The sequence below is a fragment of the Beta vulgaris genome, chromosome 5 (assembly GCF_026745355.1).
Source record: "Beta vulgaris subsp. vulgaris cultivar EL10 chromosome 5, EL10.2, whole genome shotgun sequence".
NCBI classification, from domain to species: domain Eukaryota; kingdom Viridiplantae; phylum Streptophyta; class Magnoliopsida; order Caryophyllales; family Amaranthaceae; genus Beta; species Beta vulgaris.
The window spans coordinates 56,250,662-56,320,666 of record NC_079206.1 but is presented as its reverse complement, the minus strand read 5'-3'; the positions used below and the strand labels follow the sequence as shown (position 1 = coordinate 56,320,666).

Sequence of the window (70,005 nt, the reverse complement as noted above, 5' to 3'; positions counted from 1 at the left end):
GGACAAGCGAGGGATCATGAGATTTGTGAGAGAGAAGAAAGAATTAGGGAGAGGAGATTGTGAGATTTGTTATTAGTTCAAACAAAACCCTAACGCTAAGTATTTAAAAGCCCACCGATCAAAATAAAAAAGCCCATCGATAAAGGGTTGCAGTTAGCCCAAAAACCGCAACTTACTTATAGGACTGTGGTTTTGGGGATAACCGCAACCCTTCACTATTAAGGGTTGCGTTTTCAAAAAACGCACCCCTTGCACCGCACTCCTTGCGTTTTTTTTCCACCAGTGATTTGTGGGAAAAAATTATTTAAAGACAAGATAATATTTCTATTTTTATAATAATTAAATACAAATGTATATATAAATACTCATTAAGCTAATATTAGTAATAGCATGTCCAATATTTCAGTACTCTTGTACTAAAAAAGTTCTTCAAATTTTTATAACCTCCGAAATTAACATTAGCTACTACGTCGCGATTATATTCTTAGTATGTGATGATTGGGGAGCCTTTTTCCTCACACTTGGGTTCGAAATTTTCCTATATATCGTTCTGATCACGCTCCGATCCATCTTACTAGGCACTGAAGAAACGAGGAGTAGTAGGCCGGGGAAAGGAAATTGTTTCATTTCGAAGCCTTGTGGTTGTCCAATCCAATATGTCATCAAGTGATGAGGCGCGCTTGGGAGGAGTTGGGGAGTGACTGTGTTGTGGAGAAAATAGAAAATGTTTCGAAAGCTTTAAGAGGGTGGGGAGCGGTTACATACATTTGGAGATATCAAGAAGAAAATTGGAGAAAAAGAAAAGAAGTTGCAGGAGTGGCAAAGTAGTGTGTCGGATGGTGTGATGCTTGCAAAGTGTAATGATATTATGTAGGAGCTTGATGAATTACATCGTTCGCAGGAATCTTATTGGCACGCAAGGGAAAGAGTTAATGAGCTAAGGGATGGGGATACGAACACTTCTTATTTCCATCACAAAGCAAGCCAAAGAAAGAAACGTAACTCTATTGTGAAGTTACTGAATGAGAATGGTGACTGTTGGAAAACAGAGGAAGCTGATATTGAAAAACTAATTTCTGATTACTTATCAAATATTTTTTCCAATTCGAGGCCTTCTGAGATGAATGCGGCTCTTGTTGGTGTTTTAGCCAAAGTCTCGACAGCAGCAAATGTTACTTTGACAGACGTGCCTACAGCGGAGGAAATACGACTAGCTTCGTTTCAGATGCATCTGAACAAAGCTCCTGGTATTGATGGCATGCACACCCTGATCTATCATATATTTTTTGGCATGTTGTTGGGATGGATAATTACCTCTTCCGAATACCAAACCTCTCCCTGATCAATAATAATTACCAATATTAATAATAATAAGTACAACAGCAACAATAATAATCCTTTTGAACAAATATACTAGTAAATAATAGTATTAATAGTAATAATGAGTTTTTAAATATAAGCACAATCTGAACTTATCTGATCTTATTTTATCTTATCTTATCTTATCTTATCTTATCTTATCTTATCTTATCTTATCTTATCTTATCTTATCTTATCTTATCTTATCTTATCTGATCTAATTTGATCTAATCTGATCTTATTAGATCTGAAATAAGCAAAAATAAGGTGAACTGAACATAGCCTAAGTCCAATGTAATTTTTTTCAAAAAAAAAAAAGCTCATTTCGACATAAACATGTCAACAAAACAAGATGCAGAAAATACACAATCATAAACAAACGAAAATTACACAATTATCAAAGAAATAAACATTAGATCTGAAACAAAAATAAACGATTGAAACCTAATGATGTCTTATTTCGTAACATAGATCTGGAATAACAAAGAAAAAACACAATTATACACAACAAAAAAAACTATAATATAAACTATTAAATCGAATCTAATTACAAAGAAATAACAAAATAAATTTAACATAGATCTGGAATTAAAAATAAAACTAAAGAAAAAGATAAAAGAAAAAGATAAAAGAAAAAGATAAAAAAAATTAACTCAATTCTGATGAACAAACCGCACAACAAAAACGAAAAAAAACCTTCACTTCATTCAAGAAATCAATGACTGTCGCTTCATTCGCTTCGAATCATATCCCAAACAACGGTGAGCAAATTCGTGAGAAGAACAAGAGGTTTCATTGCGGAGGGCGAGAGCACTTGCGAAAACAACGGTGAGCACTCGCGAAACCAATGGCGAGAGCACTGCAGAAACAATGGCGATCGCTCGCGAAAACAACGGCGAGCACTCGCGAAAACAACGACGAGGTTCGTCTTCGATTCAGATCTTAACGTTCATAGTTGGTGCACGTCTTCGATTCGGATCTGAACATTTGTGGTGGCTGGGCTGGGAGGAGGGTGTGCTGTATTGTGGGGAGGAGGACAAAGGACAGAGGATGGAGAAGGTGTGAGATAGTGTGCGTGAAATCAAATCGAGGGAGGATGACGGAGGATGAGAGGGGTGAGAAAGGGGTGAGAGAATGAGGGGATTTCAGGGTTAAATAAAGGAGGGAAGCATGAAGGTATTAGGATTTGGGAGGAAGTGGGCCTCATATTTATAAGGCTATTAGGGCCACGTTGGAATTGGGCCTTAAAATTTTCGTCTACCAAGCTGATGCGGTTTGTAGGAGAAACGCATCAGTTATGTAAACTGATGTGGTTCTCTTCCAAACTGCATCAGTTTATCGGCCCAAAAATTGCTGATTTTTTTTTTTTAATTTACAGATGCGGTTTTGGGAGAACCGAATCAGTTTGTTTGTGTCATATAAGGTTTTTTCCACTAGTGATTAGTGATGATTGTTGTTCTTCTTCTTGTTGTTGAAGATGCCATGGGAATTTTTCAGTTTTAGAAATGGGCTTTACAAACCATTTTTCATGGATTTGGTCATAGAAACTTAGTTTGAGTTTCTTGGTCATAGAAACTTAGTTTGAGTTGGGTTTTCTAGGTTTGTGCTCAATATTGTTCTGAGAACGACGAGGAATGAAGTTGAAGAGATTGTGAAGTTTAGGAGAGAAAGAGAGAGGAAGAATATGGGTTTAAGAGGGGTTGAAAAAGGATTCATGAGACATTAAAGTTGTCATAACTAATTGTCACATGAGCATGGAGAAACTAAAGATGAAGAAGATGAAGATGGGGAGGAGATAAAAAGGCATGTAAGTGGAAGGAGAGATAAAAATTGGAGGTTTAAGATGTCATCAATGAAGGATGGTGGGAGGAGAAATGAAGAAGACGAAGATGGGTAGGAGAGAGAGAAAAATATATAACGGTGTTAGGAGTCTAGGGGTATTTTAAGCTCAAAGTCAAAGTATAGGGGTATATGAGAAATTTTCCAAATGTGAGGAGCAACCTGAGGAAATTTCCCTAAGAAATTATTGTTGAGCGGTGAAAGGATGATGTTGATATTGGTATGCTGAACCAAACATTTATTGTCTTGATTCCTAAATGTCAAACTCCATAGCAGATGAGTGATTTAAGACCAATTAGTCTTTGCAATATGCTCTATAATATCTAAGATAATGGCTAATAGACTCAAACTTTTTTTCTCCGATCTTAGTTCTATTCACCAACGTGCTTTGGTCCCCAAGAGATTGATAACTGATAATGCGATGGTAGCTTTTGAAATTTTTCATAATATGCATGAAGCGTCAGAGAGATATCAAGAAGGGGTTTATGGCTTTTAAATTAGATATGAGTAATGCATATGACAGGGTTGAGTGGTGTTTCATGGAGAAGGTTATATTAAAAATGGGTTTTTGTGATGGTTGAGTTCAACGTGTTATGGCTTGTCTGTGGAGTGTTTCATATTCTTTCAAGTTGAATGGTCATTTTGCAGGGAACATTATACCAACACGGGGGCTTTGGTAGGGAGATCTGTTGTCCCCATATCTTTTTCTCCTATGTGCAGAGGCTTTTTCAGGTTTGTTGTTAAAAGCTGCTGATGATGGGTTGATTGACGGAGCGCAAGTATGTCGCACTGCTCTCTGTATCTCACACCTATTTTTTGCTTATACTCTCAGTACATATGAAAGAGCATCTGGTCGGAAAATTAATTTCAATAAATTTAAAGTGTCTTTTAGTAAAAATGTGGAGACATATAGAAGAGTAGCCATTCGAGAGTTATTTGGGGTCAGGTAGTTGGAGAAGCATGAAAAATATTTAGGACTTCCTATTGTGATTGGTAGATCTAAAAAGATGGCTTTTGTTGTACTAAAATAGAGTGTGTGGAAGAATTTATAGGGTTGGAAAGAAAAATGACTATCCAGAGCAGGTAAACAGATGCTTCAAAAGTCTGTCATTCAGTCCATTCCCACATACATGATGAGATTGTTTGCAATCCCCGTGCGTGGGTATTCTTGATGATATTAACAGTATGTGTGCTAGATTCTGGTGGGAAGCGTAGGGTACGGAGAGGAAAATCCATTAGGTGAGTTGGGAGAAACCTTATTTACCCAAATCATATGGAAGGATGGGATTTCGTGATTTGAAGATTTTTAATCTAGCGCTTCTCGCCAAACTAGGTTGGTGGTTTAGTTCTCTGGTTCACAAGGTCATGAGTGCCCGGTATTGTAAGTTTGATACTTTCTTGAATGCAAGGAGGGGTTTGACCCTAGGTTTGTGTGGCGTAGCATTTGGGGTGCTAAATACTTGTCGTTGGAAGGGTTGAAGTGATGTGTGGGTGATGGAACCAAGATAGGGGTGTGGGATGGTTCGTGGCTACCTATGTACTCTTCTTCTATTATCCCTACACCTAACTTAGAAAGTGCAGCAAGCCTACGTGTCTCGGATTTGATGGATGACCACGACAGATGGTGTGAAGAGGCAAACACAACACACTTAACCGCAGATGATGCAGCTCTTGTTCGTGAAATACAACTTAGTAAACATCAACCAGAGGACGTTTTGTACTGTGGCCAACATCCGGATGGAATTTATTCAACGAAATTCGACTATTGATTGGGTAAATTGGGCTACATTTAAGGATGGATGGCTCGTTTTGGTGGTGCTGCTAGTGACATATGGAAAGCAGTGTGGAAGGTAGGCCTCCAAAATTAAGCCATTTGATATGGAGGGCATGTGTGGGAGCTCGTGGCATGAGAGGGAGGTTGTATGAGAGACTTATCATTGATGATGCGAGCTGTAATTACTATGCAGGAGCTCTGGAGACTTTTTGTCATGCCATCTTCCACTTGTTGTTGGTTGTACCACAAGTTCAATGTCGATGGCTTGCTTCCTTAACCGAGTCTGTTGATGCGAAGTTCGGGGTGCAAATAGCTATGAGGTATGGCTATTATCATGCGGAGTTGGAAATTGATGCTCTAAATATGTCAAGAGCTATTCTCGCAGAAAAAGTGGGGTGTTCACCTTTGGATTTATTGGTGGAGGATATTTGTGTGGTAGGAAGTAGTTTTAATTCCTTTAATGCTTATCATGTTAAAAGGTGTGGGAATACAATTGCTTACCTTGTGGCTCGTATCCTCCCTTATATGGGGAGGGAACAAGTTTTTGTTTATGACTTCTTGCAAGGTGTTTTAGCCTTGGCAGAGCTTGACGGTGTTTAATAATATTTGTTTTTTTATCCTCAAAAAAAAATTAACCTAAATTTCAGAAACAAGATTGTATCATATAATTTAATTTGTAAGTAATTATATATTTGTATATATGTACTCTCTTGAAACCAAATGTCATATTGACAAATAATGCATATTATAATTTAATATGTAGAAAATTTAAGAGGAATTAGAAGATCATTTTCCGAGCACAATCAGATACATATAATTCTCTTTTTTCCCACTTTTCTCAAGAGTTTGATTTAAGACTTCAATTTCACATTGGTAAATGATAATGGGGGTCCATGGAACTTGAATTTCCAGATAAATTTCATCTGTAATGCGAGGAAGCTTTGGCATGATGTATTCATTATTCACACGGGAAGAAGCTCAAATGTTGTTGCAGATGCTTTAGCGAAGAAGGATCTGGCAAGAGAAGATGATTTTGTGGCATGATTATGAAATTACCTCATATGATGTTATAGTTTACGGTGTTCAATTTGTGTGGATCTAGTAACTTTGCCCAACTAGGTCATACTTCGATGTATGTGAGGTTTTTTATCCTCTTCCATAATATAAACCATGCACAAATTATTAAAAAAAAACTAGTTATTAGGCCCGAGTTATGCTCCGGGTAAGAAAAATTTTCATTTATTAATATTGTACTTTGATATGATAACACAAAATACAACTTGGTCTAGTGGTTAAAACTTTAATACATAAACTTGAGGTCATGGGATTGAAACCTATACCATGCAATTTCTAACTTTTTTTATTGTACATGGATTTACATGGACTAAAACTCCCTAGAGAGAGCGCCACGTGGCACCGTTCCTCATTTACGCACGCCTTTTAATATATTAGTACTAGCCTTCATATGCACGCGATGCGTGCGTTAATTTCAAAATTTGTTATTCTATTAGATACTCCATTCGTACTTTATTTATGATTAAACTTAAATGTGAAAAATTCAACAGTTAGATGAATTTAGATATATTAATTCGCTAATGTAAAAAAATAAAAAGGTTGTAAGTGATTGTTAACATTAATTTTTTGTGAATGAATATTGAACAGAATGAAACAAAAATAATGAGTTGGTTTAACTGAATTAAATAGTATCAAAGATAGTGAATGTTCAGACTTTTCATGTGCACGTTATATATGCCATCTTTTCTTATAAGGTATAAATATTTTGTCCATTTAATTTTTGATTGAACTATTTGATGCATATACCATTTTAAACTTATTTTAAATGGCAAGTTGGAATGAGAATTTTTAAATGATTTGCTTTTGTAATTTTTTCATTCCATTAATTAGATCATTAAGGGTATTTTAGTCACTTCAAAAAAGGACACCACACCTCCTCCCTTGGCATATATAATAGAGATAAATATTTTGTCCATTTAATTTTTTGATTGAAGTATTGATGCATATACCATTTTAAACTTATTTAAATGACAAGTTGGAATGAGAATTTTTAAATGATTTGCTTTTGTAATTTTTTTCATTCCATTAATTAGATCATTAAGGGTATTTTAGTCACTTCAAAAGAGGACACCACACCTCCTCCCTTGGCTTATATAATAGAGATAGATTGATATGAGGCATCATCTAACCAACAACTAATTTTATATTATAATTGAGATGTGTTGCCAAACCAAATTCATATATTCAACATTCAAGTATATTGAAGTATTCCAAAATATTAAATGGGTGATGTAGTTTGAGTTGGATGGAGTATAACTTTATTTTTGTAGACTATATCTTTACAACAGCTGCATACTTCATACTTGTAAAAAACTTTGAAATGCTACTCCTCCGACGTAATGATGCACGGAATCGTTGACATTGTTACATTGCATCCGCCCCATTCCTCGTGCTAGGGCTATCCGTTAAGCCGTTAGCTGATTGGTTATATAAATTCATTCCCTTTCAAGTCTCTCTGACAATAGAAGACTATTTCATCTTTGAAATTCTAAAGCAATGATATTTTCATACTTGATATTGGGTAAATTGTCCAATACTCCCTCCATTTCCTAAAGATCTTCCCACTTACTGTTCCTACAGATACCAAGGAAAATCAAGTTGTGTTGGGCATGATGTGAGTAAAGTAGGAGAGAGAAAGGGGTTAAGATAAATAAACAAATAAAAAGGGGTTGAAGTAGGAGAGAGAAAGGGAGTAAAATTGAATTAATAATGTAATGGTGGACCATATGATAGTGACATGAGAGGGTAAATAGGGAAATTTGTTTTGCCAAATAAGGAATAAAGCAAAAGAGGGAAGATCTTTAGGAAACAGAGGGAGTACTATGGAATTTAATAATTATTATGACAAAATTAATATTAAAAAATTATAAATTAAAAAAATCATACTTCCTCCGTTCCGTTTTAAATGAAACGTTTGCTTTTTCACGCAACCCAACGCGCTTCTTTAATCATTAATATCTTTAGTTGTGTAAATGTAAAAAATATAAAAAATTTATAATTTGATAGTATACATCGAAACGAATCTAACAAGATCCCACTTGACTATGTTTTTCTTTATATAATAGCGATAAATTGGAGTTAAAATTGATTAGTGAATAGTGTCATTTCATCCAATGTTTCATTTAAAACAGAACGGAGGAAGTATATATTTTATTTGGGAATTGTTAGTTGAAATCTGGTTGATGTATAAAATGACTAGTATATCATATATTAACACCATCTTATCATATTAGTTAGCTATATATCATATTCAGGCTGCATCTAATCATATCGAGTGAATGTTATATTATATTGTATTGTATCAAGTTGCTAGTGAAATTACAAAAATGTCATGGTATGGACAAGTTGTCCAATATCGGATATGGGAGAATACTTTCTCGAAATGCTAGGCTATGCAACGGCCCATAATCATTCTCTATTATGTTTTTTTTTGTCTTTTTTCTTGGAAAAATCCTATTATGGATGCATTTTTTATAAAATTGAATTTGTTAGATTTATTGGAACTGAATTTGTTGAATATCAGTCTATAAATTATCACTTAAAACTTATTTGAACTTATTTGAACGTCATAGAATTTGTTAAAACTTATTTGAACTTACTAGACCCGAACGTGTAGTTTTTTTTAGGGAAAAACAACAATAAAAAAAAATCTTTGATCTTTAGTAAAGGTGGATTAAGCCAAAAAAGCATTTTTTCGAACAGTCTCAACGTCCTCGTTGAGAGTCGCAGACTCTACATTTTTCACATGTCAATCAATACAATCTAAATTGGTTATATTATTTGGGAATATGGAGAAAATATAAGAAAATTCTCACGTCCAAAAAACCTATAATCAATTAGCCCCATAATCTCAAATCATTAACATCACTATTTACCAATAATCTCAATAATTTGCATTTTTTTTGGACCCCTTTTCGGAAACCGTGGTAAGATAAATTTCCTCTGAACTGCCTCGCACAGGACCACTCACCCAGAGAGGCCCAACAAACCCTTAACCATTTGTATATATGTCATGTATTTTTCTACTCCACACTTGTGATTGTATCCCTTTCTATTTTTGTATTGAATTGTATAGCTTTTTATTCTTCTTTTAAATTTAGGGGGCACTGCCAATTGCCAAAACCCAACGGTTTGCAAGTTGTTAACGGTTTTAGATTCTCTTAGTTTCACGCCTCTTTCTTGTCACGTGAAATTGGATGTTTTTCCGCCGTATTATTGTGCTCTAGTATAATATTTGTCATACGAATATGAATTAGGAATGGATTGATGAACTAGGTAAAGAAAGAAGAAGACGAAAGTGTGACTATCCATAGTTTCATACTAACATCGCTATTTCGCTACTATATGAGCGTATGCGTTGTACGCGTTAAAAGAATAACAAATTTAGCAAATACTTCGTATTAATTAATCGACTTTTTATTTGATTGACTAAGTACATATGTACATCATTTACAAGAAAATTCTACTTAACCAAGTCGTAGTATTTGATGGCTTTGTCAGTGGATACTTCACCTTGTTTGTCCTCCTTTACTACTCTCACGGTCCGTTTAGTAGTCGTTAATAATTTATAGTAATAGGAATGAATTTTGAGTGTAATGTTATTAGGTAAGTACCCTTAAAATCTTCATGGGGAGACATTTTTTCTCTATGGTAAGCAATCTCACTCAACAAGGGGAAACAATTTTCATTACCACTCATTACCACCTACAACTACAAGGTGGTATTGGATGGGAATGAAAATTCAAGAAGAAAAGTAGACACTTTAGGATGAATTAGCATTATCGTAGAAATGGACAATGATATTCTTCACAAATTTACAACATAAATTCATTCCCTTTACCACCATTTATAACCAACTACCAAAGGGACTGTCAAGAGTCTGACCTACAAATTTTAATTGGGTTTGCTTACGAAATTATGTTCAAGTTGTGTCATTCTCCTTTTGTTCTTCTAGTTGGAATATCTTGGTAATTGAGCCAAAACTTTGAACTTAAATTCTCACTAATATATAAGAAAAAAATTATCATGCGAAATCTTGTTAGATTTGTGTCAATACTTTTTGAAATATCAATCTTTTGTTATATTTACTAATATTCGCTCTTTCTTTTTGATCAATACACGATGTACTTTTGCATATATACATGCTTCACTTTGATCATAGCTTGTGTTTTATTCATAAAAAAATATAATCAAGTGACATTTTGTTAGATAGCTCAACATATATATACAACTTTACTGAAACGAGAATATTAGAGGGAGGAAGAGAGACAATTGACAAATTAAAGGAGGGGTTTTGGGGTAACTTAGTGAAATTAGGTTAGAATTCAATGTCATGTACAAGTCATGTGATGAGTACAATGGGTTATTTTATTAATCATCCAATTCCGGCAAAAGATATGATTTCACAACAAAAAGAATGTTTTAAAAGGTAATTTTAAAAACCTTTTTTTGATAACTTATAAGGTAGTTTTTTTTTTAAAAAAAAAAGTAATTATACTTAGTTTCTGACAAAAAACTCATTTTTTTATTTAACTTATTATCAATTATTAATGATCGAAGTTTCGCATTAGCATGTCTGGGGTAATAATATTTTCATACCGGGTATGGGTCAATATTATGGCATTTATGTAATTTATATGACAAAAGTAATATTAAAAAATTATAAATTTTTTGTTTTTCATATTTTTTTTTGGGGGGGGGGCTTGTTAGTTGAAATCTTATATCATATCCTAATAATATCTTATTATATCAGTTAGCTATTAAATCATATCCGGGCTATATCTAATCATATCAAGTAAATGGTATGGGAAAAGTTTCCCCATACCAGATATGGGAGTATACTTTCTCAACAAGCTTGGAAGTCAAAATTGGGTAGAGAGGTAGTTCATAGTAAAGATATTAATGTTCAAAAAGTGCATTGAGAATTGTGCAAAAAGCAAGCAAACATTATTTTTGTTTGTCAATTTAAGGTTTTTTGAAAACAAAAAATAAATTTGAATATAACAAAAAGATTTTCCGGAATTTTGTTGTCACTTTTCAAAAATAAGCATGATCAAAGTGGATAGACTATTTTTTATCAGTTCATTTATATAACAAATATGACATATATATCATATAACTTTTAGAATCTTAAAAGCCAAAACCAAAAATTGCTTATGATAACAAGCTCGTTCGAATTTTTATATTTTTCTTTATCATTTTTAAATAAAAACAAATAAAGTTGATTATGAACAAGCCCTAAAATATCAGTTTTCAAGCAAACAAGTAACATGAATTAATGTATTCAGTAAATGTTTGCAAGTACACTATGAATAGTCGATGCATTTATAACAAAACGCATATATATATATATATATATATATATATATATATATTATATATATATATATATATATATATATATATATATATATATATATATATATATATATATATATATATATATATAACTCAAAGGAACCCACAACCTCTCCTTTGAGATACAAATGCACTAACCAACTCATTTAAAAGCTCATATTGATTTTATATTATAAGTAGAAGTAATTATGCTTCTTAACTTAACACACCAATTCGACTCCTACATTAATTGACTTACCAAGTAAATGAGTAATATACTAATATATCCCCGCCATGTTACAAGTTATATTACCTATTAAGTTTTCGTTTATCATAATTGTGATAATAAGACATCAAATCAACTTTGCTGCATCATAAAATGAGCGCACCAAATCTTAATTTATGCTTAGTCTTTTACAAGATAGAAAACGCAAATCTATACTAATATATTAAAAGGCGTGCGAAAGAACGTCTATGTGCCACGTGGCACTCTCCCTAGGGTATTAGTTCATGTAATCCATGTACATTAAAAAAATTTAGAAATTGCATGGTATAGGATTTGATCCCTAGACCTCAAGTAAATATACTAAAGTCTTAACAACTACACTAAGTTGTATTTAGTGTTCTTATCATAAAGTGTTATATTAATAAATGAAAGTTTTTCTTACCCGGGGCATAGCCCGGGCCTAATAACTAGTATTAACTATTTGAAGGAGAAATTTGAGAAAAATAAATTGTATTTAATTTCAATCAATGTATAAACGAAAATGTAACGTGTCTTTATGACCTGAAAAATAATATTACAAACTCTGTTGTGTCGAATCAACTAATTTAAAGGACCAATCCATTGTATGATACGAATTTGTGAGACATGGTCACATGGGTAACTATTTATCTTAAATAGACACTTACAAATTTATATATGTGTGTTCTATTAAGATAAAAATTAAATCTACCTTTTAGACCTAGGTAACTTTTTGTTCTAAATGGGGTCACTTTTACTTATATTCAAGTGACTCATTTAAGTTAAGCAACTATTTTTTTTATATATATAACACATTTTGATTTAAAAGAATGGCCCATTTTGCAAAAAGTGAATGATATTACAATAGATATATTATGCACCGATACTCAATACTAATTGAGGTCATTATGAGGCATTAGAGGTACTTACGTGTCATATCTAAATGCATACACTGATATGGAGGCATGAATTTCAATTAATTTCATAAAATAATAAAAAAATGAATGAGACGCAATGACCCGAGGCATCTCCCCGGGCCAACAACTAGTTATCTTCTATAATTATTGAAATTTAAAACTTCTGCCCATTGGGAGTATCTGGCTTGTAATGGACCTCTAGGTGAGGATCCTGTACGAGGACAGCCGAGAGAAATTCTTCCTTATCAATTTTTCAAAATAAAATATAAATTACTATAGTTCAGATATATATTTGGAAAAATTGCAGACAATCGCCAATTATTTTAAGATATTAGTGAATGACCTAATGAACTTTGTCCTTTCAACAAAAAGAAAAAACTTTAAATACAACTTTTTCATTTTGGAGATATGCAAGGAAACAACTCGATCATCTCACTGTGAGAAAATGTTTGTTAATTTGTTTGCAACGAAACAACTTAAAAGAGGGTGAATTGCAAGTTCTATAATCTTAGCTTTGGAAACGCGATAGGTTAGAAAATACTTGTGCCTTGATATAAATACAATACTTGACCGTTTGAGAGTTCTATAATCATATTGGTGAATGATTGAAAATGTTAAGCGAGAGAATTCAAGCCATCATAAGGAACTAAAACTTAATGAAGTTTAGATTTGATACTCTAGAGAGAAATATAAATAGATTCATGTATGGAGTCCTATTAATTAGTCTCTTAGATTATCCATTATTCAGACCTTCACACCTTCATCATCACCCATGTCAGTTATTATACGCGGATACAAACCTCGAGTTTAATTCATCGCAAAGTTATAAATAGATTGGGTTAATGCATTTATTCGAACCTCTCTACCGGCTTTTTAGAAAGAACCATCCTCTTTCATTCTTGTAGCTTCTCCTTCACACCTTTAGGCTTTAGTAATCAACTTCTTTGATAAACCACCTTAGGCAAACCAATGTATCTATCATGAATATACATAATTTTATCACCTATAATAATCAACCTTTTTTTGAAGTGATTGTATCTATTATAAACTTAAGCTAATTATTAGAAAGAAAACAACAAAGGATAAGCTTTTTTGACTCCTTGCTATATATTTGATCTACAATTGCTATGTCGACATGAAAAAGCACATAAAAGACGTGTGTACATGTAAGATATTATCAGTACTTTGCTTTGAATATGATATTCTCAAACCATACATTAGTTTTTTAATATGATTTTCTCAAACCATACTTTAATATGGAGTATTTGCCTTTTCTAATCTCGTGATAAAAACTTTCTGAACTCTAAAAAAAATTTCTTCAATCTATCAATACACAACATATCATTGTTTTTTTGGGGTTAGAAACAACATAGCATTATGCATAAAGTTATTGAATTTTAAATAAGATTTTTAATGAAATTGTAAATAAATTCATGAAGACCGATTCAAATAAAATCTTATGCCATTATTGTCCACTCAATAATATCAACGATGGGATCTGACCTGAGCCGCCGAATAGGTTGAAAACAATCTCTTAAAGTATATCTCAAAAAATATGAAACAAAATTACAATAGAATTGACTTATCATGTGGGATTGTGGGGTAGCTAATGGGGCAACTTGGTAAGTGCAAAAACAGCCAAAAGAAAGAGAAGAAGAACAAGAGCATGCTTCTTTATGATTTATGATTATATGATATCGTTATAAGGTGAGGTCACAAAGTTGGATGAAGCCAATAAGAAGAGGAAATTGACATAATGTTAGGTCTTTTCTAACGGCTTTTCATTTTGGTTTTATATGACTTGAAGTTTTCAGACTTTTATTGGTGTCATCAAATTACGGGGGAGAAAGGGGGGGCCTAACGAACGCGACGTTGGGCCGAGTTGAATTAACTGGGCCACGTGCATTACAAGACTTTTTATTTGTTTTATTAGTAACAAATGGGCCCCCATGTTATCTGATGAGTAGTTGCCAACGTGGAAAAGACAAAAGGATTTCAATTTTCAGCACACGCTTTGCTTTGCTATAATCGCGATGTGCATATTATTGGTCAGTTTTATGATCGATCTCTTCTTCTTTTCTTCTCATGAATTTCATTTGCTGGATCCTACTTAAGGCGGTTTTCTCTCCAATGGCATGTGGTGGTAGTGGTACAATTACGTTGGAAACCCCTGCCGCCAAGGTTTATGGAGGGACTTAAATTGGCAAATTGCTCCTATGTTTGGACGTTAGCTATTTTATACTTCCTCCTTTTTTATTTACTCGTAATTAAGAATTAAGATGCTAATTGAACTAGTCGATGGTGATTAGAGACTTGCTCGACTCAAGTCGAAAATTGCTCAACTTGTGCTTGTTGTTCGCTAATTAGTAATTAGGATTGTTAATTTAGTTCGGTTTGCTCGAATAACTTGACTCCAATGCTCGACTCAAATGCTTGACTCAAGCTCAGTTTGCTCGAATAGCTCGACTCATCTGCTTAGTTTAAGAATTCAAACCAATGTCAACTTTGAAGTTCATACCTTCATATGGCCCATATACAGTATACAGTAGTCGTACACTAGACCCATAAGGAGATTCAAATAAATTACTTAGTTAAGAGCAACGTTTTATAGACCTTAATAGATTCCATTAGGATTGTGCTACTAATGTTTCCTCTACATGAACCTTTCCCACGTTTTTGTTGCTTCCTTCATTTCTCTTTTTTTTTTTTCAATTTACGGTTTTTTTTGTTAATAAGTCATTTGATTTCATCCTAATTTGGATTCTAAAAAAAGTATTATTTGATTCATATTTTCGAGCTTATAGGTATGAGAGGAAGTTATTTTCTACTTGTAATATTTAGATGATATATGTACTTTTCTATATTAAATAAAATAAATTCTAGAAGATATATATATATATATATATATATATATATATATATATATATATATATATTTATCAAGCTTAAAGTCGAGCAAGGTCATGCTCAACTCGTGCTCGCTAAGGTTTTGAGTTGATTCGAGTTCTAGTCGAGCCAACTTGAGTCGAGTTGTTCACGAGCTGCTCAACTCAATAGCACCCATACTCGCAACGTTTTCCTTTGCATAAGGACCAAAGAGAGGTGAGAGATAGAGAGAAAGAAAAGAATAGTTAATAGCCAAAAAAATTAAAGTTGTGAGTTAAAAAATCAGAGGAAGTAATTTAAGTTTCGTCTGTTTTGATAAGGTGTTATCCAATATTTGGAAATACAATAGAGCACATCTATAATTTTGATATAACTTGCAACATTGTTGCATTAGTCAATAGATAATTTTGACCCTTAATATCTCTAATTTTCTAATATAAAAGCTGATATGTTGAATTTTTATATTTAGGTTAATCTCAATATAAAGTTCAACATATCAGCTTTTATATATATTAATGAGTATGTAAAAGTAAAACGTGAAAATATATGGTAAAAGTAAAACATAATAATAATGCAAATGTCAAAATATCGTAAGTCTTTTAACTAATTTGAAATGGAAAAAACACATTAATGACCATAAAATATTTTTACTGACAACAAACAATTTTAATTTATTATCTAAAAGTACTGTTCTGGATATGTTTAAGTTAATTTAACAATAAAAGTAAACGAAAAGCTAGTAAAAATTTCTAAAAATTGGACTAAAAGTAAATGAAATTTCTATAAAAGTAAAGAAACTGGGGAATAGTTTGAGAATTTGCATAATTACGAAAAATATCATTAATGACACAGAGATGATGTAGACCATCCAATTTTAATGATAAGAGTTCTCATTATATATATATATATATATATAGTGTAGACAATTATTGATGCAAAAACTATCATATGTAGTTACTAGTAAAAAAAAAAGTGTACTAATAAGTTAAAATCAAAGAAAATTTTACTAATATAGGAAGAAGACCTAAATGGGTATATAATAGGAATATATGGTAGACATAGACCTATGTTTAGTTTACCTTCAAAAAGTGATGTTTTAGCAATAATAAGCTGAGGTCAATAAGATTATTAGTAAATTAAACTTCCTTTGTTTTCGAATAGTTGCAACAAAGGGTTATAATTTGTGAGACATAAAAAACTTCTTTGTTACAACTAAATAAAAACGGAGGAAATATATAATATAAAACAATAGAAAAATTAATAAAAATAAGTTCTGTTAAGTAGAAACAAGTTCAATTCAATTAAAATAAGTTTAGATTAGTAGAAATAATTTCTACTCCCTCCGTTTCCTAAAGATATTCCCACTTACTATTCCTACAGATACCAATGAAAATCAAGTTGTGTGGGGCATGGTGTGAGTAAAGTAGGAGAGAGAAAGGGGTTAAGATAAATAAACAAATAAAAATGGATTAAAGTAGGAGAGAGAAAGAGAGTAAAATTGAATTAATAATGTAATGGTGGACCATATGATAGTGACATGAGAGGGTAAATAGGGAAATTTGTTTTGCCAAATAAGGAATAAAGCAAAAGAGAGAAGATCTTTTGAACACCCTTAAACAGAAAGTGGGAAGATCTTTAGGAAACGGAGGGAGTATTTAATAAAAATCACGTGAAGTGAACAAGGTCATACTTCTTGTATACAATCTTTTGAAGTTCACCTAGTTAGATTGGTATTTGCCTAATACTACTATGGTGTAATATAATGCTTAATCACTTAATGGATCGTGTGCTGCTGAAAAGTAGGAGTATATCTATCTAAGATAAAAATGCAAAAATTTTTTTAGGTGCCAACAAAATGATGAACGTTCGTTATTAAAAAAAAGACAACATGATGAATGTTCCTTAAAAAAAAATTAAAAAATGACCAATGTTATAATTTGGTGTACAAATTATTTTTATATGATTAAATCAAATATGATTGTGAAATTTAATAATTTAAAATGATTCTTAAATTTAAAATTTTAAAATATAAAATTTGTTACTAGTTATTTCTTGATCATATTACCACCACCTAAGAATTTACACCAAACTTTTCCTTTTCTATTTGAAATGACATTTTCTTGTGCTCAACATGTTCAAGAGTTTGACATGAAACTCGGGCTGAATCCCTAAACTTCGTCAAGACTTTACGACTTCGTTTCAAGAAAAACCAAATATAATTTGGAGGTTGATATGTCATATGTCAATGATTTGTTTCTTATGAAAATCAAATGATCCAGGATTGGAAATTAATTAAAATACTTAAAGAAGTATTTTAATGGCCAACTTTTGAGATATTATAAAAAAAATATATCATTTTCATGGAAAGCGACTATAGCTACTAACTAATATGGTTTTATTATTTTCTCATTTACTTGAAAAGTATGGTCATCTCAACAATGTTGATTTTTCCATGCCTAGCTAGTTGCGAAGAAGATATAAATGGCAAAATTATTTAAAAGGCTGCACTACCAAAGAAAGGAAAGGACATAATGCAAGTAGCAGAGTGCTAAAATTTGTGTATAAATATTTTTGTAGTTTGGTAATTTGGTATCATGCACAAATTTCTATTAAATAAGGAAAGAGGGAAGGTTTAGTGTCTAGCCTAAGTTAAATACTTCATATATATCCTCACATAAAAAAATAGTTAATAATCATTTTTTAATAGAAAACATAAAAAACCAGGCCAAATTACACGACAGTTGTATCAAATTTTGAGGCAGTTTTTATTTGTTTTTGCACGCATTATGTGCATATAAGGCTACTAGACTAGATTCTTTTCGATTTTTATTAGTTTAGACACTTTTTGTTTTTGGGTTGTCGTCATTTAATATTATAGTTTACCCACTTTTTCTTTTTTTATGTTTTTCAAATGATCTTCCCGCTTTATAATACTATCTTTACAATAAAGTTTCTCCTTCTATGATCCACATACTTTTTTACCATAAATTAATAGTTTCACTTACCTTCTGCGACCCACATTCCTATTTCTTTTAAAACTTTAATTTGTGCCCAACGAGTGGGTAAAGTACTAAAAATCAAATAGGGTTTAAAGGATGAGAGGAAAAAAGGGAGATTCATCACACATAGGTTGATAGTAAGACATATTTACGTATTTAATTTTTTTTTTGAAAAACGACGAGAGATAAATGGGTCCCATGCCTTGATTTTATTATGAACGATTGGATGAGAAACAAAGGTTCCAATTAACCAACTTATTCTATTACAAAAACTTGGAGGAATTTGGATGAGATAATAGAGAACGTGGTATAAATTTTTTTAGATTGATAAAAGGAATATATAACCTCTAATCCGCTCTTGCATAAGTCCCGGCCCATAGGCCCAAGCACTTGGAAGGATGGGGAACGGTAAGGGGAATTATCCTTCTCCAAGTGCCCTTAACTTGATGGGATTTTCGAACCCATGAATAACTTGAGATTATGAGGCGGAATCTCCATCAAGTGAGTCAAGTTAAGCTTGGTAGACAAATTGGTATGAATGCCATAAAAACAATATTCAAAATGAGTAAGATAAAAAAAAAATATTCACACGAGAAAAGTGAGTAAAATAAAAAAAATACAAAGAAATTATCATTTTATATGTAGTAAAAAGTTAAGTTTTTAAATAAAAGTAATATATAGTAAATATGGTGCCAAATTTAGAGATGGCAATGGGTAGAATCTGGACAGGGTCCTCTAGGATCCAGATCCGTTTTTTAGGGAAGGATCCATATCCTACCCGGATCCACTGGGTAATAAAAATGAGGATCCAGATCCAGATCCATATGGATCTTATGGATTCGGGTCCTAAACGGATCCAAAACGGATCCTTGCCTATTGTTTTCAAACTAAGCTAATTTTCACAATAATTAAAGAATTTAAATAATAAAGTCATCTAATATCAACCAAAAAATACATTTAAATTTTGAAAAATAACCATTGCAACTACTTACAACTATTACATTATCAAATTGTAGATTAGTTATCAACCCAATTTTCGAACTTAATTATCGTGTAAATTCGCACATAAATCACACAATAATTAGAATAATAATCCGAAATTCAAGCGAAAATCCGTTTTACATGTAATAACTAATATTATAATATTATCAAAATATAATATTAAATTATAATAATATTATAAAAATGGGTAAATGGATCTGGATCTGGGCAATAATTTAGGACCCGGTCCGGATCCGTTTTTCTAAGGAAGATCCATATCCTCCCCGGATATGGTCCAAAATTTGAGGATCCAGATCCGTCAAAAATGGATCTGGATCTACAAATCCGGGTATGGTCCATTACCCACTGCCATCTCTAGTGCCAATAGATCGAGTTAAGTTAACATATAACTAAAAACTAAATTACTACTTACATTATGAGTACTCAAATCTCAAGATACATGGTTCTTTAATAGCATGGAAATAAAATAATCAGGTAATAAAATTCTATGCACCTTAGTAATAACATATACTTATTACTCCAGTTTTTAGTTATATCATATCGATTTTTTATGTTAATTATATGATCTACTTTGACCATTTTTTTATTGATACTAATACAATAATATATACTTCCTCCGTTTCATAATAAGTGAAACATAGACATTGGACACAAGATTTAATAAACATCACTTTCAAAAACCAAAAAGTCATAAAATACCCTTTTATGTTATCAAAAGTAGGAGAGAGAAAGCAAGTTACACAAGTTTATGATGGGTATTCTTGTCATTTTGTCACTTTCTTTTTTCCATTTAAGGTATGTTTCACTTACTTTGAAACGTTCTAAAATAGTAAGTGTTTCACTTATTATGGAACGGAGAAAGTATGTTATAATATTAAATATTATTAAATGTGTCTTAATATATATTTTCAAAATACTAATTTCTTAATAATTTCTACTTATTGACTATTATTGATATTCATGGCCAAATTTTCACATACACAAACTTGAAAAGTTCGATGATACAGTACATCTTAAAAGGAAGAAGTATGTACGTAGTTCTTAGCTATCATGCTTCTCAAGTTTCCATTGAATCGTCCTTCACCAATCCCCCCATATATATTCACATTATATATTCAAGCGTAAATCTTCCCCTATAAATAAAATCCTTTATCAATTTATGCAAAATTTCCCCTTAATTTATGTATACTCCAAAGAAGCACCTCGTCCTGTCTTTGTCCAGACGAATTGCTCTCCCAAAAAGCAGTCCGTCCATCAATGATCTGGACGAATTGCATTCCAAAGAAGCACCTCGTCCTGTCCTTGTCCAGACGAGTTGCTGTTCGAAGACGCAGTCCGTCCAGACATAACTTGGACGAGTTGCCCTCCAAAGAAGCAGCTCGTCCAGTCGATGTCTGGACGTGTTGCTCCTTGATAGGGCAGCACGTCCGAAAGTCAGCTTGGACGAGTTGCCTCTCGAGTAAGCAGTTCGTCCAGTTGTAAAAAAAAAAAAAAAGAGGTTCTGAATGAAATCTTACCAGTGTGTCAGCCCTCTTCTCGGCACCTGACTTGCTGTATTCTTTCCAGAGAGTATCAGCAAATCTGGATGAACTCATATCTCCAGTCCAAGATTTTCTGAGTTTACTTCTGGCTGAATCTGCAAAAAAGAAAAAACAAAACCGCAGGTGTTAGACGAATGACACGCAGGACGGGAATTTCACTTAGAGAATCATTAGTAATTATACCTCTGTCCTCGTCCTGCCGTAAGCCGGCAGCGACAAGGAAATTATCATGATAAAACATCTCTTTAAAAGGGATCCAATTGGACGGACCCTTGAAAGAGACGTCTTCCATAGAATACTCTGAAACCCGGAAATACTCCACCATCTCCTCGGCAGAGCTATCCTCTAGTTCCAGATACGAAGCCATTCGTCCAGTATTGGTGGTAGATCGGCTAAAATACTGAAGCCGGCTAGCCACCACTTTGCTGGGCGCCTGGACGAAGAGGAATTCACCCTTCCAAGAGTGCATCTTAGATGTTTTATCCCAAGACGTCAAGAAGCCTTGACGGTTGCATACACTCAGCCAGCTCCCTTCGACAGTTCTAGGAACCTTGGCAACATAATGGATGTGGGTGAAGGCAGCCAGAGAAGGGTTCTTCCCTTTCAAATTGCACACGGCCAGAAAGGTCAGGATGTTTTGCCAAGAGTTTGGGGCAAGCTGATTATGTCCTATACCGTAATAATGGAGCAGTTGGCTGATGAAAGGGTGGAGAGGAAAGCGAAGGCCGGCATCTAATGCCAGCCGATAAACAGAAAAGTGGCCAGAAGGGGCGCTAAAGATGGTATCCTCCCGGCCAGGGAGAACGAATTTGTAGCCCGGCATGGGCATGGCCGTTGAAAAGGAGCTAAGGTCTGAACCTAATCGTCCCAGCCAAGTGTTATCGGCCAGGATGAACCTAGGGTCAGAGAGGGGACCTAGCCGTCGTCTTATTTCAGACGAAGTTGTTGACGGCTCCTCTGAATCACTGGCAGGGTTGGAAGAGCTGGCCGTCCTTGGCTCATCCGAGACCGTCTCGCGTGTGGACGGGTTGGGTTCTGGAGAGCCTCTGCTAACATGTTCATCCTGAACATATTCAGGAGACGGATTTGGAACTGCTGGACGAGCACTTTGGACTTCTCGCTCCCCGTCAGCAGGATTTCGCCCTGTAGATGCCTCCATTTCCGAGCTGGAGGCCGGCAGGTTAACTCCTCGTCTGATACGAGCTGTTTGCTTAACACGAGCCAGATTACACTGCACAGGTAAAGACTGGGTCGTCTGACTTAGCCGGCCATGAGAAAAGAAAAAGAATGCATGTCCGGCCAAGATGGGTCCAACTCTAGAAGATGCCGAAGAAGATAGGCCCTCTGTTCTAGGGCTAGTACCAACCCTTGAGCGGCCGGGTTTGTTCGATGAAGAAGACGAGCTCATTTTCTTAAAATATGTGTGAAAGCAAGAAAGAGTTGAGAATATACCTGTAGAGGAAAGTTCGGACGAGCGTCAAAGTGACTTGAGGCCTGGACGAGCAAAGTAAGAGCTTGGACGGGAGATGTTCTTCTCTCTAAAAGTTCAGTAAAAATTTGCAGAGTCTCTCTCTCTAGAAAATTTCTCAGCGATGTTAAAATGACTCCAGGAGCGACTAAGGCACATATTTATAGAGGGGTGAAAATGACCTCCTCATCCGGTGAAAAGTAACCGTTGTGCCTAGGGTGACCTATGGAGACCGCAAAATCGCGCCTCTTTTTTGAATGAAGGGGAAGGGCAGTTCCAGGTCGGTTAAAAGAGGAAGATTAACCGTCTTGGCGCCCAAAAGATAATAACTCCCTCTTTTAAGGGGCAAATGTTGTAGCCTAAAAAATCAACGGCTATCGTGCTGCCACGTGGCCCCATCGGAGCCCTACATGTGGCATGCATGCAGAGAGGTAAAAGTACAAAGGGTCTGGAAGTGGCAGGCCTAAAAGTACGTTTCTCTGAAGAAAATGTACTAGAGGCCCCTCTTCTGGCCCCAAAAATCGTACTTAGGCCCAGTAAAAATGATCTACACCTTTTTATAAAAGTGAGGTGTGCTGACCAATCAATTACTGCCACGTGTCCCGCTACTTTGAATTAGCCAATCAGATGCTCCCAAATTAGGGTGACATCGAGGCACAGCAGTCATTTCAAACAGTATAAATAGTCCTTGATTTCAGGGTGAAAGGTACGTTTTTCAGAGCATAGTACTGTTATTCTGTCATAAATTCTTCTCTCTCTCTCTCTACTTTCTCTCTCTAAAAGTTCCTTTGCATCCCTGACATCTGACTTAAGCTTCGGAGGGGGAAATACCACCCAAACCTCCAGGGTGGGTCCCTTTTATGCAGGTTGCTAGTCAGGAGTTTGCTTTGGGATTTGAATCAATCATTGTTGCACAAGTCTCCAATTTTAAGAACTCATCTCTGGGAGTGTGATATAAGTTTGCTAGTTTCATTGAGCATAACATTCTATCACTTTTAGATAGAGATGGCCAACAGTGCGGGCCAATCCAGCCCATCCCACCTCGTGGGTCTTGTTGGTCGGGTCAGTAAAAAGTCCGGTCCAACCTAGCTCAAACCGTGAAATTGGTAGGTGGGCTGTGGGACAGATTTCTTGAGCCCGGCCCACTAAAGCCCGCTACTAAAACTGCCAAACCCAGACCATGAAACTGGTCCAGCCCGGCCCATGAACCAAACTAGCCCAATCCAAGTAAATATTGAACCAAATTGTGTATATTTTATTCAAATTGTATATATTTTAATCAAATTGCATATATTATAATTCAATCAAATTTAAAAATAATGAAATTATTCATTAATATTAACATTTGTATATATTTTAATTCATTTTAATGATTTTATGTAACAATAATGAATAATTTCAATGATCAAATAATTTTTTTTAAAAAAATTCATGTCAGCCCGCCAGCCCGGTCCAGCCCACCAGACCCACGAACCGCATCCCGAATCGTGAAAACCGGTAACAGACCGGTGTGGGCCAAGATTTTTCAGCCCGTGGACCAGCCCTTCCAAACCATGAATTTCACGGACCGGTCCTGGGCCGTGAAATCTCAGCCCAGCCCACTACGGCCCACGGTCCGGGCATCCCAGCCCACACCAGTGGCCATCACTACTTTCAGATGATAAGTGGCTGGTGGGTTAGTCAGAAAAATGCTTTCCTCCACTCTTTTCTCACTTCTCTTCCTCAAGCTTTACTTTTCTCCCTCAAACTGGGTATTAGGGGCGGCTAAGGCCATGTGCAGAGTGAGCAAGTGTATAGGGGCTTCCAAAATATAAGGGCCAAATTCTATTAGTGATCCGCCTACATTTAAAAAATAAATTCAAAGAGGTTAATTTCTATATGGTGTTTTACTTCGTCTCTTCCTATTCTCCAAAAAAAAATTCTTCCATTATAACTCTTTCGTCTCTTCCCATTCACCAAAAATGTTCAATCCTTATTATTTAATTTATTACAGGGCCCCTAATTTGTACGAGACAGCCCTGCTGGGTATTGTCATACTAGCCTATTCGATAATATCATATTTTAACCTTTTCTTTTATCCTTAGTATTCACATTTTTTAAGGTAAGATGAACTCCCTTATAAGTATTAGGTAAAATTGGGATCACTTCTTGTATGAGATTTACTCTTTGCAGAGATTCGATCCCGAGATCTCTAGGATCACAGGTGATGCCAACACCACTAGGAGTTTAGGATATCACCTGCTACTTTTATGTAATGTTCACATAACTCTTCTTCCTCTCTCTTTAGGAGAGTTTTTCTACCCGTGTATTAGATTTTATCACTCTTCTCGTAAAAGTTTGAATTTTTTTTTCTTATTCTACTAGGTATTAGTTTGTTTAATAAGGCCAATATTATTACGTTTTTTTTTTCTTATTCTACTAGAATTTGGTTTGTTGATTAAGATCAATACGATTTTGCAGCAGATGTCATAATAAATTTTACGATTTTTTCACCAAGTACTCCCGAGTTTTCAATAAACTCATATGGTACCCTCCAACTTTTCAAAAATACACGAGGTACCCCTAAGTTTAATAATAATTCACGTGGTACCCTCAAATACCCTTACGGCCCATTTGGTAAGAGGTTATAAATGGTGGGAATGGTAATGCATTATAGTGTAAATTTGTACTAGAAATCCAATGTCATTACCAATGGTAATGCTACTTAATCATAAGATATCCATTTTCTTCCTAAAATCTCATTACTATCCATTACCACTTGGGAAGGTGGTATTAGGTGGTAATGAAAATTTATAAAGGAAAACCCATGTTTTGTGATAAAGTTTCATTCCCATGGTTATGGACATGTGAAAATCTTTACAAATTTACACTAAATTTCATTACCATTACCACTATTTATAACCACTAACCAAACGGGCCGTTAATGACTAACGTTGTTAACCGTCGTTAGTCATCAACCCTAATTTTTGTTTTTAAACCCTAATTAACCCTATAATTTTAATCCTAATCTTAACCCCTATCTCTAACCCTAATCCTAGCCCTAACCCCCCGCACTCCCACCACCCCTGCCATCCCCCCCACCCCAACAACCTCCCCCTCCCATCACCCCTGCCATCCCCCTCCCCTACCCCTACATCCCCTCCCCCACCCTCCCACCACCCCAGCGCTCCCCCATCCCAGCAACCTCCCCCTCCCCCACCCCACCCCCCACAGCTTGATTTCCCCTTCCCCAGCGCTCCTCTTTCCTTCGCGCCTCCCTTCCCTACTTTGTCGTCCTTGCTGTTGTGCCTTTGTTGGTTCTGGGCGCCTCCCTCACCTGGTTTTGGGCTCAATTTCGATTTTCGACGAAGGAGGGGAGGGAAAATGGAGCTACGTGGGGGTAGGGGTTGCGGATGGGATGGTGGGGGAGGGGCTACAGGGGTGGGGGAGTGAGAGGTTGTTGGGGTGGGGGGGGGGGGATGGCAGAGGTGGTGGGAGGGTGAGGGTGGTGGGGGTGGTGGAGGGGATGGTGGGTTAGGGTTAGAGATAGGGGTTAGGGTTAGGGTTATAGGGTTAAACATTAGGGTTAATGACTAACGTCGGTAAACGCCGTTAATCGTTAAGGGTATTTGAGGGTACCACATGAATTATTATTTAAACTTAGGGATACCTCGTGTATTTTGAAAAGTTGGAGGGTATCACGTGAATTTTTTGAAAACTCAGGAATATTGGGTGAAAAAACAGTAAATTTTATTTTATAATTAGTTGAATGAGATGAAATCAACTTCAAAATTACTCTAACATGCATGTTGATGGAAGACCTTGGGGAATGTTGTGTGATGAATAGTTCAATTATATATGATGGAGGATATGCTGAATTGTTAGATACTATTATCCATAACTATTAGTATAATTTTATTGGAGGAGAGTTTTATTTGTCACAATATACTACTTCTTCCGTTTCTAAATAAGTGCAACATTTGCATAGTGTTTACTATTCACTGTTTAAACTTTAATTAGCTTTGGTGATTTACATTTTAGGAAAAATATAGTCATGTGGGATCTTGTTAGATTCGTCTGAATGTGAATTTTTTTAATATCAACTTTTTATAATTTTTACTTATTGATAATTGAAGATATTAATGGTTAAAATAATGCATTGGCAAACGTGCAAACAAGAAATGTTGCACTTATTTAGAAACGGAGGAAGTATATTTTATTGATGTATATATAAAAAAGCTATATTTTTCTATTTTAACTTTTATGTTAATAGACATTGTATGCATGACTTCAAATTAATTAATAAGTTTTAGCTAAGAAAGAAGATAAGTGGCCAGTTGGTCAAATTATTGTTTCAAAAAATGAAAATGAAAGCAAAATACTCTTGAGTAAACTTAAAGGGCGTTTGGTATAATTGGAAAGAATTTGGATAACGAGGGGATGAAAATAATAATTGTTACGTTTAATAGTTGTTTGGTATCATAGTGGAATAGAAACAATTGAGAGTTTTATGATTGAGAATTGAAACATAATTTGTTTCCACTAATTTGATAAGAATAATAAATGAGAGAATTATGTTTCCCTCTAAAAAAACGATATTTGCTACATATTTAAATTCGTTTTGTATATCAAAATTTTCTATACCAATTTTAGGAGTGTTGAAATCAATGGCTTTTTGACAAATCTTCATCATTACTTATACAGACAAAATTAATATCAAAATCATCGAATAGAAAGTTGATTGGTTTGCCAAAGTACGCTTAGTATTCATCAATATGCACAAGTGTACCTATAATCAACCAGATCTTGCTACCAATTAAGATCTTTCTAGTTGAAAATGATGTTTACTACTATTTATATACTTTAACTATTGAGTGATTTTTATGAAGTAGATTACATATACTATGAACAAATAAAGATCTTTAAACTAAACTTACGTGTAATCATATTAATGGGATTTTGATTGACCTAGCTAGCTAGCTAGCTTAATTACACATATAGACAAAATTAATATCAAAATCATCAAAGAAAAAAAAAGATAACATGATTTTTGTAAAGTACACTCAAATTTCAATAACTCACTAGTGTTCATAGAATTAACCAAATCATCTTACTACTAATGAACATCTTTAGTTGAAAATGATGTTACTTATAATAAGCTTAATAATTTGATCACTATAAAAAGATAAGAGCCAAACCCACTTACTAGAAAGTCAACAAATAAGTGAAATTGGCTATCATAATCAACAAAAAGATTATATTCCATGAAGGCTATGCAATAACATGTAGCTACATAAACCTGGAAAACGATGGAACGAGCACAAGTGTCATTCCCACATTAATGGGACCATTGAAAAGCTCAGAAGTCATTTTTTTTTTTGGTAAGGATTTTACAGTATTCACTGAATTCAACACAAAATTGTATAAACTATAGCTTATAGTGACTCATTAAATCTTTGTTTATATTTATATATCCATGTCTTATTGTCTCAGGCTGCTGTAAGTGGATGTTATTCTCAATTTATAGGATAGGGCTGCTTTGTATGTTCAAAGTACAACTTTAGCTTTTGTTGTTGTGTAACTATATGTAAGTTAAAGACTCATAACTTCTTTGCTCGTCAAAAGTCGATTGATCTTACTTGAATTCCAAATGTATGTTTGTGTCGATTTGATAGCTTTAACTTTTTCACTTATCTTGGAAACATTACTTTTGTAGTTTTGCTTTCTCTTTAAAAGGATGTTGACCTAGTATAAAGGTATTAGAGATGTTATAGGCATCACATAATGAGATGTCAAAATGACGTCTCACAAAAATTTTTGTATCAAAGTTAAGTTAAAGTGATATCAAAATAGAGCTATTTGGTACCAAAAATATAACCTTGCTACCAAACTGAAATTTGATAACAAAATAGAGTTGATACCAAAGTACTCTATTTTGGTACTCCTTGGACTTAGCTTTTGGTACCAATAATTTTGTGAGATGCCATAGTTGCCAATACTTTTTCAAGGTATTATCATGTCACAAAAAATTTTTGAAAAGGAAAAAATTAGATGCCAAAGTTGCCAATACTCAGGATTTAATACTTGGCACCTCTTTCAAATACCAAGCGATGTTTCTTATATATATTTTAAGGAAAATAAATATTATATATGGAATATATCCTATACTACTCATGGTCTCACTCTATATAATCTTTCCATGATTTTCCATGATCACCGTTAATTTTCATGTAATATGAAAAGTAGTTGAAATCATATTGTAATCTTTTCGTAAACTCCTACTAATTTGCGACCAATTGTGTTTGTTTAGTATTTCTTAGGACTTTTTAATGATATACTCCCTCCGTCCCTAAATAGAGTGTCCATCTTTTTTTGGCACAAGTATTAAAAAGAAATCACGTGTGGGACCTTAGTTGTATTAAATTATAATTAAATATAGAAGTTGGTACACTTTTTATGAATTGTTTATTAAGGAAAGAGAATGTGGGCCATATGGAAAAGTGAGTGATATTGTAAAAGTTGAAAGCAAAATAATATTTTAATTGATGGACCTACACAAAATAAGAAAATGGAAAATCTATTTGGGACAAACATAAATGGAAAAATGGGCATTCTATTTAGGGACGGAGGGAGTATATATTTTAGTAATTATTTCAACAAAGAAATATATTTAATTATAACAAATTATGTTTGAGCTTATATATGACATGAGCCATAAATCTTGTATATTATTATTTGTGTAGGAAATAATTGTCACCTGACCCCTCCTTGTCAAATGCTTATTTAGTGACATGCCATAGGTGACATTTTTTTTTTGACAGGGTAAAATCGATACAACTAAAGTTGCTCTTTTTCTTGCCCTTAAGGTAAGGTTATGAGCTTTACTAATCTTGTTACGGCTAAAATGTAGGATTCTAACATTTCTTAAATTCCTAAGTAATCCATCTATATATATCCCTAATATTAGTTCTAATTGTCGTATTAGCACTATTGGGTTTATTCATCGAGTTTACTAATTCTTCACAATCTGTCCAAATTTTGAAGCTCGTAATGTTAAAAGTCTGCATATGTTTTAAACTCAGTCTCAGAGCCTCAGCTTCAGCATGTAAAAGGGAATATGCAAAACTCCTTCCTCCTCCTGTCCTTTTCTCGTGATTATTATGACTTAAGCTCCATCCACAAGCAGCTATCCATCAGTGATTTTTTCCTTGACCATATTTCTTCCATGGCCCATCAATTTCCAGAATTGGCAGAATATTTTCCCCCTTCCAAAACTTCAAAAAATGACTACCATTCTCTTTTCTAAACCTGCAGTTCCCAATTGCTATATTTTTCGGATGCAGATTGTCAAGTATAAATGATTTGCTCCACCTCAGATTATATTTTTTGGGTCTCCATCACTTTCTTTGTTAAACACTATAGTATTTCTGGTTAGCCATATGCTCCAAATGGTAGCCATGAACTCTCCCAACGTTTCCTGCGGCTTGTTTTCCATGTTCATAATGTACCAAATCCAATTCCTTGACCATCTCTTTACTAGGGTGTACGTATTATCATTGCTTATGATTCCCAATTTTGAGGCTTTCCACACACGCATTGTGTTCTCGCAATCCTTAAACAAATGAGTATCAGATTTGTCGCTTTTGTTACAAAGGGGGCGAGTTATCACTCTTAGGATCTTTCGTTTCCTAAGGTTAAGTCCAGTGGCTACTAGAGCACCATGGTATAGCTTCCAATAGAAATATTTCCATTATGGCCAAATTTTTTGTTTCCGGAATAACTTCCAAACGTTTGAGTAGACTTCAGCTTCTCCATTTCCTTCTCAACATATCTTGTACTCTGATTTGATTGTGTAATTTCCATGTGAGGTATGTATCCATACAAATTCATCTTGACCAATTGCACTAGGCAAGTGAAAGGCTAGAATCATTATCCAACCACCAAACTGTGACTTATGCTTATGATAAACTAATGTCAATTCCAAAAAACTAGTTGATACTAATAATAACTTAAGTTTCACCAATTGTGTTTGGATTTTTTTAAGTTATTTATTTAAGAGATCGAGTATAGATACTTGAATCTTTTTTCATATTCAATTACAACCTTGTTCTTGGTCTGATGTCAATTACAAGTTACAACGATAATTGATTAGGTGCATTTTATTCTCCCAATTTTCCTTTAAATTATTGGAGCTTATATATCATAACAATATGGACAAATACAAACTTACAAATGTACTCAATAGAATTTAAAAGCAACAACAACCAATGTACTCAATAGTATTTAAAAGCAACAACAACAAATGGTAAGTAGAAGTACCTATTGTAAGATTGAAAATGCTTAGCTTATCATTAGATGAGTAATCTATTTATACATAGAGTTACAATAGAAGATAAACAACGTATAACAAGAAATAGTGGATAAGATTTACAAAAGATAGAAACTAATAGACTACAATCTCATACACTAGAAAGATGATAACATTTAGACCTAGTCTAACTTATAGCTTAGCTGTTATGTAGTCTTATCTCCAATATATATGCCCCCGCAAGACGGACGCACGTGGGGTCAACGAGTCCGATCTTGGAAAGGAGTACATCAAGACGAGGCCGAGATAAAGGTTTTGTAAGGAAGTCAGCAAGCTGGTCACCTGTCGGGACATGAGTGACATGCAAGAAGCCAAGTTGCACTTGTTCTCGAATAAAGTAAAATGCGATGGCCAAATGCTTCATTTTTGAATGAAAAATCGGGTTAGCACTGAGGTGAGTGACACTTAAGTTGTTATAATAAATCACTGGTGTAGACAATGAGACACCAAGTTTGTGAAGTAAGTTGTGTGTGCCCATAAGTTCGGACGTAGTTAATGTCACAACTCGATACTCCATTTCAGTGGATGAGAGCAATGGATTTATGTTTCTTCGAGCACCATGTAATAGGAGTTTTTCCAAGAAAGACGACATGCCCCATAGTAGAGATGTAGTCATCACGATCACTCGCCCAATTCATGTCCGAAAAAGCATGAATATTGAGCTGGGAGTCACGGTAAATTGTTATGCCTTTGTCGAGGGTGCCACACAAGTATCCCATTAAACGTTTTAAAGCTGTCCATTGAGCAGTAGTAGGAGCGTGCATGTATTGAGATAAGCGATTTACCGCAAAGGCCACATTCGGTCGAGTGAGGGTGAGAATTGTAGGCCTCCTAATGCTGCCCTATAATCCTTGGGAACATCAAGTGTGGTGCCAGCAGCAAGGAGTGGTTGAAACACCACCATGGGTGTGGGTGATGGTTTGACATCAATCATACCCAAGCGCTTAAGGAGATCAATAATATACTATCGTTGATTCAGAAATAAACCATGTGGAGTTGGAATGACTTCAACCCCAAGAAAGTAGGATAAGGTGCAAAGATCCTTGAGGGCAAAGCGATGAGATGACGTTGTGATAAAATGAATAAGTGTGGCAGCATGAGGATCGGTGACGATGATGTCGTCAACGTACACAATGAGAAAAATCGGTTGTTGTGAACCATAGAGCATGAATAACAAAGTGTCGGAGATGGCTCGTTGAAACCCAAGACTGCTCAAGAAGTTAGTGAGCTCCGTATACCAAGCTCGGGGGGCTTGTTTCAAGTCGTAGATGGCCTTTTTAAGTTTACACACATGATGAGGACGGAGCGAATCAAGAAAGCCTGGAGGTTGAGACATGTATATGTCCTCATGTAAGGTACACTAGTAGAATAAATGCTATTTGTTGCGGTAATATTGCTGCGGTTTTACCCATACGCAGCAATATATCACGTAAAAAATAATATAAAATATAAAATAAATATATTGCTGCGGTTTCGACTGAAAACCGCAGCAATATGGGTCAACAGGAATTTTTTTGAAAAAACATTGACTATTTAGCGAGATATATTGCTGCGGTTTTTGTCAAAAACCGCAGCAATATATTAAAATAATATAAAAAATATATTGCTGCGGTTTTTTAGAAAAAACCGCAGCAATATCTTTAAAAATAAATATAAAAGGCGAGCGAATTTCAACCAGATTTCGTTCGATTTTTTTCGTGTTGTTGATGAATCCGGTTCCGGTGTTGTTGGCGAGCCTGACCTTTTTTTTGGATTTTTTTTTCTTTTTTTTCGTTTCCAGATCTGTGATTTTTTTATTTTTAGGATTTTATTTTTATTTTTGTCGTTTTTTAGATATGGTTTTAGATTTTTTTTGTTATTTTAGAGATCAGTTTCTTATTTTTATTTTTGTTTTTTTAATTAGTCTAAGTTGTAATAGTTGCTTATTTTTGTTTTTACTTTTTGATTTTTTGTATTATGTATGTAATTAGTTTTTTTTAGTTTTATATATTAATGAAATTCATGTTATTTCATCTTCATTTTGTATGTGAATTGGAGTTGTGGATGGTTAGTGGTATGGTTTTAATATTTCAAATTTAATTGCAAAATTTCAAAAAAAAAAAATTTTTTTTTTTACCTACCAGTACCTATTGCTGCGGTTCTGGGCCAGGAACCGCAGCAATAATACCTTTTTGGGCCACCTTATTTCACCACAATTCCATATATTGCTGCGGTTTGGTCATTAAAACCGCAGCAATATTACGTAATATTGCTGCGGTTTAAAACCGCAGCAATATTATTAATACCTATTGCTGCGCCCTTAATTGCTGCGCGCCCTATTCCGCAGCAATAGGGCACTTTTTAACCGCAGCAAGTAGGGTTTTTTCTACTAGTGGTACCCTGCAAAAATGTGTTGTTAATGTCAAGCTGGTACAAGTGCCAACCACGAGAAATAACAAGTGTTAATAAGGTGCGAACAGTGCCACAGACGGACTACGTGACTGGAGGTGTCCGTGTAATCAAGGCCAACGCATTGTTAAAAATCCTTGGCGACCAAGCGAGCCTCGTACATGTCCGTGGAGCCATCAGAATTATATTAACATGAAAAATCCATTTGCATTTGACTAAATTGCGTGAGGAATCAGGAGGAACTAAGTCCCAAGTGCCGAGTTTATGAAGAGCCTCAATTTCAGATTCCATAGCTTTCTGCCAAAGGGGATGTTTGAGAGCTTGTTGGGTGGTTTTGGGTTCATAGGGGCGAGGGGGAAATGTGGTAGGGTAGGCGTATTTGGGTTGGGTTTTCGGATATTATTCATAGAGCGTGTGATAATACCGAGAGGGATGGGAGTGGGTTGGTTAGGGGAGGTCTCTAGAGGAGGGATGGTGAGATGGATGTGTGCGTGTTGCTGGGTAGGGCATCGCTGAGGGAGGGAGTTGGGCGTGCTGGGCGAGAGGAAGTGTGAGTGAGTTGATGTGCGGGGGAGGTAGGTGGGGTAATGGAGGGTGTGTGATCGGATGTGAGCGAAAGAGCAGGAGAGTTGGGAAGGGCTGGATGAGAGTGTGGAGCAGTGGGTTGGATGCTTGAGGCATGCGGAGTGGTGGGGGGTAGGTTGCGTATGGGTAGGGGATGGAGGGAGGATAGGGTGGACTTGTGGGGGGAAAATGAGGGGGAGGGGAATGGAGCACCACAAGTCAGCGGAGGACAGGTGGGTGTGTGATGCGGGTGTGGAAAGGTGAGAGAATCGGAAGTCGGTTTCGATGAAACGCACATGGCAAGATGTATAGAGTTTCATTAGGCACAAGCAAGGTTCCATTAATAAATCCTTCCTTATTTTCGCAATTAAAGCACGACGAACATTTCTACTCCATCTTGCAAAATTACTTCCAGTAAAAATAGAAGTAACTAAAGAAGTAGTAGGATTATCAGACATAGCTATGAGTAAAAGGATCAATATTACCTCCATTTCCTCCAGTAGCATTACTTCCGCCATTAACGTTTCCTCCATTTTCTTCATTAGCTAAAACCTCATAATTTTGAGCCATATTTCTTCAAGATTTTGATTGAATTGCAAGACAACAAGATCACAAACAATCAGATCAACGAGATTTTCAGAAAATTTCAAGAAAATCCACGATTTCAGACTTAACGCAATAAATCGCACAATTTCAGAATTGATTTCAGTTATTAATAAGCTCAAAAGAAATTTCAATCTCGTGAGGAGGTTCTAGCTCTGATACCATGAAGAAACCATGATCAAGGTTTCATGTTTCATTGATTGAAAGAGAGAAATTACAGAAAGAAATCTCGAGGAAGAAAAGAGATAGAGGAATCTGTAATTTTAGCTCAACTAACTCAATCATTACAAGAGTTAATCCATCTCTAATTATAGTGACTAACTAATCACTATTGCTGATTAGGATAATAATATTACAAAATATATAAATAAAGCTTATAATGAGTCCCTCCGAAAGTCATTTGAGGAGTGCAAGAGTTTGGAATTAAAGTGTTAGTGAATGAGCAGGGGAGGGTGGCAGTTTTGAGGGTGGGGAAGGAAGGGGTAAGGTAGACAATCCACCAGAGGAGAGAGAACATGAGAGCTGGGAAAAAATAAAATAAAATTCATTTAACCTATTGTAAAAGGTCAATGACCTACTGGGATCAATTTTGTAAAAAATGATACATACTTGGAACTACTCAGAAATAAACATAAGTTGGGACTGAAAATGGTGGAACGTCCATATTTAGAACTATTCCTGTCAATTTTCCTATTTTCTTTCCTTAACGCTCAAATTTCTTTTAAACAAAGTTTATGAATACGATATAATTTCCTATAAAAGGTATACAATGTTACTACTTTTATATCATTATCAATTTTTCTTCGCAATTTGTTTAAATAGTTCAAAACGAGTTATATACAAATACGAAAAAAGCTTGCAAATAAACTCAAGCAACTTATTTGTGAACATCAACAAAAAGAGCACTAAACATTTCAAGTTTGGCTCATTATTAAACGAGTTGAACAATATCTTTCGAACCTTTCAGTTTCTTAAGAAATGGGCTTTAACCAAGCTTTAGTCGAGTTTATTCACAAGCAATCCACTAAAGTATTAGCTATTACATCTCTAATGTCGGAAACGAGACAATAAGTCACTCCCATATCGATGTGGGTAATCTAGTTTAGATCATTAGCAATTTAGCATTACAATTACCAAAGACCTTCAGGTACAATGGTATGGCTTCATATCTCCCACATGCTAGATTAGGGATGGCAAATGGGCGGGGCGGATGCGGATACCCCTAAATCCACACCCACCTCCACCTAAATTTTCCATACCCGCCACCTGCCCCCCAACCATGGCGGGTACAAGTTTCCATATCCACCTCCGCCCACGTGGGTATAAGGTTATACCCACATCCGCTCCACCACCCAGGTGGATATCCATTACCCACTTATACCCGCCCATCACCCAGGTGGATATTCCACCCGTCCACCTGATTTATTTTCTATATATAACCTATTATATAAATTAATTATTAGAAACACCCATTTCAAAGAAAAAAAATACACATTCTTTGTCATACATAAAGTGCAGTAATTCAACCTCAAGAGCAATTGAAAATTGTTCTAAATGACAATACAAAGTTCACAAAACACTAACAAACAAATACAATCATACAATACAGTTTCATTGTTACTAATAAATCTCAAGAAACATTAGTCAATTCAATTTTTTTTACAATTTTTTAGATTTATGAACATAATTCTTTATTTAATAAAGGGTAAATGAGTAAATATTATACGGGACGGATGGATATGGGGCGGGGCGGGTGGATATGGGGCGGGGCGGGCGGATTTGGGGCGGATGTGATCTCATATCCACGACCTACCCACTACCCATGACGGATTTGACTTTTCGTATGCATACCCACCCACTACCCACCAAAGTCATATCCATACCGACCCCAACTGGGGCGGATGCGGTGCGAAACCCGCCAAATTATACCCGCCAAAAATTTCAAAATTTCAATGTTGTGGGGAGAAGGGGGTTAGGGTTCTTATCAAGCTTCTGGATAAGTGACTCTAAGCGAGGGTAGCCCAGAGAAAATTCTTGTTACCAAGAAGTTACGAAAATGTACTAAAAATGAAAAAGTTTAGCATTACAATTTCCATCATGGCCATACTCGAACTCAAAATTTCCATGTAGGAAGTCCATAACCACAACTTCTTATTGGACTAGATCTCTTCTCAGCTCTCTCAAACCGGGTAACGGCCTTTTTTCTTTAGGGCTTCTCACTCATTGTAGTCCATTCCACATTTATAGTCGCGAAAATAATCAAGTATTTTTCTGTACTTTCTTTTGGATTCCAATTGACGCAAGAATCAAAAACACAGTGAACTCAACTCTGCTACAGTACTGCGGTTGCTAAACCGCGAACTCCGAGCTTCAACAATGGCGGAAACTAACCCTACTACTAAATCTGAGAGAATTTCTTCCAACACTTCATCTGCAACACCAGATATGGCGCCGAAGAAACTCTTTCAATCTCAAATTGCGTCGATTATTAAAGCGTATTGGATTCCGGCGACGCTTTTCTCTCTCTTCTTACTCGTTCAACTCGTTTTCCTCCCCAACGCATTTCCTCCTTCTCATTACGATGGTACACACACTCTCTCTTCTTCTCTATCGTTCGTGTGATATTCTCAGAATTGTTTGATTTTCTTTTTGCTGATTACTCTAATTTTGATTGTATTTTGTAGTTCTTCGCGTCGGAAGACTCAGTTCTATTGAACAAGTGAAAGAGGCTTATGATGATTTAGTTTCCAAGTGGTAAAGTTCCTTTCTTTTCTAGTATCAATACTATAGTTATATGTTGCTATATGATCGAAGATTTCTATTAGTGTACAATTTCGATTGCATTAAGTAGGTTTTGTAAATTTTACTTGTTTCGGCGAATCGTCGTTTAAAGGCTGTGAGTTGTTATTATATTGTGGCTAATTTAACTGTGATTGATTGGTTAGTGGTGGATTGTAAGATATCATGGGGTTTGGATGTTACTAGCTCTGTAGTTTATACTCATGTCTTTGATAAGGATGAAGAGTAATCTTGTTAATTGGCATATCAGTATATGAGCCATGTTTACATGTAGATTAATTTAATAAGTTGAACCATACTATGGGCATTATCCTTTTCTCGTTGATGTTCAATTTTGCTCGATCGAAATGTATGTTTTCTCATCATCTTATAAGGACGGACTAAACCCAAATGGTAAGATGAGAACTTGATGAAGATACTTGAGATTCTTATAAAGTTACAAATGTTAGGAATTTTCTTAAGATTTTACTGTAAGATTAATGCAATATTTTGAGTTGTGTGCAAAATAAAAAAAGGTTGACATTAACCTTAATGGTAAGGGCAGATATCTACATTTTAAAAAAAAAATCTTTCTATGGAAACAAAACTAAGGGCAAGAATGATGCAACATGTTTTATTATGGTGATTGGCAGGGATCGTAAATAATTTTTTTTAAAGTATCCTTGTAGCTATTTAATGTGTAGAGATGCAAATGGATGATGTATCATCCAACATTCGCTTAACCCGGTTTTATTAAGCGGGTCAAAACCGAAAATAAACGGATGAAAAGCGGATGGCGGATGATGGATGCGGGTGAGATTTTTTTCATCCGTCACCCGACCCATCACACGCTTAACACCCACCCATCATCCATATTATCAATTACACGTGTTTTTTTACTTTATTAAATTTTTTAGTTGAAAATTTTCTAATAAATATGTATCTTATGGCATAATTTTTTGTAAAAATTGTTATATATTTCCTCACCCGCTAACCACCCGACCCACCCATTCACCCGGTGGATGATGGATGCGGGTGATGGCTTATGCGCATGATGGATGGATGCGGGTGGAGCTCTACCCGCCCCGAACCCGATCCATTTCCATCCCTAGTAATGTGGGAGAATTTTCATATTAATTTTGATTCTCGAGAGATAAATATTAATTGAGAATTTTGAAAGCTAGTGGGATAGAGACATATATCAACTTATCAAGAAAGAAGTAACATGGGGAAATTGAGGTTATATATTTGGGAGAAATGAAATGTATAGCTCTAATCTTTATTCTATTAAAGGAAATTGTTGATAACTACTCTCCCAATGATCTTTACTTTACCTGCTAGAAAGTTGAAATGTTAAGGTCAAAATTAGAAAAAATTGACGGTGTTTGATGATCCATGTGTAAGAAAAAGAGAGCCATGTGGATCGGTGATTAATACTTACTTTTAGAATATCAACTTCTCAATATTTTTACCACCCCTTGTGCTTTCTTTTAATCTATCCACTTCATACTTTGGCTGTTTGGCATTAATCACTGACTCTACTTTGACAATCGATTGTATTTGATATGTAAAGAGAAACCAGTCATGTGAGGTTTTGTTAGATTCGTCTCACAATATATATATATATATATATATATATATATTATTATATATATATATATATACAAGTTTTTTTTTTTCATTTATAATTTTTTACTTATTGAGAATATTGACAATTCAAGATATTAAATGTCAAAGTTATGCATTCGCAAATGTGAAGTTAAACTGTGTAGATTAAAAAGAATTAAAAAGAATTAAAAAGAACAAAGGTAGTAATATGTAATACAAGAATTTTAGTCCTCAAACATGTGCATCAAAGAGTGGAGATTGTGTAAAAGCAAAAAAGTGAAGAATTCCAGAGGGCATGTCTTATATAAAACACTATCTGAAAATAAGTAGAAGTATAATATATTAATTTTGTAAAGCAAGGCTGTTTTTTATTATAAAAATCTTGAAATCGAAAATGACCTAATTTGATCCTCAACTTATCACCATATAGCTGTAAATCAACCTCTACTGCTGATCTCTACTACTAGGCCCCTAGTTGGCAAAATCCGGATCACGTGGAGGTCAAACTAGTTTTTATTTATTTATTTTTGAAATTCTTGTAAATAATGAAAATAATACTTTTAAATGCTGAAAATGAGGAAAATGAGGTAGTCTTGAACAAAGTTTCCATTCATGAGTTACCAAGGTTTATAGCAGCTTGCTTTACTTTTGAGCCTGCCCTTATGGTTGCTGTGTCACAACTCACATGTATTGCTGCTTTTTATATGACTTTTCCTGTTTGTTTCTCTGTATTATTATTTGATTATATGGGTTATTTTCAGGAATTCAGGTGCTGAGCTTCCTACAACAAATGATTTTATCGAGGTCATTTGTCATCACTTGCCTTGCTTTGTGCTATTCTTTAATTAAGCCTTATCCCCCTCAGCACATGCTGTCTGATATAAATTTCTAGACAATATATCTAAAATGGAATGAAGAAATTGAAACAGTATCAATTATGAAGAAGTTTAACACTTACATACTTTAAGGAAGTATTTACATGAAGAATTGGTATGTCTCATATTAGGCAGTTTGGTAAGTCTTGCAATGGTTTGTGAATGAAATAAAATTTTTCGCAGTCAAGTTAGATTTCATGATACCTTTTTTTCTATTTCGAGTTTAGTTTAAAATACCCTTTAAGGAATGCATTTATTCACGTTAAAATGCCCATTGCAAAGACACCTCTGTTGGTGCAGATATTTCATCATATATTTAAGAATAAGAGGTTGGTGATAAAATGGTCAAGGTGAAAGGATTTTAGAAGAAAGCCATGACATCTTATTGGATATCTTTGCTACCGTGGAGGTAAATTTCTCTTCTGTCGAATGAAAAGATAGGAAGAGAGTTGCCCATGATGAACTTCCCATGGCTAGCTCAAGCTGTATGACAAGCACGCTTTTATACTTGGTATAAATTCTTTGTCCTTCTAGGTTGAACTGTCACATCTCTCGAGATGTACATAAATAATTGTCACCTTTCCAGAAATAGTAATGGTTCACTATTAAATGTTCTAAGATACCCCTAGTTAAATGGAGTGTTGGAGAGATTAGAGAGTGTAGGTATTGGTGAAGTATTATATAGGTCTTCTAGTAGAATCATGTTAATCTCAAATTATGAGGGGCTGGAACAATGTGATAACTAATTCCGGATGGAGAGAGTAGTAATAGAGGCATGACTGGAGTGCTCAAGTGGACAAGTCATGTGTATTCGTCCACACAATCACACTCTTGTAAATTCACGAGATTGAGGAATTGCCTTATTACATGATCTTAGACCCCTTAAAGTGGTGAACTGGTCCAGCTCAAGTAGATTGAGGAGAAGAATTGATGACATCAAAAAAAAAAAAAACTGAAGAAATGGAGCACGCAGAATCCCTACGCCATGTTTTCCCATGAATAAACGGCCAACATGGGCTACAAGAAAAATTTGAGATCTAGGGTTTGAATCGCCGAACATTCGATTTGAAATTGAGAAGGCATCTAACTTAAAGTTCTAGAGATTACCTTAAGACTCTAGCTATTCATAGATTTGCGAGCCAAAGGATAGACTTGTGGGCTCTGCATGCTTGGTGGTCACTGGTCAGCTACTACTTCCATCTTCAACACTTCTGATTGATGAAACGGAGAGCATGTGGCTTGCTTTGCCAAGGGCTTCACCACTTGTGATTCAAAAATGAATCATGAGTGACCTCCCGTGTCCCAAAAAAGTAAGAAGAAAAAAGAGGGATATTGTGTGAGGGATGATAGGAGCGAGGTCTTTCATCCCTATGTGACCTTGTTTTCTTGTGTTTTACGCCTTCTTGAGAGAAGAGAGACTCATCATCAATGTAAATATAGTGCTATATATCCATTTGGCTTGCGTTTTTTCTTTTATATATATTTGTGGGCTATTCTACATGGTGATCTTATGGTTTTGTTTTTCTACATGGTGGAAACGAGATGTTTTTGACTTTCTAAAGTGACCTTGTGGTTTTCTAGATGTCATTGACATGCAATGATTATGTTTTAACAAATAACCCATGCCTAAAGCCTAAAGGACTATTTTTTCTAACCAACTATATGAAAATTACTAACCTACCCACGAGTTAAACAAATTCCTCGAAAACCTAATGCATTGCTATAGTTGTGCTCGAACATTATCAAATCTCTTTGCATGTACCATTGAACTAAGTCTATAGTACTAATAATGGCCGCGCCAAACTCCCACTCTAATTAAAGCACCATTTCCAGGCTCCTCCCAAGTCTTCCCCTCCAAAGCATACACATACGATATGAAGTCATCTTTAGCAGAAGTTTGCCAAACTCCAACTGTCATGTAATTTGTTGGAAGTATCTGTCACACTGTCTATGACAATCTTTTAATTCTAATTTTCCTACAGTTTCTTGCATCAGATATGAACCCTCAAATTTTCGCCCCTTTTCAATTTGCTCCAGGATTTGAACCCTCAAAATTTTCCCTTGCTCCTGAATATGACCCTAAAATTTTCGACCCAAGTAAATTTTGCTAAAAATATCTAAACCAGATATTAGTTTCTTAAATTTACTCCCAACTCGGATAATAAGACTTAGGCAAGACAAAAGGATTACAAGTCTACCGGGAGGTTTTGGTGACAATCAGACCATCAAAAGATCAAGCTAGCTCTTCCAGCATAAAAGGAATTGGGGGAGGGAGACGAAGGAAGAAGCGAATTTTGATCAAATAGGGAAGATAGTAAAACAGTTAGGGATTTTTTGGGGTGCATCAATTGAAGGTTAGGTTAGCAGAATCAGTCATTTAAGTACGGATTAGCTGTTAAAAATGAAATTAGTGCATGTTAATGACATCTATTAAACCATAAGGTCACTTAAAAAAATCAAAATATCATAGGGTCACCATGTAGAATTCCCCTTTATAGATTTATGTCATTTTAGATGGTTTTCTCATGTCTGGGAATTAATGGCTTTGTCTGTTGTTTGTCCCTAGTGCTGATATGCTTCTTAAACTCAAGAAAGTTTCGTAAGTAGAAGGTGATTTAGAAGGCAATGTGAATTATCTCTATTAAACTTTCCCATTTTTCCTGCTATACAAGGAAGCAAAAAGATAGCCAACAAGAATTACAAAAAGAAACATGTTATTACGGTAAAGCATTAGGAAATAAGTATATTTTGTGATGAAATGATAATTTATTGTACCAACTTGGAGTCCAAATCTGTTTAGCTTACTTATGAATGATAAATTAATGATGTTGAAATCTAATTTTTCAAATTGTTGTTGCTTAAAATATCAATTGCCTTTCTAACAACAACGAGCTATATGTATTACACCATCAATTAGATGAATTGATCCCCATCAGAAGTGAATTGTGTACCTCTACTGCAAAGTATCAAAGAGAAATTAACAATATATATATACTGGGGGTAATAGTCCTGTTTCTTGAAGCTCCTGTATATAATTACTATCTAGAGAAGGTCTGTTTGTCGTTTGAATGAGTGATCACAATGTTTATTGGTTCTTTAAATGGACATTTAAACATTAATATATTGGTTTGATACTTCTCTCACTCTCACACACACACACACACACACACACACACACACACACACACACACACACGTACACTCTATCTCTCTCTATCTCACACTCCCCCCCCCCCCCCCCCCCCCCCCCCCTTCTCTCTCTCTGAATGTGTGCTTTTCTTGCAGATTCGATATGCTTATGAGTTGCTGACTGATCCATTATGGAAGAGAGACTATGACCTATTTGGCATTGACGAGCATCAAGTAGGTATCTCTGTTTCGCATATGTATCCATTGGGATTTAGATTTGATGATTTTCTTCTTACACTTTGGCTATCTCTGGCTGTAGTATGTTTTGGAGAACATCTTGCAGCTCAATTCTGAGAAGGAATACACTTCAGTGAACCTTCCTCTACTTGCTTCTACAGGTTAGTTATGTCTCCCTTTGTATGTCTGCGGTACATGTCTTATAGTAAATCTGGAATACTGACTCAAATGACGTTTATATTGTGCAGAATCTCATAATATTGATCTCAACTTCATTTCTGCTGGAGATATCCAGTCAGTTGTAGGTGGTCAGAGGCCGTTGTTAATCCAGGTCAGTGATTACATGCTGGCAGTGTGACTCTAGTTACTGATGGGAGTGAAATTTTCACTGGCCTCTAAATCTTTATGCCTTCAGCTGCATTGTCTTCACTGAGGGAATACTATCAATTCTTTTGCACTCTAGTTATATTACCTATTACTTTATTTATGATGACAACCTTAATCGTAAATGATACCTGATTGCCTAAATGATACTCCCGTATTGAGGTTAGATCTAAGCCAACCTTACCCTTGTATCTGACTGTCAACAAGTTCACTAAATTTACGAAGCAGCACTCAAAGGTCACTCCGACATTCTGATTTAGTCAATCAGAACGTGTAACGCAAAGCTAAAATGTTGCCCACGACTGTATCTGCTCCACTGGCAATTATCTGATACATAGTGGTTGCCAATAGGTGATATCTCATTTGTTTTACTGACAGATTTTTCAGCTTATGTTCAGGTATATTCAAATGGGAGCAATTCATGCAAACAATTTTCGAGCCAATGGAAGAAAATTGGTATACTTTCCACAATACATATACAAAGTAGTTCACGTTTCTTTTTTATGCTGGTTGCAAGAACATATTTGTTTCCATGTGAAAGATTGTTTAGAACTTCAAATTTTGTAATTTGTTTTATATAAGGTGCTACTTTGTTTTTTTTTTGAGGGAATTTAAGTGCTGCTTAGTATAGATAATATATGTCATTTCCCCTATACAATCTATATTTGATATTTAAGAGTTATTAAGAAGCTATACACCAGGTTCTACATATATATATATATATATATATATAATGAGTAAAAAACATAAAAGGAGCAAAAAAAATATGAAACGAAGAAAAATTTGTAAAATGAGAAAAAGTTTCATAAAATGAGCTAAAACATAAAATGAGTAAAAAAATAGAAAATGAATAGAAATTTGTAAAATGAACAAAAGTTTCTTAAAATGAGCAAAAAGTTCGTTTTTCAGTTTTCAGCTTTAGCCTTGTCTGTAGTGGATCCAACCTCGTCTCAGGCTCACAGCTATCTGTCAGACGTATCTTCAACTATTACTTGCAAATATGCATCTTTATCTGCACCTAAGATTACTAAATCAGGTGTCTTCTTTTCCTAGTCAACTAAGATTAAGCTTAAACTACTCCTATTAACTTTTTTAGTTCCCCCGAATTTTCATGTTGGATAGACAGCTTGGAGGGACTAGATAGTGATGGAAGATCCAGATATTGAAATTAAGTTAATCTTGGATAATAGGGGTACATGCTGCTATTCAATTAATATAATGGATTGCAGAATAAGGGTTATTAAGGAGCTGAGTTAGCTCTAGATAGTTGAAGGCGATCTGGGAAGTTTGGTCTCTATTTTTATTTCTAATGGTTTTGACTTTGACATAGAGGGTGAATCATTTGTGTTCCAATGTTGGACCTTTATTTTATGACATCATGGAGATAGTTAGCAGAAGATGAGCCAGACCTTTGCTATTTAGTGTGTTGCTTTTGGATTATGTTTTATATGTTTAGTTGAAGGTCTAGAGGTTTAGACAATTGTACCTTCCCTCTATTATGGTGGTTGATGTATGTGTTGTTATGTGAGATCTTTGTTGAAACAAGGAAGAGTTAATAATTAATATGATACTAGCTGTTTCACATGTTTTAAAGATGTGTAGCTCTACAAATTACTTAGCATTATAAAGGTTTTGTTATTTTATTTTGGCTGAAGAATACTTTTGATAAGCCGTGAATTATATTTGTCATTGCATCCCACAATTTTATGTAGGCTTTCTGCATGCCATGATGTGTTATTCAAGGTTCCTTTTGATGAATTTCATTTGTTATGCACAAAACGAGGCTACAAACACTTTTATCTCCCCGAACAAACAACAGAGATGCATAATCTTTTTTGGCTTTTGTACTTGTTGGTGTTGGTGCCAGAAAATAGAGATTATGAAAGTGAGAAAGATGATTAAGGAAAAAGAAGCAAAGATATGATCATATTGATTGTTAAATCACCGATTACAACCTAGCCACTCTTTCGAGAGGAATGACACTCTTTCAAGCTAACACTACTAATTTCTCACCAGAATTTTCAACATGCCTTCTTTCTCCCTACTCTCCTCTATTTATAGAGGATTTTCCTACTCTCTCCTCTAACTAACTTAGTTCCTTATTCCTCAAGCTAACCCGTAAGAAACTAATGTGCATTACCAAAAATTCTCCTTCCCCCTAGGCCAAGCTATTACAATACATGCCCGCCCAAATGTACGGCCTCTGAAGCACTGATCCCAGCTTTTGCTACCCTCTCAGAAGATGCTAAGAGGCCATTGGTGTTCAAGCTCTTCCTTGATGATTTGCAGCCTGCTCATCAGTGGCTTACTCATGGGATACAAATACAGAGACTTGTCTTGGAGGAATGTTGGGTATTGGAAGAAATGAGTGGTCTTTGGGTGGGAATTGTTATTTGCCAGTTTGGAAGGGTTGGAAAGGGTTGGTGGGAAAGGTTGGGTGGGGAAAATAAACGTTTGAATGGGTGGGATTCTAAGCTGAAGGTTAGAGAAATGTGGGTCAAATAAAATGATAAAAGGACCGAGCTTAGAGTGGCAATAGACATAAGTGTGGGGCAGATAAATCAGGAGTGTTATCTCTAGTAATTGGATGTGCTCAATGATCTTTGGGTTGGTTGTTGTACGGGTTGAGGTTTAGGTTCCTTGGCTTTTAAAAGTGATGGGCATTTGGGCCTAAAATAAATAATCCCATCAAAATTTCTGACCTCATGAACTGAAAAGTTCCTATTACATTTTGGGCGGGGTTGACTGAAAAAACAAGGAGCAAGAAAAGTGGTATTTGAAATTGAAATCTAGCCTTCAAGAGTTGATGTCACGTGCTTTTGCTCAGCCTGGGAATAGCCTTCTTGGGTAATAATTATTGCCCTTACTAGTAGGAGCTTCTAGAATCACCTTTTTCTCCAAGGTAACAAAGAATCCAATGTAATGCAAAAAAAAAAGGCTATATAATAAGTCTGTTTTGTTTTGTCTTCTCCACCACACACGGTGGCCACCATTGATAGTATTCTTCCCTCAATTTCCACCAACTTTGTTCCCCTTCTCCACCTCCTACAAAACCACCTGCACCACTAGTCACATATTGACTGGTGAAGCCACCATGAACTTTTTCATTCCTTCCATGAGCACCTCCAGCAGGCCTGCTAAAAGCTGCCCCAGTGACCCTGTACCTCCTAAATCACCAGGCTTACTATGCACACAGAAGTCTTCTTCACGTTTATTTATCTTCTCCGGTCTGATTCGAAAATTTCCTCCTAACTTGGTGGTTAATTCCTTTAACCCGTGCAGAACCATACGACTTACCTCCGTCCTTGTTGAGTCACTTTCGTTCTATGTGCAGTATTTCGAATCTTATCACCATACTTTTCGCTGGTGACGTGGTCATCGTCTCTGGCTATCACCATGTCTGGCACCTGACTTTTGTCTGTCGGACCACCAAAACAACTTCAACAGTAGGTATTGGCTGCGAGTTTGGAGCACCTTTTCCTCCACCTCTTTCTTTTCCCCCAATCTAAAAATGGAGGATATCCGAATCTCCTCCTTCCACATATTCATGGTTTCCTCCATTTTCTTAGAATGTATCTGGAATATCTCGTCCAACCTCATGATAAGCTCTTCCTTTTCTTCCTCAAATGTTTGTCCTCGAATCATAGCTCCGACGATTGTCGAGTTTGGTGTCGCCTCTACTCTATTAGTAGCCGGGCTACCAAAGAACGTACGACTCTGATACCATCTATGTTGCTGGACTCTGGTATCCATGTCCGACACGGGTACATGTCCAAGTGTTCGGCTATATTGTGGAACCTTTTCAACTTTTTGGCCCAAAATGAAGTGTCCAAGTTTTCCATCCATGTCCGAGTGTCGAGGATCGAACACGTGTACTTGAGGTGAAATGAAGAGTCCGAGCAAGAGCAAGTAGCAGCATAGCAAGAACAAGTAGATTAATGGCAGAATATAGGAAATATGGAAATGAGAAAGATGATTAAGGAAAAACAAGCAATGATATGATTGAATTGATGATTAAATCACCGATTACAACCTAGTCACTCTTTCGAGAGAAATGACACTCTCCTAAGCTAACACTACTAATTTCTCACCAGAATTTTCAACATGCCTTCTTTCTCCCTACTCTCTTTTTATAGAGGATTTTCCTACTCTCTCCTCTAACTAACTTAGTTCCTTATTCCTCAAGCTAACCTATAACAAATTGATGTGCATTACCAAAAGTTTCCCTTCCCCCTAGGCCAAGCTATTACATCTATATCTTCAAAAGTCGTCTTATTACTTATGTATCATCGCACTTATATGTATACAGAAGTTTTTATTAAGTGCGGATTCAATATATTAGATAACTAAAAATCATCTTTGATTGATTGTTCAGAATCACCTCCATTCCGAGTAATGGTTAGGTTACATTCTATTCGATTGCGTTTTTCTCTTGGGTAAGATCATTGACATTATGTTCAAGCTTCATACGAACTATTTGGACACTTAAATGGGATGAATGTCTCTAAACTGAGTTAATTTGTTTTCATGGAGCATCTTTATGTTGAATAACTATTTCATTAGTTTACAGTGGACGGAAGTAATATACTGAGACATGGTTTCTTGATCATAGTATAGGCTTCCTTTTGGTTTTCACATTCTCGTTGAGCATATATTAAGGATTTAAGGTGCATTTTTGTCATGTGTTAGGTGTTAGGAAGGGAGGTTTTTGATGGAAGTTATGGTTTGCCCCATCTCTGTAAACTTTTTCCTTTGGATGGTGGTGCCTGTTGGAGGTACTCGCCAGTTTTACTAATGAGGTCGATCCCACTGCAAATGATGTCATGATTTGGTTGCATCACAAGAGATTTCGTTTTCGTCAAGAATTTTCTTAAATTTCTTTTGAGGGGATATCTATCTTGAGCTTCTTGCCAATGCCATCTGGAAGGTACATGCTCCTCCTAATCGGTGTTTACCTCTATAGGGGTAATAGTTAAGGAAAAGTTGCCCTGAAGATAAACTTAGTAGTATATATTGATTTATGCAAGCCTTGTGGCTTATTATGAAGAGAGGAGGAAGAGTCAATGGATCACCTCTTACTCTTTTGTCCCTGGGTTCTCTCCCTTTGGCATGTGTCCTTTGCTTTGTGTTGGTCGAGTTTGGCACTGAGGGGTGGAATGTGGCTGATGATTTTGTTGGAAATTTTGGAATTTTGGTATGGGGAACTCAGGAAGAAACAAACCAACAAGGGTAGAGCTTGCTCACATCAGGTTTAATACTTCGTATTTTCAGACTGTTGTATAGGGAAGGACTAGGGGTGAACTGTGAAGTGAACAATTTTAAGTGGCACTTGTCTTTTCTTGAGTTTAGATAGCTTGAAGGAATTGCTTCTTTTTGGTTCTAGCTATTTATTGAGCATGGGTTAAACTATTCTGCTCACTTTACTTTTGGTTATCATTGCAAGCATGAATTAATTTATTGTAACAGACTAAGAGTTGATAGGAGTCTGCATTACAACCTGTCAGGTTTTTGATTTTAGAGATCTGATTTTATTTCCCAGTTTAACTGTGATGCTGTGTGCATGTTGCCTTAATCAGTTATGTTATAATATAGGATGAAAAGCCTTAATTGGAGGAGTATATTTTTGGATAAGCTCCCATGTTGTCTATAAATCCTATGTTATCCAAGCATTGGATCAGGGAAAAAAAACGCGGTCGCGGTCGCGTTCGCGGGAACGGTCACGTTTTCGCGGGAACAGCTTGTAACGGGCAAATAGAACGTTTCGCGGCCGACGCAGCGTGAATTTTTTTAAAAAATTCACATAATATGTTTCAACTTTATTTGCATTTTTTAGTTTATGTAGCATTATTACAACATAATATAATCAAATCTAATAGAATATCATGTTTCATCAACTATATAATTAAATCATAGAAAGAATTTGGCCAATGTTTGAAAAAAACGGATGTAACGGGGATAAAAGCGTTCTAACGCGGCGAGTTCGCGTTACGGAACGGACAACGCGGCGAGAAGTATGTGAATTTTATTATGGCGTTCCGTAACGGGATTTCGCGGAACGGCAAATCCAAAATCCGTTACAGAACGGCCGTTCTGTAACGGAACGGGAGAGTTTTAATTCCGTGCATTGGATTGAAGGATATTCTTCAGATTTTAGTTTGAGGATTCATTTCACAAATATTCTTATGAGTCTCACAATTGCAAACATTTGGTCACATGCTGAAAGTTTCTGGCCTTAACTGGTATTTTGATGCGCTGAATCATGGGCAAGGTTGAACAGCTAACATATAGAAATATTGGCAGATGTCAGAGTTTGATCAGATTCTCTGGAGTCCAGACTCAGATCATTACATTAATGGAATAGAAACGAGGATAGCTTTTAGTGCTTGAAAGTGAAGAAATAAGAAGAGGAATAAGTCGTTCTAGAAAAAACTTAAATCAATGATGTAATCTCCTCACCAACAAGAAGTAAAGTGATTGTAATCTTGACTTGGATTATATATGCACAAAGGTCCACTCCCAGCTAGCAGAGGCGTGGTTATCTGAAGTGGATTCTCTCTTTTGTAGTAGATGCCGAACCTGCTGCTCTATTGACTAAGAAGGGGGCGGACGCAGCAGCTACATGGACCCCTTCCTTTCTGTTGTTGCCAGCGCTTTCCCGGGCCGAGCCGGAATTCTTTATTAAAAAGAGCAGGCAAAGCCCAAAGGCTGCTATCCCAATATGCCAGCGAGCAGAACGAGAAGGCCCAATTATATTACCGCGGTTGGATGGACCATTAATCTTTTAAAAATTGGAGTTTTCCTTCATTTATATGGCCTACATCATGCTTTTGGCACATGGGGATGTGAAAACAAACTCTTTCTCAGTTTCATTTCGTGTACACATATATGTGCACACCTTTTTCTGATTCCAGATCATTTTGGTTTGGTGTACAACCATCTTGATGTTAGTTTTAATTCTAGTGGTTTTTATGGTTGATTTTCGATGTTCACAAAGTTTTGCTCAGGATTTTTGTCTAAGTTGCCGTACAGACTGCAAACCACCATGGAATTCTTGTTAGGTCCAAATATGATTTTTGGCCAATCGTGTAGCATTTTGTCCATGTGCTCTGTGTCTAATGTTTTTGAAGCTATTGTCTGATAATCTGATATTGTCTGATAATTTGTTTTCAAAACATAAATCTCTGTATTTATATATCAAGGCAGCTACTTTGTCAATTTGGTGACTCCATACATTATGTGCAGCTACTTTGCTGGGTGAGATTTCTGATACTGGTGTAGTGGAGCTTGGGGAATATAAGCTTGCTTCACAACTTGCAGAGCAGAAAACTATGGGGCAACTTTTCTTCCGAAATGGTATTTATTAATCTATCATGGTTTGTCATTTATTTTTTAGTGTTTGTTTTGGTTCACTTAAAAAACATAGGCAGTGGAAAGCAGTGAAGTTGTTTGGTTGACACGAAACACATGAAGTGCTAGTTCATGGGAAGTTTTACTTCCCACAAAATGGAGTAATTGTCTTACTTGGGAGTTGGGACCCACTAGATGAGTGAAACTTCCGATGGGCCCATGGGAATTTTCACTTCCCATACTCATCCAAATTCCAAACAACTTTTTGTCTAGATAATAAAACTTCATTGGCATTACAACTTCTAGGAAGTCACACTTCCTACATCCAATCAAACAATCACTAAGTTTATTAATTAGATAGCTGGTGTTCCAGCCTGAAGCTGATGCCGGGAGTGAAGATAACATTAGCAGGCCGCTTCTACTCCACTATGGTGGGGTGTTTTGCCATTGTACCAGCCTTTTCTTTATCATTACTAGCCTTATATGCATACAGCACGCTATGCGTGCGAAATTGGAGGATGAATGGTAATTGCTTTGCAGTTTGTTAGATCGATTTCTCCCTTTTTTATTTTTATTTTAAAACTTATAGAGTGATAAGTATTGTAGTTTTCTTTTCTAGTTAGGCTGTTAGGGTATATTGGTCAAAAAGGGTGGACACCAAAGTCCTCAAGAGTTCTGCTTTTTGATCCTTTGCTGAGCTGTACTAGAATTATATAATTGAGCTAGAGTACCACTGTCTCCTGGTGTTGCTTGTCAATTATACTTTATTCAAAATTCTCATGTAGGATCTATATTTTGCTTTTATTAGTTGCTTACTTCTTTTGTTTACAGGTCTTCCTTCTCTGATTGCATTTCCCCAAGGGTGTAGAACTTCAAACTGTCTTGTTAGGTAAAGCTCTTCTATGTATATTTGACAAATTTGTGGAGTGCTTTTTTGTATACGGAGCTTTAATAATTAAGCTCAATTAGTTTATTGTGAAGAGTCTTACCTTTGTAATGTTTTGCCATTGGATCATGAGTTTGATGCTTTTGTAGGTACGAAGGAGATCTCTCTGTTGATGCGGTTACAGATTGGTTTGCAATAATGATACTGAAGTTACCTCGCATTCCGTATTACACAAAAGACTCACTGGTAAGTTGATCTTATTTCATTGTAAATAAAAGTTTTACTATATAAGCACCTAAAAGTTTTCCACTTTAACACTAGAAATGTTCATTACCTCTGAGACCACTGATAAGCAGTCGTGATTTCCATTGCCAATTTGCCATTAAATGCTTGCGCACTGAACACATAGCCTTTTTCATGGAGTGTGAAACTGGCAACATAACCTGCCTTTTGTTTTTAGGGGCTTCTTGCATTGCCTTGATTCCTGGGAAGGTCTCAATAGATATTCTTTCGTGGCGTTTGTCTTAAATTTAGCCACCAGTAAGATGAATGAAGTCTCCTCCATTTTTATCCTGGTTTGATGAAATGAGAAAGAGACATTCTATGATCCACGTACGTCATGTTCTAGAGAGGATATCCCCCCCCCCCCCCCCAACATTCCCTTCTTAATTGCCACCTAAATAGTGTCATTTTTCAAATTCTTTCTGTTCTTCTTTGAAATTGGAGTTCTGACCTTGAAATTGCAGACCATAAGTTTGTAAACGAAAGGATTTTAAAAGGAGAGCTCTTTACCAACTTCACTTGAAAGATTTTAAGAATTCAAAAGTACATATTTAAACAGTGTTATGAACTTATGATATAGGGGTGCTGTATTGTTTTTCATTGTCCCAATGCCTCGAAAGAGGAACCTAGCAATGGTTGGGTAAGGGATCTATCTATTTCAACCTTACCCTTGTATCCAATTGACCCTTGATCCATATTACTCAACTGCTAATTCTTTACAATATGATTCAATGTAGAAAGGTGAACATGCTGATCGATCTTTGGTTCTAAAAATGATTCACGCCTATTTTCCCTTTTTGTGTCAACAATGTGGGGATGGAGGATTTGAAACTAGTGTGGACACACTGTTTTTTATGTTAATACATGTCGAGGTTATTATGTTTGTCATGTTTATACAGTTATCTACTATAGAAGTTTTATGTTTTCAAATTGCTACTATATATGCTTCTAATGCAGATGAACCATTGTATCATAAGTTCATAACCATATTATCTCCTATTTTCAGGGACCAAGATTCTTGGCTAAGAGTAGTTATCACAAGGTATGCTCTTCATTTGGATGATTCTCCAAAAAAATTGAGTTATACAGTATTACTCCCTCCGTCCCATAATATAGTGCTTACATTCCTTTTTTGGTGTCCCAAAATGTTGTGCCTATTTTCTTTTTTGTCAATTTATTTGGACTAAATTATCCTAAATTTCTACACAAACTTTTCAAAATACCCCTACTTTTCTCTCAAAACATGTGACCCCATTTATTGTTTTACACCATTCCAAGGAACATTTATTGCCTTTTGATTTTATTTAAAGGAAAAAGAAAATAAATAACTAGTTTCAATACAAAAGTATCAAAAAAGTACTTCATTAAATATTTTTTTTTGGAAATCCTACCACTCATTCCATTTTCCTTAATTCCCGTGAAAAATGAGAAGCAAGCACTATATTATGGGACGGAGGGAGTACATTTTTTTTTTTTGTTTTGATTGGCTACACATTCTCATTCTTATTAAGTAATTCCACCCCAATGGGCGCACCATTTTCTGATGTCTCATGTGCATAACCCCAACCCTTGGCCTCTCATTATGGAAGGCAACTCCATGACTAGCATGTTGTATGCTCAAATATTGTTCTATATCTTTCCTCAAAAAAAAAAAAAATTGTTCTATATCCGGTGCTTCATCGGACACTCAATGTGTATATCTATTTATCTTCTATATGGATGCTTCTCTACTGTATCACAAGATATCTTCCTGTCACTTGTATACAGTCCCTCGAAGATCCTGTGGATACTCGTCCTTGTACTTTGTGCACTACTGCTGAGAAAATGTACTCATTTTCGATGTCCATGATTGATAACTTATCGTGGGAGACTAAATTTTGTTTTTGCCCATTTTTTTTGGTTTAAAGGTAAAAGTCATGTTCTTCTCGGACACAGGGATGCGTGCAACACCATTTATGCGACAACTTGCCAAGAACTATCAGGATTATGCTTCCTTTGCTTGTGTTCTTTGGAGGGAAGAGGAATATGCCTATTGGTGGTCAATGTATGTGCTCTTCTGTCTTTTACCATTAATATGTGAATTGCTTATCTCTGAATATGACAGAAGCCACTAATTTGTAGAGCTTTGCAACATTTTTATTTCTGTGGCGGTAAAGTAGAAAGCTCTAGATATGTGGATATCGAAGAAAGTAGTAGTGGAGTAACTGTCTATTTGGTTAAGACTTAAGAGATGTCAGGGACAGCGTTACCTAATTTGCCCCCACCCCCACCAACCACATCTCAGTTCAATCGCTCCGAAACGCAATTCGTTCGTGTTCCGAAAAATGCAGTGGTGTGCGATCTTGAACAACCGAATTGGTGAACCAAACCCTTAGACATGGCTTTTTGTTTCTGATGTAAAGATTAAATGCAAGAAAATGACAGGAATCTATGAGATTTTTTCGATCTAGGGTTCCTGAAAAAACAAACCTAGATGGCAAATTGAGAATGAAATTTACCTAAAATTTTGTTCAAATGTTCAGCAAAGATCCTCTCGTTGGTAGTCTTCTCCGGTGACGGTATGGCTGGCATTTGCGTTATGCGCCTTTGAACTTTGTTCTACAGATGATACTTCGCTTTTTATCAGGTTGGAAGGACAGTGTTCTCTTATTTTATTTGGGTTGGGACTTGAAAGTACAAGGGATTGGTTCTGGAAAGTGGTGCTATTGAAAAGTGGCCCACGTTATTGAAGCATTGAACCCTTCAACGTTATTTTTTTACTTTGTCAGACTTTCCCTGTTCTTTTAATTTTTTTCTTTTTGAAATTTGTTCACGCTTTCTGTAATTATGTCAAGTGGGAAAAAGGGATTGGTTTTGTCCTTTCCAAGCTTTGATTAACCTCATATGTAGTACTTCCTTTAAGAAGGAATCAAGATTATTTTAGTAATAAACGATTCCATCTCAAAAAATAGGTTATTATTATACAGTTTCATATAATAATAACTACAAGAAATCAGGTAGCGAATTAAACAAATAGCTATCACGAATTATGTTCCTAAAAAACGTTCTAAACAAAAAGGCCCTTGCGATCCAATTCTCCCTACAAACAGATTACGCTCTGGTACCCGTTCTGCGGTCTAACGTGTTCCGCGAATTAGCTAAAACTGGTCAGGGATAATAATGGTAGTAGATATTATGTAATTTGTTCTTATTTTTGTTAGTACCTTAACAACTTGTTCATAAGGTAATAATAGATGGTACTGATGGTAATGAATTCTACTGTAATTTTATAAGGAAAGTCCCATGTCAGTTTCTATGGTAATGTTTTTCCACCTTCACAAACACTCTTTTCTTTATAAAATTTCATCATCATCCATGGATATCGGCATGAGATTTTTCTTGCAATATTACACTCTCATTATCATTATTGCCTTTTATAACTGCGTAGTGATTGGGTCATAAAGGTTTTGGTCAATGGCTTGGATCCGATATTCAAATAGTTGAGACTGCTGAGTAATGCCATGACGTGATTTAGCTTTTGACATATCATTCTTTATAAAAGGGGTTGAGTGGCCATTTTCCCCTGTAGTTTCGGCATGCAGCAACAAGTTCTTAGGGTTCAAAGTAGAGCCAGTTCTTTTTAAAAACTTCTAAGTTCGAAGTGTCTTTGTAGGTTCATCGACCAGGTTATTTACCGAATGAAGTACTACTTTAACACTTTGTTTTGATAGGAGGAAATGGAGAGTAGGGGAACAAGGAGAAAGGGATGGAAACAAGTTCCCTTGTTTGGATAAGGGATTGGGGGAAGGAAGAGGAGAGAGAGAGGGAAGGATTTATTTTCCTCTCTCTTTGATAAACATCATCCCTTTCAAATTGGAGAGATTTGGAGGGAAAACAGAACTCCATCTTCCCCCTCCCTTTCTTTTCCTTCCCTTTTCTCCTCTATCCCTCCCCTTTTCCTCCTATATATCTATTTAAATAAAGTGTAAATGTTATATTATGTAAGCTTAAATACCTAGTTACTATTACTTGCAAGATCAGATAAGAAGGTATCACAAGGGGAAGATGTAGGCGGATGTAGTATGTAAAGTTTTGCAAGTTCATACCCACCAAAAAGAAAAAAAATAACATAAAAGAACCTACAGAAAATCAAGGAGAAGCACTGCCCAGCTGGAGGAACCGCTCTTGGAGACCCTTCTCTGCAGAAAGTGCCTCGAAAGGGATCCAAAGCAGTTGAGAGGACGTACCTCCATCACTTCACCTGAGGAACATGGACCAGATGCTTCAAAAGGAAATCCCTTTATACTATGAACTTCCGGAGGTTCCACAGCTCAGGAGTAGAGAAGGCAAATGGGGTGGTTTGTGTGGGCCGGCCTGGAAGGGTGCAGCAGAGCACCAGCCACTGAATGAGGCGGGCGGGCTGGTTGGAGGGTGCTGAACCATGGCGGGTTGGGCACTTGTTTGGTGGGTTTGGCAGTGGGGTGGGGTGGGTGGACCGATATTTTGGTGGGCTGGGCGGGTGTAGGTGTACTCTTAATGTAAATTTTCCCAGCTAATTCTGCATATCCTGAGCATCTTAAGCATATTACATGGAAGCGGCATGTTTGGTGTCTTTTGTATATTTTCCATTCTGAGATATAGTTTCTTCTAACTTCTAAGTTTTTAGCCATATATCTGCTAACAGAGTAGACTGCTTTGTTTAAAGACATTGATGTAATAGGATTATATGAAATATTGCATTTATAGTCCTATGAATGGGTAATGTTCAGCTGTCAGCTATACTACGTTTTGATCATTTTTATCCTAAATTTAGTTACTCTGTGAAAGGTTATACACTATGAGACACACATGGTCTTTGATTTTGTTATTGGTAATTACAGATATGATGTTGAATCAGCTCCGGCCACTGTCTTCTTGAGAGATCCAGGCGCTAAACCTTTGGTCTATTATGGTATATCAGATTTGTACTATTACCTGTCATTTGCCTTATAGTTTAGGAACAATTTTGTCATCATATCTCTTTATTTGTCACCTCATGCAGGGCCTGTGAACAGTTCGTGGTTTGTGGATGTTATGGAAGATAATAAACTGCACGGTAATGCTCCTGCTCAATGGTCTTTTGTCCTTTTTCTTTCTTTTAGGTGGTGTGTGTGTGTGTGTGTGTGTGTTGTATGAAGGTGTTGCTCAAAAATGTTTTGGCCATTGTACTCCTGGTTTTTATTAGTTCACCCATTTCTTTGGGGCACTTTTGCCGAGGCACTTATTTGAACCTTAATCAATAAGCAAAAATTAGAAAAAGTTGATATTTGGATAATACACATTGAGATTTGAGACGAATCTAATAAAATCTCACGTAACTTTATTTTTCCTTAAGTACAAAAAACAAGAGATAGTCAAAGTCATGTATGTCAACAGTGTCAAAAGTGAAAACGGGTAAACTAATAAAAACTGGAGGGAGTAGCTCACTAGTTAGAGAAGCGGCTAATGGTGCTCCATAAAAAGTATTCCATAAAAAGGAGGGGGGCCTACAAGTGTTGACAGATGTTATAATCTCCCAATATTATTGACTTAATACCAATCTTTCTAGGGGTTTAGATCACCATTTTTTTTGTCACAAAGTGCAGATTTGAACTGCATAACATCTTATAGTCAATGTCAAATTATGTGATACAGATTTTGTTGCTTAAGAATGCAATATATCTGCAATGATTTCCTTTAAGTATTACACCATTTATGTTCGTGATATATGCTGTGACTTTTTTGCACTTGCAAGAATATTCTTCTAGGTTGCTGTTTATGAGATATCCTGATTCTGAATTTTTCGTGTTTCTAGAGCTTCCGCAATTGAGGACCATGACATCAATGGAGTTAGGTTGCGACTCACGTGGCTATTCTCGTGCTGGGATCAGTACTGATATATGGTATTGCGTCATTGTTATAGGAAGGTCAAGCCATGAACTGGATGAAATGCGTGAGGTGAGCTTTGTAATGAATACATATTCCTGTGGAATAAAGAGGACGTAATAAATGGGGAATTTTTTTTGATGAAGCTTACACCGTATGCTTTGTTTTTTTTTTTTTTTTGACGTGAATTCCCCTTATCTGAACTTTCTAAAACTTATTGACCTCAAACTAATCTGGACTAATTTTAACATATTATTCCCTCTGTTATTTTTTAATTGTTATACTTACATTTTTCACGCATGCCAATGCAAAACTTTGAGGAGTCATATCTCTAGTTTTGTATTTGTAAAAATTATAAAAACTACATATTAATAAAATACATATTAAGACGAATCTAACAAGATCCCACATGACTATATTTTTATTCACGTATAAATCACAAACGATGGTCAAAGTGAAATTTGTGAATAGTGTAAAATATCAAAGTGTACCAATTTAAAAAAAACGGAGGTAGCATATATTATTACATAACTTATATGAACTTATTTTTGTTTGTAAAATCTGGTGGTAGTCCACATAGATCCTATGCCTTCTGTTCAGCGCTATATGCTCCCGTGAAGCCGCTCTCTTCATCTTGTTCCTAACACCCCCTATCCAAGTCATATTTGACCTTCCTCCACTTCTACAAATGTCTCCAATCTATTCCACTCGCTACTACTGTAATCGGTGTATCAGCTAGTTAAGAGCACACATGCCCCAATCACTGTAACCAGTTCTGTCCTATCTTCGTTCCGAATTCTATCTCATAACTCATAAGGTGTTCTCGGCACGCGCATATCTGCTATTCCATGCCTAATATGATACTTACTGAGAGATTGTTTGAATAAGGGAATTTGGAGAGAAGGGAAGAGATTCATCTTACTTTTTTTATATATTACATGGAATAAGCAAAGGGAAGGGAAGAGAATTGGGATGAATAATTTTCTTTCCCTCTTAATTTATCATTCCACTCCTTCCAATGCTGTAAAGATTTGGAAGGATAACAAGCTCACTCTTCCCCTTCCTTTCTTTCTTCTTCACTCCCCTACCTTTCCATCGGTGATTTCTTTCCAAACAAAATGTAAATGCTTAGAGCTTAAACCTATATAATAACACTGGCCAAATAGCCAACAGATAGAATTTTTTATGACCTTACTGGTACACTGCAATCGTACAACATCCCGGTTGATTTCCAGTCATAAAGGAATCATATAATTTGTTTGATTTGAGCTGTATATCTATACAACTTTGATGTTGTAAAGACGCTCTTATGTTGATTTGCTAGTCCTAAACTTCCTCTATTGTGTATTAATCGCAATTATTGGACTTCTATACTATTTACACACTTCCCTTTGAGTCTTTGACCATATATCATGATTTACACATAAGGATAAACAGTCATATGGGAGCTTGTTAGTGATATATATCAGGTTAAGGATATTGCTTAAGTTGTCACAAATTTCACTCACTTATGATTGCTTAAAGGTTCTAAAACAAATTTAGGGCTTCACCCACCTTAAACCTGATTTAGGAAGGGTTTCACATTGATTTATTTGGCTTTACTCACCAACTAAAACAACCTAGCTTGAACTAAGCTTCACTCACTTAGATTAAGGATTTTATGCTTTAGTTCACACCTTAAGCACAAGAGAAAACTTGGATAAGTACTTCCAATCTTAACAAAGCATATGAGCTCCGTCACTGAAATCTTATTAATTACAAGCTAAGAGCTCTTACATATTTATATGGAACAACGAAAAGAAAACATTAAACTAATACAACCAGCTGAATTTCTGGTGGAGCTTCCCCACCAAAATGGATTTGTCTCCTAGTCTGATCTTTTGGACGTGAAACCAATTGCATGGTTAATTAACCTTGGAGCTCTCTCACCTCCTTGAAGCACACAGCCAAATGTAACTTTGCTACCCAGAACTACAAAAGAAGAGAACACTGAAACATGCCAGAATGGCGTCTGCCCCACTATGGAGTATGGAGGTTTCCTCCCCTTGCTAGGGTTTAGCTGGCTTTCCTTGCTGGTTAAGCAAGTAGGAGCAAAAATTCGGACTTTAAATCCTTGCCCAGTTGACAAAACCAAAACCGTGCAAAAACAGTTTTAAAAAAACCTAAACTAACTTCTACTTAATCTAACTATTATGAAAGGACCCTAATTGGCTTAAAACATGTTAAATCTATTCTTTTTAGAGTAGCAAAATCCTAAGTCTATTTACACATCATTTTTACATCAGATAAATTCTTCTTGATATATACTTTCGAAATATCAACTTTTTTTTTTTTATGTATAGATAACTGAAAATACTAATGTTAAAGTTGTGCATTGGGAGGAGTGAATCTCTACATGATGCAATTAGTATAGGTAGGAAGAAGTATTAATTATAACATCCTGATTATGAATATAACTTCTCCGTGACCCTTCTCATCTTTTTTATTTGTGCACTATTTCCATCGATAAAGTTTTGTTCATGGCGATTAAATTATCTTGAGGCTCTAGATTCTTCGCAGGGTCCAACAAACATTATCGGATAAGAGTTCTCAGGATGCGCCTTATACCAATGAGGTGGCAGCACATTCGGCTTCTGCACTTAAAAACAAGCGATTAACGTTTACTTGGTTAGATGGAGAGGTGCAAAAGGTTAGTGTGCTTCACTTCTCCAACCCTGCATTTGTTGTTGCAGCTTACAAGTTATAGTTTGATGAGGTCCACATACTTGATTTGAATTGTATAATAACCTCCTCCATGATTAGCTTTTCTTGTTAGAGCCACAGTCAATGTATCTTGTTTATTGTGCTTTATTTTTAATTTAGTTTATTATTGTTTTTTTTTTTTTTTGGGGGGGGGGGGGCGGTTGGTACGTTTTACTGTGTCATATTCGTTTGGGAGTGATGGATGCATACTCATCCTACTCATTAGTTCTGAAACTCTTATTTGATTATGAAGCTTCATGGTCTATAAAGTTACTTAAGATTGTTATATAGAGCCTATATAGCCAAAAAGACAGCTATGGTTTTGAAATTGCACACATTTCAGATCGGATAACCTCATGGCCCGCCATTTTTGGGCTTCTTATCAGGGAAACGTTAAAGGCATATCTAGTACTTAATTACCTGTACAGTTACCCCAGATAGAACTGTGTTATTATGAGATACCTTTTTTTGTGCTCATCTCAATAATGTGTGGATTTAGTAGTAGTTGGACCTATAACTTGTGAGTTTTGGACTATCCATACTACTAAATTGTGGTGTAACTAGAATTTTGGCCAAACTGTTGACTTGAGAGGAATCTTTTGGCATGTATTATGTTTGAACAATTGGATCCATCAAGACTCAAGAGATGCCCCAAGCCAGAAAACCAAGCCCTAATCCAACCCTCTTTGTTTTTTTTAGACAAGATTTTTTAACATAAAACCCAATTTAACCTTCACCAAAAGAGCCCGTAAAATTACAACCCGGGTGCTCATGGTCGTCTTAACGGGTCAAAAGCAAAATCATTTCAAAAAATATGTGAAAAGTAGACAGCAGTGAAAGAAGAAAAATGAAAGAATCCTATCTTCATTTTGCATCTTTCTCTGCTTTTGGTTCACTCTGGCAAGGGGGGTGGACCCTTGTCTGTTGGACACTTGAAGTTTCCAGACTACTGGTTAACTGCAGTGCTTATGTAATTCAATTACTTTGCTCCATCATTTGTAATGGTCTAATGGATATGGACGATTTCTGGTCTACTGAAGCTTGCAAAAAGGAAAAGCGCAAAGAAAGCTTAAGAACTATATTTTGCTTTTGGACCTGTTAGATTGACCCAAATCTGAAACTTTGAGTCAGGGGCTGAGCATTTTTCGACAAATGCTGTCATCAGTTTGTCATCTTTCCATCACACTCAAGTCTGATTTGACAATGTTGCCATCAGTTCCATTGAAAAGTTTTTAGCATTTTTTTGTGTATGCAGGTATCAATGTGTGCTTTTAGAATATTTCTTGTCACTGCATGAAATGAAAGATAATATAGTTACACTTACTGTGGTTCTTGATCTTAGAACTTGTGTATGTTCTACATTGGTGGTGAGCTTAGCCTGGAATGTTGTGGTCCAAGAAGAGGCCTTGAAGATACACCACAAGTGGTAATGGTCCGTTACATGAGAAATGAGTCAGTTGATGATCCTAAAGATAAGAGATCCTCCACTAGTATATTTGACAGTCTTAAGGATGACGTTGATCCTGTATCTCAACTGGTAGCACGATACAATGGCTCCGCTGAACCTTTACAGGTTGGTGCTTACTGGTTCAAAGATTTGTTTTAGTTTCGGCATTTTTGTTTGTCCTGGAACCATTCTTACTGGGCATAAGTGCCATGAATTCCTTCCTTTGTCACCTGGACAATATGTTTTCACCACTTATAATTTTATCTGACTACAGATTATTGAATGGATTTCGAACAATATCAAAGATGGTGACTCGGCCAAACTTCCTTTCTATGTAAGTAAGCTTGCAGTCCGTTGTAACCATGTCTATTAATGCATTTGTAGAGCGCACAGGCATGCATATACACCTGAATTGCACACATTGACATATTTGTTCACCAAGATAAAAGGAAGTTTCTCTGACTCCCCTTCACTGTAGCCTGTAGTCATTAATTATTATTGTTAAGGGGTCTGTATCTCCATTATCTGGAGGCCATGCGAAGTGTTTATTTCACCCAAGCATGGTGTTGTTTATTATCTTTCTGTGACCAGCTCAATGCCGCAACAAATTCTGGCCTTGTAATCTACTTTTCCATTTACGTTAGCTGATTGGAAATTAATATTCTATTTGGCAGAGAACAAATACGCCCGAGCTTGTTTCTGAGAACCCAGATCCACTTTGGTTCGTTAGTAGTGAAAAAATTCTTTCCACTAGAGATGGAATAAAACTCAAACTTCAGAGAGTCCTATCTGGTTGTCATGATCTTTCTGGTGATCCAAGGATTGGTCCAATGTTACTTCTCGGAGCAGTATTAACTTTTGGTGGAATCTGGCTCCGTCGCAGTCAACCAACTCCTTCAACTGACTCTAGTCAGTCAAAAGAAACCCATACTAAGGTAAGTGGTCTTTTGGGATGATACCCTAGATAATGCTCACTGATGTTAGGACTGTAGCAGATGTGATGTCTGTTTTTGATCTTTGACACAATTGTAAAATAGATAATCACAGCAAGAGACAACTTCACCATTGACTAAATAATGCTTCTTTTCAGAATGATATAAACTTGTGCGAGATAGATGATCTTTTAATCTTTTTGTTTGTTTTGTATTCTTTTCTTTCTTGTAAGCTCTAATTTCAAGTAGTAATATCTAACCTTTTCTGTGCCCATCTAAGAAAAGCATTCTCCTTGACCCTTCTTGAGTTTCGTTCCAACTCTTTTCCTTTTTTAAACATTTGAAATTCTTCAATTGCCCAGGAAGTCTAAGATATCTGGTTTGGGTGGGTTGCTTCTAATAAACTGCAACCTCGCTACTTGGAGAACTAGAGGACTAGCTAGCTAGACCTGTAATCTCGCATTTGGTGAACAATTTATTCATCCTAATGTTTGTTATCCAACGACTCTTTTTGTTTTCTTTAGACACAAAGAATCCCCTTTAGTGTTGATCATTCTGGTGTCCTATTTGAAGCATCTCATTTACTTGTACATTCCTGCTATTGTGGAATATGTCAGTTGTAACAATTTTATGGTTGTGAAGTGCTGAAGTGATTAGCGTCCAGTCTGATCTGTTTCTTTATGTTGTCATGGCTTCCTTCTTTATGGATCATTATGTAATAATCTTTTACCCGTTTGGCAGAAACAAATCCCAGAAGAATGGAAAAATAGAAGAAGAAGAAATAGTGCAACTGCAGAAGTTCCTCCTTCAATGACCGACACGGAACCAAAAGGTTCTTATCAAATGGAGTTCTCAGATTCAGACTGAGTAGAATTTCGTCACATAGCTCCAATTTCAGAGGACTGTAACCTTTTCTGGAGCAGCCATCTGGCTCATGAATACCACCAAATTAACAGGGGTGTGTCAAATGTTGTTGTAATGATTGAAGTTCTAGATGGAATATTTTGTCATATTGCATAAAGAGCTCTTTTGTACATTAACCCGCCTACAAGTTGGAATTTTGTGTACAACTTTGTTTTAGACCGTAGACTATTGTAGAGATGCGGAGTAGACAAGACATTGATATAGAGTAGTTAGTGTCTTAGTGATGCTCATAATATTATTCATATTTGTATACCTACATACAGTCTTTGAGATCAGCTGTAGTTCTCCTTGTAATTTTAATCTCCGTGTACAAAAATGTTTCCCCTAGAGAATGAGCCACGATATTATCTTACCTGCAAACACAAGCATATTTACACATTACTGGTGCAATCACTTGGATAGCCTATCATTTTTGGAGCTCTTTTGTCGACAGATGAACAAGTGTCCTGATCGCCACATCGCACTATTAGTTTCCTCTTGTTTGAAGCTCTGATTCATAAGCACATCTGAGACCAGCATGAAGCGGATATAGATATAGATATAGTGCATCAGCTTCTGCTTTTTTTTTTTTTTTTTTTTTTTTTGACAACACGAGAGCATGCAGAAGAAAAGGAAAGGCAAAGAAAAGAACAGAAAGAGAAAACAGGAAGGCCCTAAACAGCCGACCCCTACGACTTTTAACCAAAATCCATTTTATGTTGACGACACCAGTTTGCCAGATGTGTTGCCTCTGGTATCTGCGATTTGCCCACCCGAATAAGCTGGCAGTAGAAACCTGGAGTACTAGTAGCCCTGATTGCTTCAATTGTCCATTTGATGGTGATGTCTTGGTAATCATTTGTCCGAAGAATTTGTATCAGCCTGTAGGAGGACGTCATCAAAATTAGATTCCGGTACTCCTTCGTCTTGGCCCAATTGATAGCTTTGAGGCACGCTAAGGACTCGGCAGCTATTGCTGATGAAGCGTATGAGAAGCAGCCATATCTCTGTAGGGTAGTGTTGGACGGGTATGACAGAGTCCATCCGATACCAGTGGAGAGATTATGCCTATCCCAAGTGGCACTAATCTGCATAGAATAAGTTCGCTCCCCTGCATTCCGTGACCCGATCTGCGCTAGATGAAAACCTGGGGGTATAGGAGGATCTCTGGGAATCCTCGTAGGCTCGTTTGGTTCACTAATGAAGGTGGCATGTTGATCGTCGCTGAGCTGAAGGTTGTCACAAACACAATTTTATGTTAGCCATTATCTAGAGAGAGAAACTCTCTAAACAACCTAGGGAAAAAGTAAACCCTAATCTCAAAAGCAGCTTTTCTTGCCTCGGTCTTCATCCGCCGACTTCATCATTACCTGCAACTTTTCACGATTACCCAAATTACCATCGCCGGCAAAATCTGAATTTTGCAACCAGCTGGCCTTCATGCAACACAAGTGAGATTAACACTTGTCTACAGATTTTACTTTCCTTAATGCTGTATTCATCTTCATCTACATCTTTATTGCTATAAATTACTTCAACTTCATTGCAAACTTATCAGAATTACTATCCAAACACTTTTACCATGAATCATACAAACCAAACCCAACCACGTTCCTACCAACCTGTTCGAAATCATCTGAATTCCCGTCGTATGGGGATTCTTATACATCATCCACCAACCCATATGCTTACGAATATTCGATGGTCCCATGCTGTTGTTGGCATGTTCTTTGACCACTCTCCTCCTAACACTAGTTATGTCCACAATATCCTTAACAATCACTGGGAAACTAGGGAACCGATCCAAGTGTTCCGTACTGGGCCGTATTTTATTTTAGAATGTTCGAGCCTTTTGGACAGAGATGCCATATTATCTCTCAACACATCTTTTATAGATGGAAAGCTGATTACATTTCGACCACTTGCGGCATACCAAACACCTTCCAGTATCAATTTCAATATGGCTAGAGTCTGGGTACGTATCCAAGAGTTGCCTTGGGTCTATTTGAACACGGAATGGACGGTGCGATTGCTTAGCCATGTGGGTTTAGTTGATGCAATTGAAAGCGAAGGTCCGGGAATCCCACACCAACCATACTTACGAGCAAGGTTAGTCATTGATGTCACTAAACCCTTAATTCCAGGATGCTTCCTTCCTCTTGGAGATGATAAAGTTGCTTGGGTTTATTTTCGTTACGAAGGTATATACAAGTTTTGTAAAATGTGTGGATGTATTGGACATAACACAAGTCGCTGCCCTCTGTCGGCCTATGAATCCCAGCGCCTGATTGAAGCCCGAATACGTGACTTTGAAAACCATGGAATGACAGTGTTACAAACACAGGAGGATGTTCCTTTATACACAAACCAGATTAGGGGTTTAATTGATCGATTTCTTCATAGGAATCCGAGAGTTAATCTCATGCTTTTTCGACCTCACATGGCACAACCGAGTCCAGATCCCTATCTCTTTCCTCACCTATATTTACCAAATCAAAATTTGTCCGATTCATCCTCGGATGAATTCTATGATGCATCACCTGATTTCTATAGGGGAGCAAATGTTCAACAGTTAGCTGATGACTTTTATCAAGCTCGAGGGAATTTTTCTCCGCATTTTCAGGATAGATCAAATAGCGGTCAAAGCGGTTTTCGTCAAGAAAGGCGTCACACTCTTAGTCCACCTACAGGGACCTACTATGGTCTCGGTTTAGACCCGAGTGGCTTCTTTGTCCATGGGCCAGCACCTCATCCTGAACCTGATACATCTCTCAATCTTAATCTGCCGCCATCGCCTCATGATGATAATCCCGGCCCAACTCGCCATCATATCCCAGTCCAGCAGGTGAATGAGCAAAGATGTAGTTCAGAATCGCATGGAGAGGCAGGTAGCTCCACTCGTCCTGCGTGGCCACAAGGTTTGTTACAAATTTTCAATAATATCTGTATTCCACTTGATACAAACTCCACCATCAGGTCAGTTGCTTCCCCTCCATCACCTAGTATAATTCAATATCCTACAACTACTTTATCTGGTTTACTGGAATATGGCCATGCAATGCAACCACCTGGTCCTAATGAAGCAGGTCCGAGCAATTGGATTGAACGAAATGCGGCTTTAGCTAACTTGCAGGTGTTTGGCACAATGGAGATTGATCCTCATTCTGACAATTTAAATGTTGAACTTGTGGATAACGAACCAGTAGAGCTTAGAAACATTGGCAACCTTGTTACTGAAAGATTTCGTGTGTCCCCCCCTCCGTTTGCAGATCCTTTTAACCCAACTTTGCAGGTTTCTAGTCCGCAAGACAGGGAAATAAACATTTCGACATCGGAAGATAATTATTCTCCTACCACTCCTTTAGACATGGACTTCACCAGCTCGGATGATCCCGACTTTCAGGTTGAAATCAGTTCTGAGGAGGATAGCTTCAGGCAGAATCAGCTAGTATTGGCTCTTCCAGTTACTTCGGCCGGTTCTGGTTTTAAGAAAACAGACTTTGGCACGCATGCTCGCGCTCGATCACTGGACACTACAATCCCATATTCGGCAATGGACGAAGATGTTAAAAAAATGAAAAGGAAAAGAAGATACGAAGAATGGGATGCGAAGGGCGGTCTCAATGTTAAATGGTATGGGGAACCAGGGATTTCAGTTGCAAAGACAATATCAGATTTGTCAATGGCGCGTGCTTTAGGGGTGGAACCAGGTTCACCAATCACTTCGAGACTGGTTAAAAAACGTGGCGCTATGACATCTCCAGTAGATATCTCAGGGAATTGGAATTTGAAACGTGCAAAAAGTTCAAGTCCAACTCACTTAGTGAGCCAAGCAACAGAAATACAGAGCGAGGGACAAGCTATGGATGAGGATTACAGGGTAGGATCAGCTGAATATGGACAAGAAGAAAATGTGGGGATTAGAGGTGCGGTTGACCCAAATCAACCTCCAGCATCAATATGAATATCCTTTCTTGGAATTGTCGTGGATTAAGTGCAGGTGATAATCCGACAATTCCATACATCCACTGGATGTTGTCACAGTTTAAGCCTGTTTTTTTATTTTTGCAAGAAACAAAATGTAGCGTCTCTTTTGTAAATAGGATGTTTAGGCAAACTAATCCAACTTCTTACCATGGGGTAGATGCTCGGGAAACACGGGGGGGTTTAGTTCTTTTTTGTTGGGGCCCCTATGATGTTGTTGTGGTGGAACAATCGGATAACTTTTTGTTCTGTAAGATATCCGCAATGAATGGCAAGGAATGGTACTGTTTGTTTTTGTATGGAGCTTCGCAGTATCAACAACGTGCCTCCCAATGGAACGAGCTCTATAATTTGCTTCGACCAATACCGAACTACTTAATCATTGGGGATATAAATCAGGTGGATCTTTACTCTGATAAAATAGGAGGAAGTGATCTCATTCGTGGTTGGGAAGACATAATGCACTGGAAATTAAATTTACAACTCAATGACATTCCCTTCTCTGGGCCTCGTTTTACATGGACAAACAATAGGGAAAACGAACATCTCATCATGGAAAGACTCGATCGAGCTTATGCTTCAAAGGAATGGCTCCATGATTACCCGGAGACCATTGTAAAGAATCTTCCCATCACACTCTCGGATCATGCCCCGATCCTTCTTCAGACCACGCCAACTATGCATAAGCCTAATCGGCCATATCAGGTTGAAAACTGGAGCTTCGGTTTTCATGAAGTTCAGAACATGGTCCAAAGTGTCTGGGATTTAACTATAGTCGGCTCGCAAGCTTATGTCATGTCCCGGCGTTTAGCTCTTCTTCGGAAGCGTCTCCGAGTTTGGTGTCTTGATAGGAAACTGTTTTGGGGAATTAATTGGAAACAATTGTATGATACACTCCATCATTATGCTAGCGAAATAACAACACTACAGGAGGGTATGATATTTACGCAGCAACATCGCACGATTTTTCAAGATACTTCTCTGGCTTATACCTATTGGCGACAAAGGATAAAAACGAACTACCTACAGGTTGGCGATCTGCCATCCAAGCTATTGTTTCGTCATCTTCGTCCCAGGAGTCAACGAAATATCATTCATATGTTACAAACACCGGACGGAGACTGGATAAGTAACCATAATGATCTCGAAGATATGATCACGTTGCATTTTAAAAACCTTTTCACTTCCAACGGCAATAGCAACAGTGCACATCCTGGTGATGAGGAAAATATTGACCTTGTCTTACGTGATTTAGACTTGCCACGCCTAACCAATATAGATACCGATCTTTTATTGCATCCGTTGTCGCGTGAGGAGGTACAACAGGCTCTGTTTTCTCTAGCAAATGATAAATCTGCAGGACCTGATGGGTTCAATGTAGAATTTTTCAAGACATATTGGCATAAGGTGGGGGACTGCGTCACGGATGCAGTGATTCAATTTTTCGCCTCAGGTCATTTACTAAAAGAATGGAATCGGACGCTATTGATCCTTATTCCGAAAATTACTCCTCCATCTGAGGTAAATCATCTGCGTCCTATCAGCCTTTGTAATGTACTATATAAATGTATCACTAAGTGCATGGTTAATCGCATGAAGAGGTTATTGCCTAAGTTAATAGATGACTATCAGACGGCCTTTGTTCCGGGCCGTCACATGGACGATAACATCCTTGTAGCTCATGAACTTACCCACATCATCAACAAGCAACGTCGAGGGAATACACACTTGGCCGCCTTGAAATTGGACATGAATAAAGCCTATGATAGAGTAAACTGGGTTTTCTTATTAAAAGTACTACATGCATATGGTTTTCCGGATCGTTGGCTACAAATGGTCAGAGAATGTATTTCAACGACAAGTTATCGACTGTTCATCAATGGGGTGGTTACGCCTTCCTTTACTCCGACTTGCGGGCTTCGTCAGGGGGACCCTTTATCGCCATATTTGTTCCTATTTTGCATGGATATTCTGTCACGCATGACAAATTTGGCTACGGACACTAGACAATTTCAAGGAATAAAAATTGGGAGAGGCGGCCCACATATTTCTCATTTGTTTTTTGCTGATGATTCAATGTTTTTCTTCAAAGCATCGAGGGAATCTTGTTCGGTAGTCACTACAGTTATACGGCGTTTTTGTGCAATATCAGGGCAAATGGTGAGCCTTCACAAATCTTTCGTCAAATTCAGTCCCAACATCCCAGAGGACTCTAAAAGTGCATACAAATCTATTCTGGGAGTGGA

At 36.3% G+C, this 70,005-nt stretch overlaps 1 protein-coding gene across 1 annotated transcript; it reads left to right on the top strand.

The window, feature by feature from the left end:
* Nucleotides 1–36,607: 36,607 nt before the first annotated feature.
* On the top strand, nt 36,608–64,071 carry LOC104894022 (hypothetical protein). Its single transcript, XM_010680180.4, has 20 exons — nt 36,608–36,926; nt 37,027–37,096; nt 39,490–39,532; nt 42,889–42,966; nt 43,052–43,130; nt 43,218–43,300; nt 43,752–43,809; nt 50,596–50,706; nt 51,532–51,589; nt 51,736–51,832; nt 52,875–52,910; nt 53,776–53,912; nt 56,728–56,798; nt 56,889–56,942; nt 57,681–57,823; nt 60,300–60,440; nt 61,836–62,066; nt 62,215–62,274; nt 62,615–62,875; nt 63,614–64,071. The coding sequence occupies exons 1-20, from the start codon at nt 36,719–36,721 to the stop codon at nt 63,737–63,739; spliced, it is 2,145 nt and encodes a 714-aa protein (XP_010678482.1). The 5' UTR covers nt 36,608–36,718; the 3' UTR covers nt 63,740–64,071.
* The last annotated feature ends 5,934 nt before the right edge of the window (nt 64,072–70,005 follow it).

Bases quoted from the DNA above. Each gene is read 5' to 3' on its own strand.
- LOC104894022 (XM_010680180.4), top strand. From the start codon at position 36,719: ATGGCGGAAACTAACCCTACTACTAAATCTGAGAGAATTTCTTCCAAC. The intron at 43,810-50,595 runs GTATACTTTCCA...CATTATGTGCAG, and splicing joins GAGCCAATGGAAGAAAATTG to CTACTTTGCTGGGTGAGATT. The intron at 51,590-51,735 runs GTAAAGCTCTTC...ATGCTTTTGTAG, and splicing joins ACTTCAAACTGTCTTGTTAG to GTACGAAGGAGATCTCTCTG.